At 37.2% G+C, this 72089-nt stretch overlaps 2 protein-coding genes, 1 long non-coding RNA gene and 1 pseudogene across 3 annotated transcripts; 1 reads left to right on the top strand and 3 right to left on the bottom strand.

Annotated features, from left to right (window-relative positions):
- Window positions 1-25453: 25453 nt before the first annotated feature.
- LOC132274095 (uncharacterized) lies at window positions 25454-33201 on the bottom strand. Its single transcript, XR_009470332.1, has 4 exons — window positions 32724-33201; window positions 29200-29917; window positions 28888-29103; window positions 25454-26980 (listed from the first exon to the last, which is right to left on the bottom strand). It is a non-coding gene; the product is annotated as an uncharacterized LOC132274095 (long non-coding RNA).
- Window positions 33202-39263: 6062 nt separating this feature from the next.
- LOC132273314 (large ribosomal subunit protein uL5m-like) lies at window positions 39264-39788 on the bottom strand. Its single transcript, XM_059774296.1, has one exon. It carries the CDS (start codon window positions 39786-39788, stop codon window positions 39264-39266), a length of 525 nt encoding a protein of 174 aa, XP_059630279.1.
- A 1778-nt stretch (window positions 39789-41566) lies between these two features.
- On the bottom strand, window positions 41567-45948 carry LOC132272696 (uncharacterized; annotated as a pseudogene).
- Window positions 45949-51119: 5171 nt separating this feature from the next.
- LOC132273313 (small ribosomal subunit protein uS7m-like) lies at window positions 51120-51566 on the top strand. Its single transcript, XM_059774295.1, has one exon. The coding sequence runs from the start codon at window positions 51120-51122 to the stop codon at window positions 51564-51566; it is 447 nt and encodes a 148-aa protein (XP_059630278.1).
- Window positions 51567-72089: the final 20523 nt, after the last annotated feature.

The following is a 72089-nucleotide window of genomic DNA, read 5'->3' as shown; positions in this document are numbered from 1 at the left end:
CTGATTACGACTCTCTCAGCACCCATCTTGATACCCTTCAGTTGCGAGTAGAGACCATAGAGGGCACCTTTACAGATTTTCGTAATGAAACTCAGGAGAGGCAGCAGGTATTGCAGGCCATACTGCAATCTTTGATTGACCGACCACCGGGCGGAGCCGGTGGCTCATCCTCTATTCCGATGATGGAGTGATTTTCTGCTTTCAATATTTATTTTTGCTTTCTAGTATTACTATTTGGATTTATTTTGGGCCCCGTTTGGCATGCTTTCCAGTTCCTATTCTAAACTTTTTACTGCAATTCTTTTTGCTATTTTGCATGGATACTCGGTTTTTGGCTAAATAAAATTGCAGTTGTTTAATTTTATCTCTATCTAGATCTATATGATGCTTGTTGTGCATAGAAGTGTTTCTGACAGGTTTTTAGATTCAAGTTTGGGGGCGTGCTCTTGGAATTCATATGGTGGCATATTTTTACAACACCACCGATTTTCCTCCTCTCCTTGGTATTATTGCTCTTTGTACCCTCTTTATTTTTCATTTCCAATTCCATTCTTTATCTTCTCACATTGAGGACAATATGACATTCAAGTTTGGGGGTACATTTTGGTATTGCATTTTTGCTTGCATATGCTACTTGTTCATGTAAGTTAATAAATTTAATTTTTGGGAAGCAATGATCTTGTAATCTTGGAACTTGTTGGAGATTGAGGCATGTGTTTAAAACTTTGTGTATAGAGGCAAATGATATTTTTGAAATAAGGAATATCTAAAAAAATCTGAAATGATCATGTAGATTCAAATTGATTTGTATAAATGCTTCAATTAGATTTTCGTCGGATTTCATGCTCTTCTATGTTTCACACTTCACACATACACACCGGAAACTTAATTGTGAAGCATGTAACCTAATTTACCTTGACCATGACTCAGTTGATTTCAAATGATGACCCTAATGAATGGATATCTTTGGCATTGATCTAAAAAAAAATGAATAATGAAAATGACTAGTTTAAGTTTGTACCCTTGCTAACTCGAGTTATTAAGACATTAGAGTGTCCTTACACTTAGCACCCTAAAGCCATCTGGTTTGGGAGTTGTTGGCCTAACACTTGCTACATGGATTAGTTAGAAAGCTTAAGGGACTTAGGCATTGCACGGTTATTCACGAAACAAAAATAAATAAATATGGTTAGTTGGAGTTCGTAGCCTTGCCGACTCGAGATATTAAGCCCTTGGAGTGTCCTTACACTTAGCTCCCAAAAGCCATCTGGTTTGGGAGTTGCTGGTCTAACACTTGCTATATGGGTCGGTTAGAAAGCTTAAGGGATTTCGGCATTGAATGACCATATAAAAAAATAAAAATAAAAAGAAAAAGAAAAAAAGAAAGAAAAAGAAAAAAAAATGTGTATTTTGAATAAATCATGCCTCAGAGACCTCATTTAAAAGGGAAATTCAATGACTTGAAGACTTGTGTTTTGAGATTGGAAAAAGAAAGTAAAAGTTGTATATTGGGAATCCAGTTCACTTTCATTGAAGTTAGAGTTGATTTCTATTAAAGAGATGACAATTGAAGTATTTATATAGACTATGATGGTGATACATGAGAATTGAAATATATTTAGCCTTTGTGTTATATCAAGGCTTCATATACATAAAGTAGTCTCCAAAATGATTCCATCTCCAATATTCTGTCTGTTTTAAGTTGCAATTGAGCTCTGTGCATTTTCTTGCACCATGGTTGATGTCTGTGGATAACATTTTAGATGTTGTCATTTTGTTAAGTTTTTCATTTTGGTTTTGCTATGGAACTAGTAAAATGTAAGTTTGGGGGTGTGATAAACGCCGAATATTGCATATTCAAGCGCCCTTATTTGCATTAGTTAAGTCCATTAGTTAATCCTATTGTATATATTAGCTTCATTTGCATATTTTTGTTTACTTTCAGGTTGGTTCCCCAAAAATAGTTAAAAGTGAGGATTTGATGAGTTCTTGAAGATCAAAGCATGCTGTTGTCGGGGACCTTCAATTTGGCCAAACCAGTGATCCATTGAACTCATGGTTATCTCTGCAAAAAGTGTTAAGGAGGATGATTGCATTGTCGAGCCGAGCCAAAGCCAACTCGAGAAAAAAATTGAGAGCCATGGAGCTTACATGGTTGGCGCCCGCCAGCCCCCACCATTGCAAGCCAAATCTCGTGGGGGCTCAACTCCAGTAGGTTTTAAATTTAGCGGGCCCCCGCTAAACATTATGGGCGCCCGCCAAGTGCCTCCATCAGAGCTAAGGTGCCCTTCTGCAGCGTGTGGAAAGCACCCTTGGCATCCCGCGAGCGCCCCCTACGCTGCCAGCGCCTGCCAAATTGCAGATAACAGGTCATGGGCTACATTGTTTCACCCAATGTTATCCCCTTGATTCAAGGGATAGGTCTGCACTCTTTCAGGGATTTTAGGCCACGAATTTAGAGTTGTTGGGAGGTTATTTTTGCTATATAGAAGGTTTAACCATTGTAATAACATATCTCATATGGTAAGGATTTTCTAGAGAGAGAAATATTGTGTTCTTGAGGGTTCTGTGTATTTTGGCTCCTAGGTGTGAAAATGGAGGGGAAGATCTCCTCTACTCTTTCCTCCCTTGCTTCTAAGGGTAACTAACTCCCTTTCTAGGGAGGTGATGAAGCCCCTCCTTGTAAGCATGCTTTAGTTTTATTTAATTTGGGGAATGAAATATGTATAGGGTAGTTTCATAATTTAGAGCTCTACAAGTGTTGTAATGGATATTAATGTCTATAAATGATCATCTTGAGTTTATTATCCTATCTTAGATTGTTTCCTCTCATGATCATATAGCTTGCATCTTCATAGTGAGAATGGAAATGAGATTATGAAATGGGTTTATTGGCATGTTGTATGAGAAGCTTGTTAGTCTATAGCTTAGGGCCTCCCTTTGATGGATTTTTCTTAGTTCTTGACTTCATGTGCTATTACCATAGTGATTGAGGGGTTTGATAGTCCCTAGCTTAGTGAGCATGTCATAGCTACACTATAATTTAGGTGGTTAAAGCATATGGAACTTTGAGGGATTATACTTAACTCTTGATTCTATGAACTTTTTGAAGATAATGTAGTAATCTTGTATTGCTACCTATCATTGCCATATATCTAATTTGTTTCCCAAGTTAATCATAAGCTAGCATGTTTATAGGGTTGGTAGGTGATTCACTTCCCTAGCCCTCTCTACATAAGTTTCTCTTATCTTAAAGTCCTTCCATTTAGTGTTTTATGCAAATTTCAATTATAGTTCTAAGTGACAAACAAACCAAAAACTCTCCACCTCCTTCATCAAACAAAGTGATTTTAAAGACCCTGGTTGCCATAAACTTGTAGTCCTTGCGGTTCGACTTACCCCTATGATAGCCCTATTTTACAATGATTTGTGCTATTGCAAGGGTTGATTAATTTTGGTAGACGTCTATCGACCGACCAAGCACTGGGAAGATTTAATCTTCTACCCATTATTAAGATGAGACAGTGTTACTTATAGCGATGAGTAGGATAAGCTATGTTTTTAATGACTCTTATAACCTTGAAAATTCAAGTGGGGTATAGTAGGATACTCTTAATAAGAAGTCACCTATATGAGTGTAAAGTGGGGCCGCTTCTATGAGAACTTCTAAGGCTAAGTTTTCTAGAGCACTCATGAAATACTAAAAGTTGTTCAGGGTCATATGAACACAACCGTGAGAACTAACTTTGTGTGGGAAGGAACTGTGTGTTTGCTATTGTCTTGGTTTACATCAACAGCTGAATAGTTCAAGACATCTTATTCACTGATTAGCCAGTAAATTCGATAGTAATACACTAGGGAAGGTTCAAGGCCAAAAGTTACCTATCCCGATGTAATTACTTTCCAACAGTACTCTCTCTAGTGTCTGTATCTTCTTCATTTGCAATTTACGCAAATTTCCATTCATGTGGGGGATTGTTGGAAATAGGGGCATTAAAAACATAAACTTTGGAAGAAAGTTTGAATAGATTCCGCTAAGAATTTGTTGCGGATCTATAGACGAGCGCGTTCCTCTCTGCAAGGAGATAAACATGGTATATTTACTTTCTCAAATCCGTTTCCAAGTGAATAAGAAATTATCTCCAAAGTAAGGTGTTTGATAAAGCCTAAATGGGTTTACAAAATGTGGGAAATGTTTGTCCCACATCGGAGAATTATTAAAACCAATATAAGTTTAAATAAGCCTAGTATGGGATTTGGGTTTGGGCCCAAGGCCACCCAAGTTTTTAAAAGGGGGGGGACCTAGGCAAGCTGGGTCTGAACTAACTACCACAGATACATGCGCCGCCCGCCCGACCCGGTCTTGTCCGAGCTTGGGCTGGGGCGGGGTGGGGCTTGATTGTGAAATATGTTTAATTTTTTATTAAACAAAAGTGGGCTTGTGTGATTGGATTTTAATTTTCTTTTTGCTGGGCAACGGATTAAAACAGTTTTGGTACTTAATTTAAATTAAAACCATAAAACAGTTTTTCTATGAACCATTATGAACTAGTGGTTGCACTCTTTTGCAAATTAAACCACCTGCAATTTTTCCTAAGCCATTGTGAACCAATGGTTGTACCCATTCGAAAAGGGCACCATCTAGCTTATAAATACCCCTCATTGGGTTCATTTCAAAACACACCAAAATTCAGAGAATTCTTCTCTTCTTCTTAATTTTCTTCTTCGTCCTTCTCTCTTTAGTCTGTAGGTTCGAGCCTTAGTATTTGGGTTCGAGTCTTAGTCAGTCACTCCGAGTCTGAGTTTGAGTCAGTGAGTACTACACCGAGCTGGTTCGCCTATTCCTTTGGTTTGTAGTACTACTACCGAAGGAAGACAAGTTGTTGTATCCTGGAAGATAAATGCCACTGAGTCCATTAGCACCATAGTAGGGCGAATCTATCTTAAGGATATACAATCAAATTCTAGCCTCGACTTTTAATCAGGTTTATTTATTTTTATAGTTTTATTTGATTATATTAAACTATATATTTTAAGAAATTATATATTTATAGATTATTATTTTATATTTACAGATAATATTTAAATAAATAATACTATAGTATATAGTATAATTAGACCATATTTTGGATAACAATCTTAAGACAGATTCCGCTTATACTATAGTTTAATTATTAAAATATTGTTGTTATTTTATTTCTGTAAATTTGACTATGGTCTATATATTTATTATATATCAGACAAATGGCAAGTACGAGTACTACTATGCCTAATGTTCCTGTCAGTCATAGGGAGAAGCCCGAAAAATTCAATGGGGTAGAGTTTAAAAGGTGGCAACAGAAAATAATGTTTTACCTTACAACTCTGAATCTAAGCAACTATCTAACTGAGACTGCCCCAGTGCTAGATGAGGGTGAAATTGACATTACCAAGCTAGGAACTGTTAATACGTGGAAGCATGGAGACTTTTTATGAAAGAACTACATCCTTAATGGATTGGATAACACTTTATATAATGTGCACTGTCCAATAAATACTTCTAAAGAGCTCTGGGAGTCATTAGACAAAAAGTATAAAAAAGAGGATGCTGGCTTGACGAAGTTCGTGGTCGGATGATTTCTGGACTTCAAAATGATAGACTTTAAGACGGTCATGAGCCAAGTGCAGGAGCTCTGGCTGATCCTACATGAGATACATGCTGAGAAGATGACATTGAGTGAATCCTTTTAAGTAGCTTCAATCATTGAAAAGCTCCAACCTTCTTGGAAAGATTTCAAAAACTACTTGAAGCATAAGCACAAGGAAATGGGATCGAAGACCTGATTATTAGGCTAAGAATTAAAGAAAATAACTGCACATCTGAAAAGAAAGTCGGGAATTCTTCAATGGTGTCAAAGGTAAATGTAGTGGAAGCTAGACATAAGAATAAGAAGAGGAAGTACTCTGGCGAAGGTCCCAGCCAAGGAAACTACAAGAGGTTCATTAGGAAGTGCTTCATATGTGGCAAGCTAGGACACCAAGCTAAAGATTGTTGTAACCACAAAACACAACATAACCCTAAGAAAAAGACCACTATGGTGCGTATTGCTGAGGAAGATAAGTTGATAGCTAATGTGTCAGAGCTAAATCTTTCAGCTGTGGTTTCTAAAATTAACCTGGTGAGCAACAATAGAGAATGGTGGGTGGACACAAGAGCTACTCGTCATGTTTGCTCTAAAAAAAGGATGTTCACTACCTATGAAGCTATAGATAATGAAGAACAACTCTACATAGGGAACTCTTCTGCTGCAAAGGTTGAAGGACAAGGAAAGATCAAACTACTAATAACCTCAGGGAAAGAGCTCACTCTAAATAATGTGCTGCATGTACCAGATATCAGGAAGAACTTGGTCTCTGGGTCACTTCTAAGCAAGAATGGGTTTAAGCTGGTCTTTGTATCTGACAAGTTTATGTTGACTAAGAATATGGTGTATGTAGGTAAAGGGTATCTAAGTAATGGACTATTTAAGTTCAATGTAATGACTGTTGTACCCAAAGCTATTAATAATAATAATAAAGCTAATGTTTCTTCTGCTTATATGATGAATCATCTGATGTGTGGCAGGGTAGGTTAGGACATGTTAATTATGATACGATTTGTAGATTAATTAACATGGAGTCTATACCTAAATTTAGTACTGATTTAAATAAAAAATGTCAAACGTGTGTAGAAGCAAAATTGACTAGAACCTCTTTTCACTCTATAGAGTTGAAACGACCCAGGTTTCATTCAGCCCGGTGCGTGAATGGTGACCCGAAAGTTGACCCGGTAATGGATCTAGATGCGGAAGCAAGAAACAAGAAAATGATCTCTCAAGGCATAACACACCTCCAAGACCCTAAGATAACCTTCCATGAGGTCATAAAACTCAAAGAAAACTGATGCGGAAGTAAAAGATCGGAAATATGACAAATAAGCCCCCAGGGGCAAAATAGTTATTTCAAAAAAATATGGATTCGGGTGCCACCGAGCACACCGCTGGAAAGACAACAAAAAACTAATCAGGATGGACTCAAGAATCGCATGATTCGGAGTCCGGACGAAGGAGAAACGGCATGACGAAGGAGAAACGGCATGGCGAAGAAAAACGAGTACTTAAGGCTAAAAGGGTAAACTGGTTATTATCTAGGAAGATCTGGGTGTAACCGAGTACACCGTTGGAAAGATAGCGAAAAATTAGTCAAGTTCAAAAAAAAGTTCACTCGATTTGGAGTCCGGACGAGGGAGAAACGAGGGTTTGAATTTGAGACGTCGCAGCGGCCCGACAAAGGCCATGGCGCACACGGCGGCCATGCACGAGCCCACCAGCGCCCATGCTGGCGCCGAATGGCATGCACATGCTGACAGCAAGAAAAAAAAAGTGAGGTTCCAACACTGAGGCTTGAAACGGAGGTCAAAATGAGTTTTTCTAGAAAAACACGAAGAAGAAACTCCCCCTAAAATCGAGTTTTCTACCCGCATCACGGACGAAAAAGAAAAAAACTCACTATAAAATGCCAAAATGCCCCTCCAAGAAATCTGGTCATGAGGGTCATAAAGCTACTAAATGAAAATTAGAAGCTGAAACTTCACAAGGGATTTCCGGTACCAAGATGATATTTTTTGGAAAAACACAAAAAATAAATCCGCCCTAAAATCACATTTTCTAAGCGACCATATTGAAAGAAGAAAATAAAACTGATGTGAAAGGTCTAGAATGCCCCTAGATCAAATTATTCAACAAAAGTGCAAAATGAATCCCTAGGAGGCTCAAATTGCTAAGGAAGAGGTTTTTCTTGAAAACGATCATGCACACAAACGTAACTTACCTATTTGGACAAGCTACAATGGTCCATGGCTTAAAAATACCACCGATGCAAAATCCAACCCCCCAACGGCCAAAAAGGCAAAAATGGACTTGAAAAACCAAAATTAGGATATGGTTTCAAATGACCGTTTGGCCTTGGCCACACTTCATACAAGATTAATGAGACCTAGTAGAGGTGGTGGAACACACTTTACACAACCCGATTTGAAAATGAACCCTTAAAGGCTCAGTTTTTACTATTTAGCCCAAAAATGCAATATGTGAACTAAAATGCAAAAATGAACACTAAATGGTGTTTGGCCCTTGGCCACACCTCACATATGGCAAATGAATGCTAAAGGATGAATTACATACACAATACACACACCGGTGCGAAAATGACATATTGAAACCCAAGTTTTCATGCTTTTCTCATTAAAGGCAAAATTCTACATTTTTCAATATACATGGATTACAAATGAAGTTTAGCCCTTAGCCACATATCATATACATAGGATGAGTACCAAAAAGTGTGCTTAAGCACATAATACAAGTTTGGAATCAAATATACACATTTGACAAAATGGCTACAAATGGCATTTCAAGTCAACCTTTACAAAAATTGAAACCTTCAAGTCTACAATCATCCAAACAATGATGAACATCACGAACCAAGTCTCCGTACCTGATCAAATCCCCCAGTAACTTCGGGGTGAGTAAACAAGTTTACTCGTAGATAATGAGCATGCATTGACTTGATTTCTTTAGAGATTTTTAAGACTAACATGATATAATTCAAAAGGGATGATGCCACCTAACATCTATGTCAAAGATTAGACTCAGGGATCATCCTAAGCTACCATGGAGTATAAGCAACAAGAATCATGATATATATACATATATGAAATAAGTCAAGGTTGGAATAATCCAAAAACACGATAAGAAGGATACTTGAACATAGATAAACATGAATTGCATTATCAATACAATTAATGAATGTTTAGAATGATTCCATACAACACGACAAAAGGATACTAGAATACAAGATCACATTATCAATGCAATTAAAATGATTGGAGCATTCCAATTAACACGATAGGATTAATACACGAAGTCAAGAACATGGCATAACATCTATGCTATTGTACAAAGTTGAAACCATTCACATAACATGAAAAGAGTTACACATGACATCAAGGATAATGCATAATATCTACGCAATTAAACAAAGATGGGATATTCCATAAAACACGAAAAAGAAGATACATGGAGTCAGGAGCAAGGCATAATATCTATGCATTTAAACATGGGTAGAATCTACCACACAACACGAAAGAGTCTTAAATCTTCAAGGAATACAACACTTGAAATTTAAGGAGTTAAATCACGAATGAAGCATAAAATCTATGCAATGAGACAAGATTGGTGTATTTCACATACACGACAAGTTTATATCTTCAAGGAATGGCAACTTGAAAGTTAAAGAGTGAAATCAACCAATGTGGAAACTTGGATATCGCCCGGATTAAAACCATACTCTTGAGATCACTTTAGGGCTACTAACCCATGGGTACCTTTCCCCTAGTGCGCATTATAGTGTAGAAGGACGTTCCCCCGTACTAGAACCGAGTCCTAGCCATATCAATTCTTGATTGATATCCCAAGTCCCAAAATCAACAAGTTGTGCAAGTCAAGATTGTATCAATATATAAGAAATGCATTAACCACATATCATGCACAACCAAGATTTTGGAACACACAAGTCATGCCCTAAGTTCTCAACTATGATGGCATGTAAAATGTCAAGAAATCAATGTGTGCATTTATATAGACCATAACTAAGATAAATAACACATGGAATCCATCGAAGCAAATATACCATAAGTATAAGATACATGATTCAATTGTATACTAAACAACACATGTGTGAATAAACCATTCCGAAACAAATAAGCATGTTCATTAAGCACATTAATGAAACCAAGATACAAGAAGTCTAGATACATGATATCAAGGTATGATTAACTTGAGGGAGACATAAAAGGAAATTTAATCTACTTAAGGGATTAAATTATCAAGGTTACATGGCAAGTCCAAATGTTCTACGAACAAGTTACGTCAAGGATCATGTCAAGGCTAAGTTCAATGTCAAGTTTCAAGTTCATTTCATACATGACACAACCATGTGAGTTAAGTTCCATACAAGATAAATGAATAAATATAAGTTTCAAAACTTATCCGATTATGCTCAATGTAATACACGTGAAGGAACTTATCAAGAAAATCATGAATACAAGATTAGAAACTTAATCAAGTGCATAGAACCATTAAATGGATTTTAATTATTTTATTTAATTAAAATCTCTAGATTTTGAAAGTCATCCAAATGACCTCAATTTAATATATGTTATACAACATGTCACAACTTGATTTAAGAACATGGTATAAGTACATTTCATGCAAGGTACGACCACGAGTATTAAACTTTAATACTAGAAAAATAATAATTGAAAGGTTTCAAAACCTAATCAAATACTCTAGATTTAATATATGTGAAACTATATGACATGCATATCAAGAATTTCAAGTCGGAAATCCAACGGGATGAATAGTACACTTGGAGCAATTTAATTAATCTAATTAATTAAATATTACTAGATTTCAAAGCTTCTCCAATTACACTCAAATTAATCTATGTTGAAGAGCATGCTAAGGCCTATTATAATATGCTATCACATGTTGATTTAAAGCTAGATAAGGCCACATGATTTAATATTTTATTCAAGATAAATATTAAATAAAATCTTCATTACTTGTCCAAATAATCTAGATTTAATATATGTCAATCTACATATCAAGGGGTAATATTCTATCATGCCACATGATTAAACAAAGCTATGGACAACCGGGAAAATTAAATCCTTCACAAGAAAAATAAATAATAAAATCACTAGATTTTGTGATTCAAGCATGCAATCAAGTTGTATAAGCATCACAATCATGTAATATAGCAAGAAAGTAAATTATAACACCCTCTACCTCAATTTGAGATGAAAACCCCAAATCCTCACCAGAAGAAAAGTGTTCCGAAACCGCCGAAATCGAAGGATTTTGTCGGGGACAACACGATCTACATGAATCCGAAGGAAGCCCCATGAAAATCACAACTTGACCTCAAACCCAAACTCAAGAAATGGTCGGAAATGAATTCTAATAAGGGGGAATGGTAGGACATGTCGAGGGGGACAAAAAATGTGAAGGCCGAAGACTTTTCACTTAGGAAAAGTAGATCAAAGGAGGAGAGAGAAGGTGGAAGCTCCATGGGCATCCATGGCTGCTTCAGGTCATGCATGGAGAATGGGAAAGATGAAAAATGAAATATCTCATCCCCCTTTTATAGAAATCTCAAAAAGTGCCTCGAACGGGCCCCGCAGGGTCCGGAAAAGTGGATTTTAAGCAAACGCGCTCATACGGCAAAACTCCATGAACAAAAAAGATTCAAAATGAGACAATATGAACAATGGAAGAAACGACATCAAAGACCGAGTCCCGACCAGAAAGTTATGTCCCGAACAAGTTCGGCGACAACCGGGTCCAAAAACTCTGAAACTGGAGAGAAATGATCAGAAGGAAATCCCAAGAGTCCATGACTAGAAGAAATATGAAAATGAATCTCGTACGAGGATTCAGGCTCCAGACGATACATTTTGCAATAACTTTCGTTAATTGCACAATGGCCCCTACAAAAAGGGTTAACTGCGAAACTGCCCCAGATTGAAAATATCTTCCAAAAGATATTTTCTTAGATATCCCTGAAATAAAATATCTTTAAAATATATTTATGAAAAACACCCCAAGAAATGAAAAAGATTCTGAAGAATTGTGCATCTATGCCTCTGTGGACACCGGGAGCAACCAGAGTACTTTCTTGCAAAAGTAAAGATACGTATTTTGAGAAAACCACTCAAGATGAAGGCACGTGAAGTCAAAAACTAACTCCGAGCATGAAAAGTAAGGTTTTGCCAAACAAGTGACAAACGGGGAAAAGACGGAATAAGAAAAAAGACGAAACAGGGAAAAGAACGAAAGGCGCATAGTGTCCGAAAAGTGAAAAAGCAGAAATGACTCGGTCCTCAAAAAAAGTTGTCAATCCATGGAAAAGAGTCTCGAAAACCATTTCTGAGCAATCAAGACAACACTAAGCGACAAGAAACAAAGTTCAGAAAAGAAAATTAAATGAAAAAAATTTATCCGTAAAATTTCAGGAAAATAGAAAGGGAGGTAAATGACCGGGTCGTTATAAGAGTGAAGTACTGAACCTCTAGCATTAATTCATAGTGATATCTGTGACTTTAAATTTGTGCCAACTAGAGGTGGGAAAAAGTATTTCATTACTTTTATTGATGATTGCATAAGATACTGTTATGTATACTTGTTAAGAAGTAAAGATGAAGCCTTGGAAATGTTTAAACATTACAAGAATGAGGTTGAGAATCAACTTGGCAAAAAGATAAAGGTATTTAGAAGTGATAGAGGTGGTGAATACGAAACACCATTCGCTGACATTTGCTCAGAACATAATATTATTCACCAAACTACCGCTCCTTATTCACCGCAACAAAACGGTGTTGCTGAACGCAAAAACCGTACCTTAAAAGAAATGATGAATGCTATGTTGATAAGTTCTGATTTAACCCAGAATTTATGGGGGAAGCTTTGCTCTCTGCTAATTATGTTCTCAACAAAATATCTCAAAAGAAAACAAATGTGACACCTTATGAATTATGAAAAGGTCAAAAACCTTCCTATAAATTCTTAAAAGTGTGGGGGAGTTTAGCTAAGGTTATGGTTCCTATTCCTAAGAAAGTTAAGATAGGACCAAAAACCTTTGATGGTATTTTCATAGGCTATGCACAGAATAGTAGTGCATATCGTTTCCTTGTGCATAAATCAGACATTCCTGACATCCATGTCAATACAATTATTGAGTCAAGAAATGCTTGTTTCTTTGAGGATATATTTCCTTGTAAAAATCATCTTAAAAGAAATCATGATATTGCTAATAGCAATATACAAGAGAATATAGACCAAAAGTCTATAGATGATGAAAATAAAGAAGAACCTAGACGTAGCAAAAGAGCTAGAACGTCTGTAACGACCCTGGATTTTTCAACCCAGTGTCTCCTGTGATGACCCGAACTGGATCCAGAATGCGGAAACAAAAGATAAAACTATAGTCTCAAGAGACACAACACGCCTCTAAGACATCAATGTGACCCTTAATGAGGCCACGGAACCCAAAGAAAACAAATGCAGAAGCAACAATTCAAAAAGGGACAAGAATGAACCTAGGGGTAAAATAGTCATTTCTAATATAAAAGTGGGTACTACCGAGGCAGCCATTGGAAATACAATGAAAATCAAGCAAGATGGACTCAAGAATCGCATGATTCGGAGTCCGAACGAAAAAGATATGGCTCACGGAAGAAACGGGGGCAAAAAGGTCAAAAAGAGACAACCCATGAACATCTAATAGGTTAGGAGACCTATCTAACCGGTTCAGAGGCCAAAAATCATGACCAAGACACTGCCCCAAGTCATCTAACCGTTTAGATAACCTCTTCTAACCGGTTAGATGTGAAGAGGGCAGTAAGGTGCAACCCAAAAACCTGGTAGCAGGGGTTTTTCGAGAAAAAGTGGACTTTTGAGGGCCTAGATGACATTTTCTGGAAAAACACAAAGAAGAAACCCCACTCAAAATTGAGTTTTCTATGTGACTCATTAGAGAATTCAAAAAAGAACGCAATCTAAAATGCCTAAAATGCCCCTCCATGAAATCTGGTCATGGAGGTCCAAAAAGCTGCTGAATTGAAAAACTGAGAGCTGAACTTCGTAAGCAATTTCCGATACCAAGACGATATTTTCCAGAAAAATACGAAAAAGAACCCCCCCCCCCCCCCTAAAATTATGCTTTCTATTCAAGCATGATGAAAGAAGAAAATAAAATTACAGTGAAAAGTCTAGAATGCCCCTAGATCAGAATATGCAACAAAAGTGCAAAATGAGTCCGTAGAAGGCTCAAAACACAAACGATGAGGTTTTGCCCTGAAACGACCATGCACGCAAACGTAACTTACCTATTTGGATGTGCTACAATGGTCCATGACTTAAAAATACCACTGATGCAAAATCCGACCCCCCAACGGCTAAAAAGGCAAAAATGGACTTGGAATGGAAATCATGGAATCCAAAAATATAAGATGGAGTCAAATGACCGTTTCGCCCTTGGCCACACTTCATACAAGATTAATAAGACCCTAAGAAAGAATGAAAATGAAATTCCCACACCCGATGCAACCATGGTGAAGCAATGACTTGCGATTTTTCAAGGTTTTCATAATATTTCATGAAGTTAAAAAGTTACATGGAATTTAATATACATGTCAATGGCCTCCGGCCTCATCTCATACATATCAAATACATTGAAAGGAGTGCACTTATGTACACATTACATACAAGGAGTCAAAGAATACAAGTTTTACATGTAAGGCTACAAAATGACATTTCATGTTAACATTTGCATGAAATGGAAACTTGAAAACTACATGACATCCAAGGAATGCTAAGCATCACGAACCAAGTCTTCGTACCTGAGATATGCCCTAGTAACTTTGGGGTGAGCAACATTAAGCTACTAGTAACATTTTACAGTTTTATCACCTTAAGGTGAAACATGTTAAAGAGGCTCATGCCACCTAACGTCTATGTCCAAGTGAGACTCGGGGAGCATCCTAAGCTACCTTAGAGTCTAAGCAACAAGAATCATGATATACATACGTATATGAAACGAATCATGGTTGTGATAATCCAAAAAACATGACAAGAAGAATGCTTGAACATAGATTAACATGAATTGCATTTTCAATACAATTGAACTAGGTCTAGAGTAATCCATATAATATGACAAAAGCATATTTGAATACAATTAACAAGAATCACATTATCCATGCAATTCAACAACAAAAGAACATGTTATACAATGCAACAAGGTATAAGTTCTCAAAGCCATTAACTTAGAATCTAAAGCACAAAATAACAATAGTGGGTCATGCCACCTAATGTCTAAGTTCTAAATGAATCAATAGGATCATTCCTAAGCTTTGTTAGAACATCAAAACACAATTTTCAATATCGATACAATTTAACCAACATTGGAACTTCCAATACAACGCATAAAGCACAATTTCGCAAAGTTAACATCATGTAACTTAAAATGGAACGACAGTTAAGGAACAACAAGTTACAACATCATCTAATTATCAACTTGAAAATGAAATGCGAAATCAAACAAAGTGGATACTCGGACGTCACGCCGGATCAGACCGACAACATAGTTACTTTAGGGTTACTAGCCCATGGGTAACCTCCCTATGTGCGCCCTAGACTATATAGAGGGACTATCCCCCGTACTAGAACCACGTCCTAGCCATAGCCAAACAACGATATCCCTAAGTTTCCAAAATCAACAAGTTGTGCAACAACGCATATATCAAAAGGAATATGCAAGATAATCAACTATCTACCAAGCACCACCAAATTTGGAAACCTATACAATACATGCTCTAAGTCCACAACTAATATGATATGATGAATGTCGAATCTTTAGTGTGCGATTCATTACACGCTATGCATGAAAGATGTTAAATACGAAGTGTGCAAATCATTACACAAGGCAACAATATATTCAATAAGAAAAACATATTCTCATGAGTATAAACATAGCAACTATGTTATCCAATATTCAAAACATAACCAAATGAATATACAACAAGTCTAAGTTCATGATTTGAATATAGAAACCACTTCTAAAAGACAACTAAATCATGGAGTAAATTGATATAATTTAAATAGATAAACACAATTAAATTCTCTAGATTCCGATTCAATTCCAAATAACCTCAATTTAATACATGTTAAAGGACATGGCATGGTCATCACCTATATCCATTCTAAAACTCAATTAGGTTGTTAGAATAACAAAGTAGAACTTTAATTAAATCATGCTAATTTAAATCCAAGGTTCTAAAACAACTTCAAATAGTCCCAAATTAATATATACTGGTAAACAAGTCATGGCCAATACAAATATCAAGTTAAAATCTTAATTAAGCTAATGGGACCACGAAATAGATTTTAATTAATTCTTTTAATTAAAATCTCTAGATTTTCATACTTAACCAAATGCTCTCAATTTAACATATCTTAGAGAACATGCCAAGGACTAATGTAATATCACATTACAAGTTTATTTCATTCAATTTAAGACCATGTGAATCAAACTTTCACTAAAGTTAAATATAAAATAAAAGTTGCAATTCTCATGCAATTAATCCCAATTTAATATATGTGAACAACTATACCAAAGCTTAATTTTCTAGTATGCCACAATTTAATTCCAAGTTGTATATCACCATGAGGATTAAATCTTAAACAAGGAAATTAATTAAATGAAAGGTTTCAAAACCTAACCGAATAGTCTAAATCAAATATATGTGAAGCTATATGGCATGTAATTTAAGAATATCAAGTCGGAATTTAAATAGAGTGAATAGTGCACTCGGAGCAAATTAATTAATCAGATTAATTAATAATTACTAATTTTCAAAACACCTTCAATCACTTTCAAATTCAACTATGTTGAAGAGCATGCTAAGGCCTAATATAATATGCTAACACATATTGATTTCAAGTTAGTTAAGGCCACATGATTTAATATTTTATTCTAGTAAAATATTAAATAAAATCTTCGTTACTTGTCCAATATCTCTCAATTTAATATATGTTAATCAACATACCAAGGGGTAATATTCTATCATGCCACATGTTTAAACAAGGCTATAGGCAACCGGGAAAATCAAATCACATGCTAGAAAATAAACAATTAAAATCTCTAGATTTAATATCTAAGCATGTAAACAAGTAGCATAAGCATCACAAGCATGCTATATAACAAGAAAGCAACCTAGAACACCCCCTACCTCAATTTGAGATGAAAATCCCAAATCCCCACCGAATTGAAACGGCTCCGAATCTGATAAAACTCCTAGGTTTTGTCGGGGACAACACGATCTACATGAATCCGAAGGAAGCCCCATGAAAATCATAACTTGACCTCAACCCCAAACTTAAGAAATGGTCAGAAATGAATTCTAATAAGGGTGAAAGGTGCGCGGCGTCAAGACAAGTATTAAATGTTAAGGCCGAAGACTTTTCATCAAAGAAAAGTGGATCAAAGGAGGAGAGAGAAAGTGGCAGCCATGGGAGGGAGCTTGGCCAGCCATGGGAGAGGAAAAAGAAAAAGAAATCTGATTTTTTTGTCCTTAAGTCCCATATTTATAATAAGTCTCAAAAAGTGCCCCGAAAGGGCCCCGCCGAGTCCGGAAAAGTGGATTTTGAGCAAACGCGCTCAAACGGTAAAACTCCATGAACAAAAAAGATTCAAAATGAGAAAATATGAACAACGAAAGAAATGGCGTAGAAAACTGAGTCCTGAGCAAAGAAATATGCCCCGAACAAGTTCGGCGGCAACCGAGTCCAAAAACTCTGAAACTGGAGAAAAATGACCAGAAGGAAATTCTAAAAGTCCACGACTTGACGAATTGTGAAAATGAATCCCGTACGAGGATCCAGGCTCCAGACGAGACATTTTGCAATAACTTTCGTTAATTACCCAATGGCCCCTACAAAAAGGGTTAACTGCAAAACTGCCCCAGAATGAAAATATCTTCCAAAAGATATTTTCTTAGCTACCCCTGAAATTCTAAAGAATTGTGCATCCATGCCCCTATGGACAGTAGGAGCAACCAAAGTACTTTATTGCAAAAGTGAAGATACGTATTTCGAGGAAACCACTGAAGATGAAGACACGTGAAGTCAAAAACTAACTCCGAGCATGAAAAGTGAGGTTGTGCCAAAAACTAACAAACGGAGATAAGACAGAATAGGGAAAAGACGAAATAGCGCATAGTGTCCGAAAAGTGAAAATGCAGAAATGACTCGGTCCTTAAAGGAAGTTGTCAATCCACATAAAAAAGTCTCAGAAACCATTTTCGAGCACTCGAGATGACACAATGTGACAAGAAACAGAGCTCAGAAAAGAAAATTAAACGGAAAAAATTTATCCTTAAAATTTCAAGAAAAAGGAAAGGGTGATAAATGACCGGGTCGTTACAACGTCTAAGTCATTTGGTCCTGATTTTTTGACATATATATTGGAGAATGAGCCACAAAACTATAAGGAAGCTATGTCTTCTCCTGAAGCTCCTTTATGGAAAGAAGCCATAAATAGTGAAATTGAATCCATCATGCAAAATCATACTTGGGAGCTGGTGGATCTTCCTCCTAGTACTAAACCTGTAGGGTATAAGTGGATTTTCAAGAGAAAGATAAAGCCTGATGGTTAAATTGATAAATATAAAGCCCGACTTGTTGCTAAGGGATATAGGCAAAAGGAAGGTTTGGATTATTTTTATACATATTCACCAGCCATAAAAATAACATCCATTAGATTGTTACTAGCTATTGCAGCATTGCAAAATTTAGAAATACATCAAATGGATGTTAAGACTACCTTCTTGAATGGTGAATTAGAGGAGGAAATCTATATGGAACAACCTGAAGATTTTATAGTTCCAAGAAAAGAAAAGAAGGTGTGCAAGCTTGTAAAATCCTTCTATGGATTGAAACAAGCACCTAAACAATGGCATGAAAAATTTGACAAAGTGATGTTGTCAAATGGTTTTAAAATTAATGAGTGATAAATGTGTTTATGTGAAAAACAATCAAAATGGATATGTCATTGTGTGCCTATATGTGGATGATACGCTAATAACGGGTAGTAATAATGTTATTATCAAAACTACTAAAATGATGTTGACCAAAAATTTCGATATGAAAGATTTAGGCATAGCTGATGTCATACTAGGAATCAAGATTTCTAGAACATTAGATAGTCTAGTATTATCTCAATCTCACTATATTGAGAAAATATTAGAAAAATTTAATAAAGAAGATAATAGTCTTGTAAAGACTCCTGTTGATGTAAATCTTCATTTATCAAAAAATACTGGTCCTAGCATATCACAACTTGAGTATTCTCGCATTATAGAAAGCTTAATGTATTTGATGAATTGCACACGACCAAACATAGCATACTTAGTTAATAAATTGAGTAGATATACAAGTAATCCAGGAAAGAACCATTGGACTGCAATAAACAGAGGTCTAAGGTATTTAAGATATACCATAAGTTATGGATTACATTATTTTAGATATCCAGCAATACTTGAAGGATACAGTGATGCTAATTGGATATCAGATACGAAGGATTCTAAATTCACAAGTGGCTATGTCTTTACTATTGGAGGAGGTACCATATCTTGGAAATCTTCAAAGCAAACTTGTATTGCCAGATCCACTATGGAATCTGAATTTATTTCTTTGGATAAAGCTGGTAAAGAAGCTGAGTGGTTTCGTAATTTCTTAGAAGATATTCCAAATTGGCCTAAACATGTGCCCGCTATATGTATACATTGTGATAGTCAATCAGCAATTGAAAGGACACAAAGTAATATGTATAGCAGTAAGTCTCGACATATACGTCGACGACATAATACCATTAGACAATTGCTCTCAAGTGGGATAATCTCAATAGATTATTTCAGGTCAAAAGATAATTTAGCGGATCCGTTTACAAAAGGTTTAACAAGAGAGTAAGTGTATAGTTCATAGAGGGGAATGGGATTAAAGCCGAAAGCTAATGAGTCATCTTAATGGAAACCTAACCTAGTTAACTAGAGATCCCAAGATCTAGGTTCAAAGGGACAATAGAAATTCTGAATGGCTAAGCAGAAGCACTGGGAAGATTTAATCTTCTACCCATTACTAAGATGAGACAGTGTTACCTACAGCGATGAGTAGGATAAGCTATGGTTTTAATAACTCTTATAATCTTGAAAATTCAAGTGTGGTATAGTAGAATACTCTTAATAAGAAGTCACCTATATGAGTGCGAAGTGAGGCCGCTTCTATGAGAACTTTTAAGGCTAAGTTTTCTAGAGCACTCATGGAATACCAGGAGTTATTCAGGTTCATATGAACACAACCGTTAGAACCGACTTTATGTAGGAAGGAACTGTGTGCTTGGTATTGTCTTGGTTTACATCAACAGCTGAACAGTTCAAGACATCATGTTCACTGGTTAACCAGTAAATCCGATAGTAATACACTAGGGAAGGTTCAAGGCCAAAATCTACTTATCCCGATGTAGTTACTTTCCAATAGTACTCTCTCTAGTGTCTGTATCTTCTTCATTCGCAATTTACGCAAATTTCCATTCATGTGGGCGATTATTGGAAATAAGGGCATTAAAAATATAAACTTTGGAAGAGATTTTGAAGAGATTCCGTTAAAAAAAATTTGCGGATCTATAAACAAGTGCGTTCGTCTCTGCAAGGAGATGAACGTGGTATATTTACTTTCTCAAATCCGTTTTCAGGTGAATGAGAAATTAGCTCCAAAGTAAGGTGTTTGATAAAGCCTTAATGGATTTGCAAAATGTGGGAAATGTTTGTCCCACATCGGAAAATTATTAAAACCAGTATAAGTTTAAATAAGCCTAGTATGGGATTTGGATTTGGGCCCAAGGGCACCCAAGTTTTTAAGAGGGGGAGGACCTAGGCAAGCTTGGGTCCGAACCAACTACCACACACGAGCGCGTCGCCCGCCTGACCCAGTCCGGTCTAGGCTGGGGCTAGGCTGGGCGGGGCGGGGCTTGATTGTGAAATATGTTTAATTTTTTATTAAATAAAATTGGGCTTGTGTGATTGGATTTTAATTTTATTTTTGTTGGGCTTATTAAGATGGCCGAATTGGGCCTGTTTGCTGGGCTTCATAATGGATTAAAACAGTTTTGGTACTTAATTTAAATTAAAACCATAAAATAGTTTTTTTATGAACCAATGGTTGCACCCTTTTGCAAAATAAACCACCTGCAGTTTTTCATGAACCATTGTGAACCAATGGTTACACCCATTCGAAAAAGGCACCATCTAGCCTATAAATACCCCTCCTTGGGTTCATTCTAAAACACACCAAAATTCAGAGAATTCTTCTCTTCTTCTGAATTTTCTTCTTCCTCCTTCTTTCTTTAGTCTGTGGGTTCGACCCTTAGTATTTAGGTTCGAGCCTTAGTCAGTCACTCCGAGTCCGAATTCGAGTCAGAGAATACTACACCGAGCTGGTTCACTTATTCCTTTGGTTTGCAGTGTTACTACCGAAAGAAGACAAGTCGCTGTATCCTGGGAGATAGACGCCACTGAGTCCATTAGCACCATAGCAGGGCGAATCTGTCTTAAGGACATAGAATCAAATTCTAGCCCCGACTTTTAATCAGGTTCATTTATTTTTATAGTTTTATTTGATTATATTAAAATATATATTATAAGAAATTATATATTACTAGATTATTATTTTATATTTAAAGATAATATTTAAATAAATAATACTATAGTATATAGTATAATTAGACCATATTTTGGATAACAATTTAAACAACAACATAGTATCAATACACAATTAATGACAACAATAATCCTAGAATATTTAGTAACAACAACATAATACAAGATTTCGAACTTCAACTATGTAAAACAACAAAAACACAAGAGAATAATCACATATAAGCCTTGTGTAAAATGAAACCCTAAGTTAGATATGATCATTATACATCTAAATACAATCCTATAACTTCAATTTACATGTATACAATATATATCAATAATAAAGAAAGTAAGAAACAACAAGAGTATAAACATAGGACAACCCTTACCTCACTAAAGGATTGAGCCTCTAGAATCCAAAGCAAATGGAAGCAATTGGAGAAATTGTGAAAAGGTGTTCTAGAGAAAGAAGAGAGGGAACTTTTGTCTTCAAGGTGAAATACCAAAATCCTAAGGAAAGGGGTTCGAATTTCAGAAATGGAGGCTAGGGTTTCAGGATTTCTCAAAGTGCATCACTAGAGGATTGTCTCTCTAGAATCCAAGGCAAACGACATCAAATGAAGAAACTGAGAAAAGGTGTTCTAGAAAGAAGAGAGGAAACTTTTGTCTTCAAGGTGGAAGACCAAAATCCCAAGGGAAGGGGGTTGAAATCTGAAAATGATGGCTAGGGTTTCAAGGTCTCAACAATGGTGGCTAAGTGAGGAAGACAACTTTCACACCTTTTTCCACTAACTTAAAACCCTTTGTTGGCCAAATACACCATCCCAACACCACCTCTCTCACACACGCACATCCACCCTCCACTTGTCATGAATTTAGGCCTCCTCATTAGGCTAAATGCAAGCCTTACCCTTGTCATCATCCTAGGCTTTCAAGTATATCTAATAAAAAGTCAACAGGGCGAATGAGAGAGTGCCACTTGTCACCCTCCACTAAATATCTCAAAGAATAATTGCACATAAGTCCCCATGGCAAAATGTCTCAAAAACTTAATTACGCAAAACACCCCGAAAAAAAAAAATTTGTTTCCGAAGAAACTATTCATCCATATCCCCAGAAATAAAAAATAAATGGGCATGCTTTTCAACGAAATTAAATCATGCACGGATTGTAAAAGATAATATAATGCAATGCACATGGTGCCGGAAATCAATTCCGAACACCGAAGCCTACCTCGGGTGCAACAAATCCCTAGGGCAACGCGAAAAAAGAATATTAAATAAATAAATAATTAAACAAAAAAAGAAAAAAAAATGAATGCCGAAAAAAAAGACAAAGATAACACGATAATCACACGAATACGTACTTCATAATATGTTTGATGGATTATAAATTTGGAACTGAAAATTCAGCTATATATACACACATTTTTTATTTTATGGTGTATCATATCCTTGTAAAGACATTAAAATAAAATGCAATAAATAATAACATAGATAATAAAATATTAAGAAATAATAAAATAAAATTTCTTTTTATGCAAATTGACATTATCACAATAACCATGGAAATAATAAACTAATTAAATATAACTAATCAATAACTATGACATCATAAATTCATCACAAATTAATAAAAAAATTCTAATTCAAATAATCAACTATATTTATCCAAAAATATAAAAAAATTATTCTCTTTTCCCATCTTTTCAAGATAATATATATATATATATATATATATATAGTAGATGCATAAATATAATTTATTAAAATTAAAATTTCAAATTAAATTAAATTAGAATAGGGTTAAATGCAAAAAACTGCCTCATTATATACAAAATGTGCAAGAAACACCCTTATTAGTTAATAAGTGCATATAAATCCTTATATTTTTCAAATTTGGAGCAAATTGCCCCTAATCCTCCATTTTGACCAAATAATTTTTAAAAATCCCAAAATGCCCCTCACTCACGTAGGCAAGGGAAAAAAAACCCCTCTCTCTCTCTCTCTCTCTCTCTCTCTCTTGTTTCTCTCACCTCGCTCGAAATACAAGTGGGTCAACCCATTTTCGGTGATTCAATAATGTAGTTGAGTTTATATATATACATATATATATATATATATATATGTGTGCGTGTCATACTTTCAGAGAAAAAAAATTTCACCAACAAACCCATGAGCAATAACTCAGTTGCAATAGTTTGTTCTTGAAAGCATCTAAGCTCAAACAATTTCACTGGGGAGCTGCAGACCTGACCACTTCGAAGGACTTGTAAATGTCCAAAGTATTTACTTTTTATTTTTTCCAAATACGTATTTATTTCCTAGTTTTAAAATCAATTGTTTAAATTATTCTTTTTCACATTGCAATAGAATCAGTGACAACTACTTCATAGGAAAGATGCTCAATTTCATCAAAAACTGGACATATCTCCAAAAATTGAGACTTTTACCTGTTTTGTAGTATTTCAATTTTTAATTTCTTTGGAAGTTGTTCTCTGGATGGGCCAATTCCTTCAGGAATATTTCTCTTGGAAAAACTATATGTAGAGAAAGAAATGGAAGAAGGGTGGGAAATGGAAGAGAAAGAGGGAGAATTGCATATATATATATATATTATCTATTTTTATGTATTTATTATATCGCAAGGGTAATTTAATAATTTTATTCTTTAATTTTGACTAAATTAGATATGTACTTATTTGCACAAATTGAAAAATGTAGGGGGTTTTATGAACAAGGGGTTCATTGCGCATTTTGTATACAGAGAGGGGTTCATTGCACTTAACCCATTAGAATTTCACATAATACATTATTATTATTATTATTATTATTATTTTTTCCCAAGCAAGAAAACATATTTATTGATTAGAATCAGAAGTTACATCCAAACTAGCTTTATGCAAAACAAATTCTGGGAAATTATCATCCCATAAACATGTACTTTTCTCTTGTAAAGCATAAGCAGCAACTACATGGGCAACCTCATTCCCTGCTCTAGGTATATACACCAAATCAAAATCAAGGTGATGATGAAGCCATTCACGGATATCTTCTACTAGAGGGCTAAGTAAAAGAGATGCAGACCCATCTAACATCACAGCCTTGACAATGACCTCTGCATCAATCTCAAACACAATACGACTGTAACCCCAACGAATAACCTGGTCCATAACCTTTTGAAGCACCAAACCTTCAGCCACTAATGAATCTGAAACTCTGTGAAAGAAAAAAAGACGCCAATCGCAACACCTTTCCCCTATGATCACGCAGAACCATTCCACCTCCAGCCTCACATAAGACTTTGCAAAATAATGCATCAGTATTAACTTTAAGCACGTCCACTGGAGGAGCTTGCCACCTAATAGGATTCTCATAACTGTCTGCCCTGTACAGTGTGATCTCATAGTAGCAAAAGGAGCAACATTACAATTTAGAAATAAAATAAAATAATACATTTATGCATAGTGTTTTTGACTCATTGCATGTCTATAAACTTTCATAAATGAAATAAAATAAAGACATATCCATAAATATCTACCATTACAAACAAAAATTAAGTGATCTTAAAAAATAAAAATAAATTATCTACAAGGATCTATAAGAATTTATGTATATATATATATATATTGCATTACGTTTAAAATCCATGGTTGAGACTTGAGATATAAAAACGTGACTAACACGAATCAAAACCTTATAAATTGTTTTTTTTTTTTTGGATTGGTGTAAAATTAGCGTATTTTATCAGATCTTTGAATCATTAGCGAATTTACTAACTAGGGTTACATGCCCTTAATAAATGTATAATTATATGCCCTTAATATGTTCAAATTTAGGGGACATCTAAGAAAATTATGAGTGACCCGTTAAGTGCAGAAGTTACCATTTAGTCATGTGCATCCCAATGATATTACATGTAGACCATTCCCTTTCTCATGTCTCTCTGTCAATTACAACTATACCCTTGGTCAGGAGAGAACTTGACCTATTCACCATTGATTTATTTTTTTTTTCTTGTAATTTTCTAGAAGTGATATACTTGGAAATAACTTGCAATTTCTATATATATTTATTTGTTTAACAATTTTTTAATACATTCCAAGATGCATGAAGGAGCAAGTAACAATTGGCAAAAATAAATAAAATCATACGCTATATTGGGAACAAGCGGGGGACATACCCCCCACTAAGCAGAAGAAAACAAGTCCATTACAAACAATAAAGGACTAGAGAAATTTACAAGAAAGCGAAATATTAATAGGTCTAAAACAGTTGCAACACATCTTGAGGAACGCCAAGGAACAGCTAAGCAATTTCAATAGCCTTGATAATAAGCTGCAAACTCTCGGAAGCAAAATTGAATGATAAAGCTGCTGAGAAATTGATGTAATTGCAATGCTGCAATATGCAGAGTTTCAAATGGGAAAGAAACGAAAGAGACGGATTGACAATTGGTTGGATAATGTGCAAAAGAAGAAAAGGAATTTCAAAGCTTAGAACGAGATGTACAAGGAAGCAATGCTACTTTCCAAAACTTACCATTGGGAAAACATGCTTAGAACTTGTTGAGAGCAAGGTAAATTTCTGTTACTTGATGTACATGATGACACCAAAGCAATGGCATTGTTGACACAAAATTAACAGGTGAAGAATTTACATAGAATTTGGAAAAGGTTTGGGACTGCCTAATGAAAGATGATATCATGCACAATGGAATTTAGAGAAGGGGGGCATTGGGAAAAACAGCCTTGGCAACCCATATCCATAATTTACTTTTACAAAGTTCTGAAATGTCTGAGGTGCATGTTCATTGGCTCACTGTATAGCAAGATTAAGGCGTGACGTATGAAATTGCCAACATGTTAAAGTTGGATCTCACAAAGGAGAACGAAAAGAAGAAAAGGGCAGCCAAACTCTCACAAGCATTGACAAGAATGAAGAAATCTAGACTTATCTTGGATGACGTGTGGAAATATTTTGGTCTTGAGGAGGTGGTAATTACTTGTAGAGTGAATGGATTGAAGTTGATTCTTACTACCACTTGGGATAATAACAATGGGTGGAAGCATGAGGGAGGTGGTTGATACTCATGAGTGGAGGAATGCATTGGAAGAACAGGAAATATCCATGATGAGGCAGAAAGACATGGGAGTTGAGGTGTAACCTATATTGACGGAAGGCTGAGGTGTGATCAAGCTTGCGACTTCCTTTGTTAGCAGACTCTGCATCTGCAGGCTCATACAAAAGAGACTTGTCCAGAGGCACTTCAACTTGATATTTCCTCACGGATGCCACCAGCACTTGAAAGATGCGCATCAAAGGGCTGTGTCCAGATTTCTGGTACCGATACAACCTAGTACCCGAAAAGAAGCTCACAACTGCAATTGCCAAGCAATGAGTGCACTAACATTGATTGAAAAATAAAACCAATTGAAGAAAGAACTCTTTTGTTTCCTCTCTGCCTCATCAACATCATCAAACTGATATGCTCCATAGGATGAGACACAAGGTTTAATCCCTCCATTCCCAAGAGCTATCAAGTGCTAGGAAGAACACTGCACCTTGCGTATTTGTCGTGTGGCAAACATCTTTTTCATAACAGGTTGGCTTTAGGCCAGGAATTGATGCTGACATTGTCAACAAATGTCATTCCCTACATGAATTTGAAATCTTGTCAGTGTTTTCACAGCAAAAACGTACAATTCAACCAAAAGATGTTTTTAACTGTAGAGAGTCGAGAAAAAACATTTTTTTGCAATAAATAATTGGCAGGACTTGATTAATTAGAATATGAACTAATGAGGCATCTGCAAACAATTTTTTCATAATTCCTTCCCCCCACCAATATTTTAAAAGTGCACAGCTGTTCTACTTTGTTTTTGACACATGACAGTCTATAGAAATTTAAAAATCCAGTTCGTATGAGCCTGGATTTCTTTCCACACAATTGAAACAAAGTCATGTCAATTACAACAAAACATGAACTAGGAAAATAAAATTTACTATAAAACATGCTTTTGTTTATAGGGTTAAGTGCAAAAAACTGCCTCACTATATACAAAATGTGCAAGAAACACCCCTATTAGTTAATAAGTGCATATAAATCCTTATATTTTTCAAATTTGGAGCAAATTGCCGCTAATCCTCCATTTTGACCAAATAATTTTTAAAAATCTCAAAATGCCCCTCACTCACGTAGGCAAGGAAAAAAAACCTCTACCCTTTCTCTCTCTCTCTCTCTCTTGTTTCTCTCACCTCGCTCGAAATACAAGGGGTAAACCCATTTTCGTGATTCAATAATGTAGTTGAGTTTATATATATATATATATATATATATATATATATATATATGTCATACTTTCCGAGAAAATATTTTTCACCAACAAACCCATGAGCAATAACTCAGTTGCAATAGTTTTTATTGAAGGCATCTAAGCTCAAACAATTTCACTGGGGAGCTGCAGACCTGACCAGTTTGAAGGACTTGTAAATGTCCAAAGTATTTACTTTTTATTTTTTCCAAATATGTATTTATTTCCTAGTTTTAAAGTCAATTGTTTAAATTATTCTTTTACACATTGCAATAGAATCAGTGACAACTACTTCTTAGGAAAGATCCTCAATTTCATCAAAAACTGGACAAATCTCCAAAAATTGAGACTTTTACCTGTTTTGTAGTATTTCAATTTTTAATTTCTTTGGAAGTTGTTCTCTGGATGGGCCAATTCCTTCTGGAATATTTCTCTTGGAAAAACTATATGTAGAGAAAGAAATGGAAGAGGGGTGGGAAATAGAAGAGAAAGAGAGAGAATTGCATATATATATATATATTATCTATTTTTATGTATTTATTATATCGCAAGGGTAGTTTAGTAATTTTATTCTTTAATTTTGACTAAATTAGAGATTTGTACTTATTTGCACAAATTGAAAAATGTAGGGGTTTTTATGAACAACAAGGGGTTCATTGCACATTTTGTATATAGAGAGGGGGTTCATTGCACTTAACCCTTGTTTATATATTAGTTTATAATATACATGCTCAAAATGAAAGAAAAACCAATAACATATGGATATATACATATATATGATGGATTAATATTCATATATAGAACAACTTAAATGACATTTCAAGCCTTAAATAAATAAATAATTGACAACCCAAGCCTATATAGGTTAATATAAAAGAGGAATATGAATGAAACTGAAATTCTAATGCCTCGTGGAAAGAAGACGACATAAATAGAAAATATATATATATATATATGGATATATCATAAGGTCCAATCTTATTTTATTTATTTTAATATTCTCCTATTCATTCTTGATGCTGTATGTTTTTCATAATATGTTCTCAGTCTCTTAATATTTTGCTTTATTGTTTGATCTCTCCTTACCTATTTCTTGAATCCCCATTAATTTTTCAAAATCTTTGGGTTTCCTAATTCATTATTTACCAAATATATGCAGATTTTATACTCTAATTCCATGTTAACAACCAATTATATTTATAATATTTCAAAAAGTTGATTTTCTAACGAGATGAACAAACAAACTTACAATGACATAGATGATAGAGACGGTAGCAATTGTATAAAATCTTCCTAGATAGGGATTGGCAAGAAACGGTCTGTCAGAGGGTGAGGTAGCAGGTTCCCGACCAATTTAAATTATTCTTAGAAGCCGTAGAACTTTGCTGGTTTAGATGAATCTTGAAATGAAGCACCAGATTGGAGCTCATCCCATAGTATGCCAGCCTTTCACAACATTCATTTCCTGTCAACAAACATAAAAATTTATCAACATCTCAAATAATTTTTTTTTTTTTTTCAAATTCTGCTAACATGAAGAAGTGATTATTAAGTAAAATACCTGGGATGTAAGGACAAGCCTTCAATGTTCCTGTTTCCTTCTTTTGTGCAGGATAGCTACAGTCCCATATTTAGTCCATGCATCATCTTTTGTCATTGCATCATCTTTTGACACACCTCCAACTTGGAAGTAGTAAGAATCAACTTCAATCCATTCACTCTACACGGAACTTCCACCTCCTCAAAACCAAAATGTTTCCACACATCATCAAGATAAGTACATATTTCTTCATTCTTGTCAATGCATGTCAGAATTTGGTTGCCCTTTTCTTTCTTTCATTCTCCTTTGTGAGATCCAACTTTAAAATGTTGGCAATTTCGTACTGCAATTTATAACACTTTAATCTTGCTATACAAAGAACCAATGAACATGCACGTCAGAAGTTTCAGAACTTTGTAAAAGTAAATTATAGATATGGGTTGCCAAGGCTGTTTTACCCAATGCCCCCATTCTATAAATTCAAATGTGCATGATATCATCTTTCACCAAGCAATCCCAAACCTTTTCCAAATTCATTTTGAAAAGTAGTACTATTTCCTTGTACATCTCGTTCTAAGCTTTGAAATTCAGTTTTTGCACATTATCCAACCAGTTCTCAACTTCTCTTTTATTTATTTTCCATTCAATTTTGCTTCTGAGAGTTTGCATCATATCATCAAGGCTGTTGATATTGCTTAGTTGTTTAGTAACATTCCTCAACATATTCTTAGCAGTAGCACTGCCAAAACCAAAAAGGTCATATGAGATACTCAAACACAACAACCAAGAGAACTTCAACAGAAATTGATTTTCATAAACTTCAACACTAAGGCTGCCGATAAATTATGCTAATTGAGTCACACTTCAATGTAAAAAAATATTTGAAAGTGTAATTAGTTGCAAAAACAAAACTAAAAAAAGAAACACACTATACAAGTTTTAGCTAGTAGTTTTTGTGAACTAATTTACTAACAATATAGCATGCTACTACCTTTAGCTAAAAAAAAAAAAAAAATCATTGCAAGATACTATATGTTGGACTTTGAACTTCTACATATTACTTGTATATCAACTATCTATCTTATAGATAATAAAATTGTCCAAACAAATTATTAAAATTAACATGTCAGTCAGTGAAAACTGTGTAGAAACTTATCACACCGTTTCACCCTATTGTTCGTTTCAAAATGTTTAATTCCTAATGAAAGGAAATGACAAAAATACTGGGTTAAAGCTGATGCATGATGTGCAACAGAAGAACTAGGCGATACGAATTTAAAAGTCCTCCAGAAAGGCATAAAAACCCACCGATCTGCAGCCGTGATTGTAGGAGATATTTTTTAAAGATATCAACAAAATGGGTCTGACGTTATAGTTCAAGTATACTGCAAGTCATTCAAATTTGATTATCATAAGAAATTTCAATATGATAGCTTGGAATTGAAATAACAAATTGTAGATACCCCATTTTGCACCTGTTTAATTACAAGAGCAATTTGGGAAATATTGTCATAAAAGTAAGAAGAACTCAACTCCAAATTTCCCGAGACAGTTCCTGGGAACCCCAATCTAAACACGAAGTAGAATTGAACAGACCATCCGATCAGAAAACAGACTTCATCATTATGCCCAAAACGTCCCAAAACCACCTTGGCCTACCTCTGGTGGACAGAAGATTAACAAATGCTCATTGTGCTCCGCTAGTGGACAGATTAACACTAAGCTATCTGCTTGGAACTCTTTTAATATTTCCCATGCAGGTAGGGTGGAATTAGTGAAATCAGTTATCACATCATATTACTATCTTTGGTCTACTGTCTTCTCCTTGCCAGTTGGGGTTCAGAATGTCATTGAGAAGAAGGTTAAGCAATTCTCATGGACTGGTCATTCTGAGCACAGGGAAAATCCTCTATTCAGCTGGGAGAAAGCTACTAAGCCTAAGAGGGAAGGAGGTCTGAGGATTAGGAGCTTGCAGAGCATCAATTCAGCTAGTAAATATGTGTTTCTATGGGATTTTCTTCATCTAAAAGAAGCCTTATGGGTCAGATGGTACAGAGACAAGTACCACAAGAGAGATCATTTTTGGAATGCTATTAGTAGGTCTTCTAACTCTGCTATGTGGAAATAAATTTATCTGTTAGGAACTGTATGCTTCTACATTTGAGATACAGAGTCAATAATGGTGTTTCATTCAGCCTTTTCTTTGACCCTTGGTGTGATGGGGCTTCCTTACATTTAACAGTATGGACATAGTCAGTGTTTTATGGCAAATTAACTAATGGTTATTGCCTTAGCCTTGGCCTGCTGAAATCTCTGGTTATTTAATTAATAACAATCCATCTGCAAATGATGAGGGGCCAGTTTAATTTTTCAGCTGCTTGGGATTTGAGTAGGCTCCATGGAACTGAAGTAACTTGGTATTCACTGGTCTGGAATGGCAGTAGGCCGAGGCTTTCCATGTTTGTGGTGCTGATGATGCAGAGAGCAAACAAATCTTATGCTCTTACATCCATTTGTCATAACTGCTACAATGGGGAGGATTCTAATGACCACCTTTTCTAGTCTTGTAGTTGTGCTAAACAGGTGTGGCAATGGTTTGGGGAGTTATGCAATTGGGAGGTTCTTCTGCAGCTTCCTTCCTTGGAGGATGCTACTGGCTGGTTCATTACCCATTCTGAAGGTGTCTCATTGAAAAGCAAAATTACAAGATGATCATTTGGAGTATTTGGAGCCATAAAAACAAGATTTGCATGGTGGATCTCCTAGCACAGCAGTGGACCTAGCTAGAGTTCACATGAAGCTTACCAACTCTACTCTACAATTTTGCAATTTGCAACGAAGAATAATCCTAGGCCGGGCGGGAGTATCGACAAGTACATGAGAGTTTCCTCCTTGGTTTCAAAAAACCAGTGGTCATGGCCTAGACATGTCTAAAACATTGTTCTCCCTTTCCATGACATCACTAACCTACCTCTCCCTAATCCTACCAACACTGACCTCATACAATGGACCCCTTCTCCAAATAAGTCAAATTCTCTTCACCACACAGTTGAATCCATATCAGAGCCTCTACCCAATGCCCACTGGCACAAACTTGTATGTTTCAGCAACTCCATTCCTGAACACTCATTTTGTTTATGGTTAGCTATCCAAGACAACTTATTGACTCGAGATAAGCAAGCCTTGTTTATGTTTATTTTTTTTATGCCTAAATTCAGCTGAAATCCATGAAAACTTATTTCACCAATGCTCCTATTCGCCGATTTATCTGGAACAGATTACAAGATAATTGTGTGTTCTATACAAACCCTAATTCATGGATTGACTTTCTGATTTGGGCATCCTCCAATTGGAAACATAAATTGAAATATTGTCGATTGCTAACGTGGAAGCTTACGATTCACCAATACTCCTATTCCAATTTATCTGGAACAAATTACAAGATAAGTGTACAAACCCTAATTCATGGAATGACTTTCTGGTGTGGGCATCGTCAATGGAAACCCAAATTGAAATATACTCTGAGTGCTAACTTGGAAGCTTACCTTGGATAGCTTTGTCTATCACTTGTGGAAGGAAAGAAACAATCGAATTTTCAGGAACAAATCAGCGCCTCCTCTGAAACTCCATTGTGGACTCGATTAGACTTCGGTTGTTCTCCATCAAACAGTGCCAATGTCCATTTTCTCGATCAGTTGCTTCGGATTGGAATCTCTCTCCACCCTTCTTCGAACCGGAACGCCTACTTCTCCGTCACCTAACCTCTCCAATGGATGCTCTGTGGAATTGTATCTTGCTCCCGTCCAGGTCTCGCTGATATATAGCCATATAGGGTTAGTTTGGTAGGTTGGTAGTCAGGTGGGCCGATGGTCTCACAGTTTGAGGTTGGGCATGGTTTGTTTTGCATCCCCCTCTTAATGGATCTATTCCTGTTATGGGGTGAACTAATTTTGTCTCTTCCACAATGGGCCGGATGATAAATGCGTTGGTACCATTGTTAAGTGGAGATGTGGGTTGGTACCATTGTTTCTCAAGTGGAGATGTGGGTTAGCTTCAAAGTTGGGTTACATTTTTTCCAATATTTAGTTACTGAAAGATTACCTCTCTTGGCAGTTTGAAGTTGACGTTTTAGTTGCATGAGTCGGCTTCGTGATTCTGAAGCATATATTTTTCAAGATCATTCCATACATATCTGAAGTAGAAAGTCAGGCTACAGTAGATAATAGCTCTGGTGTTAACGTGGCATAAATCTAACTGAGAAGTACGGTTGGTCCTTTTCCTAACGAGAAATAAAGGCAGGATTGATAGCATTACGTGGGTTGCCATTGTTATCAAGAAGAAATTTAGATTTTGAGCTACAATGAACAAAATTTGAGTGCTGAGACGTGTCTAGAAAACCACTCCTTATCTCAAGATGTGCCTTTGACAGCTCTTGCATCCAAACCAAAATTCGAACTACAATCTTGACATTCAAGGTTTATAAACCGGCGTCTCAGTCCAACCAATGCCTCAACACGTCAAAACAGAAGGGTTCGTTCCTCTGCCAATTCAAATCGTCCAAATTGTTAATTGTGACAAACCAGGGCGCTCTGTAATAAATTGTTATCATTGCATGGATTAAGCATATGAAGGAAAGATTTCCACTAAGAAGTTGTTTGCAATGGCAGCAACTTATTCTAAAGATACAAGTGATCAAGTGTGGATTGCTGATAGCGGAAACTCAAACCATATAACGCAAGACCTTGCGAACTTATCTCTTCACAATGCATACCATAGGGATGATCAGGTCACTCTGGAAAATGGTGCAGGTTTGCACATCAAAAAATTGGTTCTCTACTTTTCATTTAAACACATCTGAGTTTGTTCTTAAAAATGTTTCATCTAACTTGCTATTTGTTCATCGATTTGCAATTGACAACAATTGTTGTGAGTTGCACAGTGCATAATAGGTTATGTAATTTTATTTTAAAAACATTTAGAGGGGGTGAATAAGGGTAACTGGCTCATCTATCCACATTTTTGCTTTACAGAATTGAATATAAATTAATCAACCCACAAAGCAAAAATAAATGCAAGCTGAGTTAGAGTTTGATTTTTATTTACAAGATTTATTGTGATTTATAGCCCATTTATTATCTGGACATTTTTAGTTTGTAATAAGAATATAGTTGTTGGGCCCCTTTCTTATAAGTAGATAGGTTAGCCCAATAGAACATCTTTCTTTCTCCCTCTTTCTCTTTGACTTTGAGTTATATTTCTGTATTCTTCATATATATTTTTGAGGCAACTTGGACATATAAAGACTTGATCCATTTGCCTTCCTGTGGTCGTGCACATGGAGGAGACATCGCTGAGAGCTGATTTGGGTTGTATCTTAGAGTTGATTAGTACCGTCCACACCTACACGTAGGGGAGGGCTATCAATTTTAGGTCAATGGTTTTGTTTAGAAGCATTAAAGGTGAAGATCTTCAGAAGAGAAGTGCAGTGTGATGACCGTGTCATATTTTCTTTTTCCGGCACTCTTTCTTTTTATTTTATTTTATTTTATTCATTTATTTATTGTTTCTTTTTTTGTTATCTTAGGGTTTTGTAAGACCCAAGATAGGGTTTGGTGTTCGGAATAGGTTTTCGACATTTCATGCATTCACTTTAATTTATTTTATTGTTAGTACATAGTTTGATTGTGTAGCGAAGCATGCTAATTTATTTTCATTTCTTGGTGGTATAAGTGTATTATTTCTTTAGGAGACATTTTCATTTTCAGAATTATTTGTGCGATTATCTTTTTGAGATATTTTTGGTTTAAGAGCCTATTGTAATTATTTTTGGAAAATATTTTGTTTAGGGACTTTTTATAATTTTTGAAAAGTGTGACAAGTGTCACTCTTTTATGGAACCGTGTGTTGACTTTTGGTTGGTAACATGTGGAAGACTTGGATTATGCCAAGTGTAGGGATTAATTTCATGTTTTGTGTGGAGGCTTGCTGTGGTGACAAGTGGAGGGTTGTAATGGTTGTGTGTATGATATATGTATATCATTTCCAAGTATAGGGATTAATTTCATGTTTTGTGTGGAGGCTTGTTGCGGTGACAAGTGGAGGGTTGTGATGGTTGTGTGTATGATATATGTATATCATTGTGAGTGGGTTTCCTAGTGATTTCATCTTTTTCCTCACAATTCTCTTCAAAAACCACCGTTGTTACACATCTTAGACCTTAATTCTACCCATCTTCCGCACATCTTTTGGCAGCGTAGAAACCGATTTATCTCTTTTGGCCTTTTACACACATAAATTTTATACATGTTGTTTCATTAGTGTACATAATTGATGGGATATATGCATTTTTATAAAGGCAGAGAGATTACTAGTTTTCTCTTTAGTAACTTTAATTCCACTTTCCATCAAAGTAAGAAATAAATAGAAAAACATTTCCCCAATAATTAATTATTAAAAAGATAATTTATAAGTTGACCAAATAATATAATATTAGTCTAATATCTATTTTATTTAACCACCAAAAAAAAAAAAAAGTATGTGTCTAAATTACGTGGGCCACAAATATAAAAAAATATCTTATAGTCTCCCACTTGGCCCCATATGATAACTTTTGTAGTGATTTAGTAAAATATTGTTCAAAGGACCACTAGCCAACTCATTGGATTAAGATGAAAGGTGTCAAAAAGCATTAAAGGCCTATCTACTCAATACGCCAGTCCTAGATTTGCTCAATTTTAGCTTGCTTGTTATGACCAATACCATCCAATTTCCAGTAGCTATCCCTAAGCGTCCGTCGAGAGTGAAATAGAGACCTTAGTTTCCATACTTCCGTCGCTATGTAGCTAGTCCCCTCGATCCGAGGATTTCTCTTTGCTCAGGGGCGAGTATGTGCTTTACCTTATACCGGTCGGAGATCTTAGGCAAACGGGTATTATTATAGTCAATGAATCTCCTCGAGCCCATGTTAGAAGGCACTACCGGCGATGAAGTAAGCCATGTCCTCACTACAATCTTGCTGCCTAATCTACTACTGTCCTTCCCTTGAACTAGGCCTATACTTAGACCACAAAATGGGGTGGAGTTAAGGGACTCCGTTTCTTAGAGTTTGAGTATTCGGTAAGTAGTGAACGGGGGGCTTCAAGCTCTTTACCAAATAAAAATCCAATCACGTCAAAAAGAAAGCTAGCAGGCACCAATAGAAGTAAGTTAATGGCCAATCTAGATGTGAACAGACACTTCTTTCTAACGCAAATGTCCAGATGTGAAGTATCGATAGCTTGTCATATGAAATGACTTAGAAGAATGGTTATGGCAATGAGTGAGAGAAAAGCTTCAATGCTCAAGCAGCGAAGGAAGAAAGCCTAACAACCTCACCAGCAACCACTGACAGCAAATAAAGAAGTGATTGGTAGTACATAGTAGCAGTTTCAAGAAATAAGACTAATGACAATCCAAGATATAAGTATAGGAGTGGCAGAAGTGAATTGGGGTATACTGGAGAAAAGGCAAGGTGCACCTTGGATTTCCACTCATAGACCAGAGTCTTATTTTGGGTAGTCATTGTTATTAGTAGCTTCCCTCTTAGTATCCGACTCGTGTATATTTGGAGTAAGAAAATGACGTGCTTAGATTCCTCTGCATTGTAGGTATATAATTGTCGGGATGCCCCAAAACATTAGGAGCATAAAAAATCCAAGTGGAAAAAAAGATAGTAGAAGCTACCCAACCTACTACATCTTTTACATAAAAATAAGGGTAAAAAGAGATTTTATCCATCTCTGCATGCACACCTAATGGATTATTTGATCCTTATTGATGCAATGCGGCCAGATAAAGAATACTGGCGCCCACTAAAATAAAGGGGAGTAAATGATGAAGACTAAAAAAACGATTTAAGGTGTCATTGTCCACGGAGAAACCACCCCAAAGCCAAGTCACTATGGTATCTCCTACGTGAGGTATGGCGCTAGCTAAGCTTGTAATTACTATAGCTCCCCAAAAGCTCATCTGACCCCAAGGTGGTACGTATCCTATAAAAGCTGTCACAATCATTAATAGAAAGATTACAACTCCGATACACCGAACAAATTCCCTAGGACTGCTATAACTCGCATGATATAGACTATGAAAAAGATGAAGGTGAACCACAATGAGAAACATACTTGCCCCATTAACATGCATATAACGGAGCAGCCAACCCCCTTCAACATCTCTCATAATGTGTTCTACGCTGTTGAAAGCTAGATCCACATGAGGTGTGTAATGCATAGCTAAAAAAATGCTAGTCACTATCTGAATGACTAAATAAATACCAGTTAACGAACCAAACCCCCACCAATAACTAAGATTGCTCGGGGTTGGATAATCCATCAAATGTTGATTCAGTATGAAGGATATAGGTTGTTTAAGAAGAGAGAATCGTTGGTTCCTTATAGTCATTTCTCTTTTCTATCATGACAACTCTTGTTCCCCCACCTTTTGAGCATTCTAGGGCCCTACTATATCAACTATTTAGACCTTTCTTCCACCTTCGAAGGATGGAGGGGGTTATACAGCAAAAGAAGCGTATAAGGGTGAAGAGTCCTCTGAATTCTACTGCTCGGTGACCGAAGAAGAGAGGTTTTGACTGCTTTATATTCTCTCCAGCACTCCTGGACTGATCATCTTGCTGCAACAAAGCAAGCTTAGGAATGAATCATCTAATGGAAATGGAGGTCTCTGTCCGCTTGGAAGATTCTTCTTTCCTCTTCGGTGAAAGAGGGCACAAAGGTGCGTGGGAGAAAGAATGAGAAAAGAAGAGAAGATTTTGTCCACCAAGCAGGACAGAGCCGCGACCCCTAAGCAATTGGAGGTTCTCGCTCATCTATGGGGTCCATATCATTTGAAAACGTTTCCTATTCCAATAACATAGCGAAATTGACAGATGATGACTCAGCATCAGGAAAACCTTGCCGTGATGGAATTTGGCTTCGCTGGGCCCTGAATCAAATCAATAAGCCCTTTGAATAATTTGGGTGATAGGGGGGCAGTGACTCACTGGGGTGAAATCTTTCTCGGTTGGTTGATTCTCGAAATCACCTCTTGAGAAAAAAAGCCCCTCGGGTCCAGACCCAAAAATGAATAGGAAGTGAGGCGAGGGTCTTTCATTCAAAGGGGAAAAGAGGGGTGGGGCTTTATTCTAGGGGGGCCGCCTTGTGCAGCTTTGGAAAGGAGAGAATTTCATTCACTCTCTCCCACCTAAACTATCTATCCTTAGAAAGTAGGGTGAGTGAAAGTCAATATGATATTTACGTTGGTTTTTCCAACGAAACGAAGCACTTTTTTGTCTTTCTCATTCGGAAGGCTCAGTCCCACCTTTGACTTCAATGATGGAACAACCTCCGCACTCCGGCGCTTCAATGAACAAGAGTTCCCCGCCTTACTATATTGAGAATAGTGGTCACTCCCTTAGGAGTGACATTCGTAACTGAATGTGATATTCACAGGTGAGATTCTATCTTTCCAAGAGTAATTTTTTATATGTAGTCTATATCTGGGGAGTATACTTGACAGGAAGGAAAGATAGACAGAGGCGGTAGAGAGGTCCCCCACTTCGATTCCTGCCCCGTTAGCATCTCCGATCTGAGATAAGGGATGACTTCGTTAGGTCTTTTTGGGTCGGAGCTGGCCGGTAATGGACCTACTTACCTTGCTTGTAAACCAGCAGCAGAGCGAACCCTTATTTTTATTGGATTGGTGGTTGCTATCAAGACGATTTCTTTATGCCCATCAAAGCACCTCGAGATGCTAACCCACAAAAAATGATACGAGAAATTCGAAAGAACTTATATACAGAACGAGGGCGACCCGTGGAAATACATCGGTTTCTGACTCGTGCAAAGGAATTATTTCTTGGCAACTTGGACAACTTACAATGATATTTGTCCCGCATATCACTAGGAAGATTGGGATCTTTACAAAAGGCTTTATAAAGCTTTCGTCTCAATTCATATTTAGCCGCTAGCAATCTACGTTTGTGATCTCGTATATTTTGATTCTTCGACATCTTACTGAGTTTCCACTTCATCTTTATGAAAAAAGCCACTCTATGGTGGTAAAGTCTCATCTTGTGTGTTGGCCAAAGTGACAATAGTCACATTGAACCCTCGAATATGTTCGAAGATCTCAAAATAATCTATAAGTTCCGGGGAGAATTCGCAAAACTCCGTTTCCATCGAGAATTGAATGGACTTTTCCCGTATTTCGACCAGAGAATCTAACAGAGACATTACTGTGGATATTCTGACCAAAAAATGTGACATTCCATGCCCTTGAAGAGTGCTTTTTCGTGCTAGGTCACTGACATATCCCTTTTTGTCTTTATTTGACCCCCAAAATGGATTGGATCGAAACGACTTTCCCGTCGAAGCCCGTTGTGTCTGTATGATTTTCTGACCGCGTGGAATCTCTATAGCCAATTTTCCATTTTGGATTATGAAAGAAAAAGGTGCTGCCTTTGGTACGACTCTGATTTGACACGATCCAAGAACTTCCGTAACGATGGCGTGATTCGGTTTGAGCAACGGATCCTGACGTGATACATCTTCGTAATGAAAATGATGTGGAAACATAAGTCGGCTTTTCCAATATCTTATAGAATGAGCACTTTTGGCTATCTACTTTAAAAAGATAGTAGTCAACATGAAAAAAATGAGATTCTTTCTTCGATCTACATACAGATGAGATCAGAAGTGCATTTTTGAAACTGAGATCATTGCCATTCTTAATCGAGACTCAGTTTAAGCTCCGTCTCGGAACCTTGTGGGGTTAGGAGTCAAGCATCCCGAGGTTAGCACATCTCGTTGGGCGTGGAGAAGCATTGGGAACTCCAATTTCTTTCTTCGGAGCCATTTCTTTTCCCGTCCCGCCGCCCTAACATAGCGCTTCGCTGTAGTAGGTTCTTCGGAAGAATCAACTAACTTCTCCCTTTTTCATTGATAAGGGGGAAAAGGAACCGTATACCAGTTGGGAAGCTAGACATCAAGTAAATGGCTTGATAAGGATAACGAAGCTGACACACCTGAGTTAGCTGCTGGCACAATAGGGTGGTGCCTTACTGGACCACTCCTTTATAAAACTTTTGAATTGCCGATAAGTAGGATACCAGTCAGGGCTGTATGTTGGTCTAGCTTTGACTTCAATACCTGGGGAATAAGGGTGTTAAAAAAAGGGATTTCCCAAGGTTAAGCTTTTGAATTGTAGTAGGCTGGACCAACATATAGCCGAGAGAGGGCAGTCTTTCTTCTTTCTTCCTTTCTTTTCCCATGACGACTCGGAACAGGCAAATCAAAAATTTCACTTCGAATTTTGGACCTCAACATCCTGCTGCTCATGGTGCTTCATGATCAGTATTGGAAATGAATGGAGAAGGGGTAAAACGTGCGGAACCATATATTGGATCACTCTAGTGCGGCACGAAGCCACTAACGCCAAATCAGCTCCTATGCTGCTAGCTATGCCTTGTTTGGTCCCCCTAGCGGTGGAGGTTCCTAGTCATAAGCACCGGACTAAGGGAAGGTTGAGCAACTCAATTTCACCGCCCTACTTTACTACAACATAGGGACAGAAGGGAAAAGGTTGTGAAGGTGGCCTCATTATCCACACCTCCAATCAGATGAATAGAGGACTGACTGAGACCCAGGTTTTCACAACATTGACGGGTTCTGTAGTGCCTGTCAAGGGCGCTAGCGCATACCCTGGGGTGATCACCACCACCCATACCTCACATCTCGGCACAGTGGAACGTGTAACCCACCTGCTGTTCCATTCAACGTGATTTGTTCTTATAATCCATAGCCTAACAGAACTAAGACAACCCGCCCATACAGCCAGCGGGGAGGATGGCACTACTGGCCAAAGACTGTCTGGCGAAAATGCCGCAGGCGCGAAGCATGGTAGGCCTGCGTCGGGGAGCATAGCATAGGGAGGAAAAGAAGCCCGGACTGGTGAAAGAGCGAGGGGAGGCCTGGTCATTTGATGGAAATGGTTGGCTTTTCCCTATTAGAGAAAGCCCTATGGAGTCAAGGGAAGTGCATGAATTCTTAGAAAAAGAGGGAGCGAACCTATATCAATAATGTAATAAAGCAAATAAAATTCATAGATAGAGTCAACGGTATGATAGACAGTGCTGCCTACACACGAATTCGCTTCCGAGGTCGAGCAGTCTCAATTTCACTACAGTATTTTTGAATGAATGCTAAGCTGGGCCACCTCGAATGGCGTGAGCCGCATGCTGGGAGACTTGCACGTATGGTTTTTAGGGGGATCTGGTCGAAAAAGTGGTCTAAGCCCACCCGACTAGAGGGACTGAGAAATTAATAGAGTACAAAACTTATCTTTAAGCTTTATTTTATTCTGATCGTTAAGAGGGCGATCGCGGGGTCACTAAATAAAGTCCTCCGTTTCTTTCGAAGGTGCTGACCCGTAGCGAGGCAGAGATGACTAAGTGACATATTAAATATGGCGACGACAACAGCATGTTGTAGAAGGAGATAACATATCTATAACTACATCCCTGAGCGGCAGTCAAACGGGCGCGTGAATGCGAGATGCCAGCGGAATGATTGGCTGGACAGAGGCTAGGGCTGCTTCCTTCCCACCGCGTCCTTCCTTGTGTGTCGGAGATATAAAGCGAGTACACCGGAAAAGAATGGGAACTGGGTCGATCTATTCTATGGCGAAGCATCTGAAGCATAACTGCACACTCACACGATCTTTGCCGAGAGATAAGAGCATTCGGTGGAACCGGTGAACTACACTTGCTTCTGGATAGATGTGTGGGACAGAGGGCTTGTGGTACCTGCCGCCCACCCTTCCTCCTTTACTTTGAGAACTGTGTGAACGGAGAGTGGGCAAAAGGGAAGGAGGTCCTCAGTAGGAGTCGCACACTGACTTGAGTAGTGCGGGAGACTAGGGAATGGTTCGAGTAAACACCAATGGGTCCGGCAAAATCATAGACAAAGCTTTACAATGATAATAGGGCTTTGATTGTTCTTTTTTCTTAGTGATTGGAAAGTAGGGCTCCTATTGAAAAGGCTTTCCCTCCCTCAAAAGTCGGCCAGCTTTCAATACTAGTTGTTACGTTACGCTGACATTTTTCCAATATTATGGAATAGCATGGCCTGGGGCTAAGGTCACTCCAGTGGGAGAGCCGCATTATGGGTGACCTTATTGCACGGTTCAGAGAGCACTTGTGTATATGATGCAATTGAACATGTACGAAAAAGCTGTCGTTAAGTTTTGTTCTTCGTTCTGCCGTCGACCCTATCTATGTTTCTACGATGGCCCAAGAACACGCTCATTCTTCAGCCGTAGAAAGACTTTTGAATTGCGAGGTACCGTTACGAGCTCAATATATACGAGTTTTATTACGTGAAATCACTCGAATTTCAAATCATTCATTTGCTTTAACTACTAATGCTATGGATGTGGGAGCATCAACTCCGTTCCTGTGGGCTTTTGAGGAGCTGGAGAAATTGTTAGAATTCTATGAAAGAGTCTTAGGAGCCAGAATGCATGCCAGTTTCATACAACCAGGTGGAGTGGCATAAGATCTGCCTCTTGGCTTATGTCGAGGGATTGAATCCTCCACAAATACCTTTTGGGGGCTTATGTCAAGATATTGATTCCTCCACAGGGAAGCTACTACTAACAATGACTACCTAGGGGTATTGGCAGCTTGGCTGTCATCAGCACTGTCCTTATTGGACGGAGTGGGGAAGGTCCTAGTTATGCGCAAAACGTGCTGACCTTGAAGATATTAAGGATGATCATCACGATTTGAGGGAGCTGGTGATGTTTGTGTTGATGGATATGATCCTCATATATTATTTCTAATCAGCATTCTCGATCCTCCCAAAATCCATGGTTCTAGAACTGGTATTTTCTATGATTTTTGCTTTAAAGAATAGGTAAGAAATCCAACCTATTATTTGATCCAAATATTAGAACTAGACCTAACAAGACTCCTGTATATTTGGAGTAAGAACTTGAAATGATCTGAATAGGTTCGGAATACAAATGCTCCTATAGTCTTCCAAAATGAACTACGAAAATGATACAAATTGCCTCTGTCTTGATGGTTCAAAGAAACTTCTTATTTCTTTTGTATGAAAGGGCTAGGACTGATTTCCAACTTCTCTTTGACGTCAAAAACAAGGAAATCGAAGATTCCCATGAACAACATCATCTTGGGCTTGGCTCTACTGATCTAAATGGGAGGTATTGCCTGTTGAACCGGCAATTCTATTGGGTGATTGAACTTGAAAGGGGATGCTTTTTGCACTTCGATCTATAGAAAGAAGCACTTGGTTCACTTGCACGGTATTGAGGCATTATGAAGTCAGCATTGACTCGTATATGTACGCTGGGTTAGATAAGAGAATGAATTGAAAGGATTTCAAGAATTAGCGTATATAGAATCCCTCCATTCCATAAGGATGTTCGTTTGTTAGAGACTGACTCTAGAAGCACTTTTCTTAGATCAAAGAGTACGCCAGCAGATGGAAAGTGCATGTAGCATATCCTCAAGGGCTTATGCGACAAACCACTAAATTCAGCTTCAGCCAAGTTCTATAGTGCCTCTCATTCCGTAACTCCTCTGAAAAAGGCCACCACCAAAGAGGTGGATGAGGGAGATACGCCCACATTTGAGGAAAATGAACCAATCCATTGAGAGACGAAGCTACCACTTGAACACCAACAGAATCAGATCTTTTTCAAAGAGATTCTTTCACTAAACTCACCATAAATAGGGTTGGTTCATAGAGTAGTGCTAAGGCTCATTTCTTTCGCTTTTCGCGTGCATTTCCGTCATGGATGATCAAAAGATCTATATATGGAAATAAAGAAGGAGCAACGAAGTCCACATTGAGAAGCCATCCCCTTGACCGTTAACAGTCAGCAAACTCCATCCCCTGAAGAGGTAGTAGTTAATGAGGCAGATTCCCATTTCAAGTTCATGGTCTTAGAAGCAGATGCTCCCGTAGAGAAGAAGGAAGGCTTGGCTGGAAATAGAAGACCCAGTGCGTTCCACCAGGAAGGGGGTTCGGTACTAGAGAAAACAAGAAGGGGGCCGGGAATAGGTCTACCCTTCCCATAAAGAAGGAATGCTGGAAAAGAGGTTGCCTGATTGAAGTAGTTCCTCACCGTAGAGATAGAGTGAAAACTAGCCCTAAATTGAGGGCTAAAATAGAGAGATTCCACTAAAGAATTCACATTTGGAACTGAGCCAAGTAGACTTCGAACAAAGAAGTAGAAATACAAAAGAGTGAAGCAAATGAACTCATCAAATATCATCACCAAATGAGCTAGCTTGAACAGATGGAAAACTTCCCAACTACCGAGTCATCTTGACACTTCCTACTGGTCAGATGGATAAGGGGCTTCGCCTTTTGTAACTCTTTGTCCACTTCCTTTCTTAATGCATTTGATGAACCTTCCTTATGTCTTTAATTTCTCTGTTCCGTAATTGGATGGGTGGAGTCCGTTAGATAATAAATTTGAAAGCAAACAAGTGAGCAAGCACATCAATAAGAATGTCAAAGGATTACTAATATTCATCTTTCAAGAAAGGAGGGAGCTTTCGATTGACTATCGTACAACAATCAGAAAGAAGCCATATCCCCTCCCTCTATAAGAAATTCTCAGTTACAACTAACCTACCACCCATAGATAGTGAGGCGTGGCCAGAGGTTCAAGGAACTTCACAAACGAAAAGAGCTGCACGCCCAGGGAATAGCATAGAAGATGCAAATCTGTTTCACTACGGAGATCTAACTAATGAGCCGCTTATTGCGTTATTCCTCTTCTTCCCTCCCTCTCCTGCCCCAGTTCATTTATTGTTTCAGATTGCTGGAAATAGAATTGCTTACTTAGAGTCATGTTGAATAAAATTGGAAATGAAATAGAATTGAATAAGAAATGTTCTTCACTTCAATAAGCACGACTTGAAATAATGCTACTAATGGAAGTGTAACAGTCAAAAAGTAAGCAGATGAAGGCTTGGTTCACCCACCCAAAGAAAGAAAGGAAGGCTCAACAAACTCTCCTGTAAGTGTGAGGCCTCGGTAATTAAAAAGTTATAAGTCAAAAATCATCTAACTCCGTTGATGAATCTCTTTCCTTGGTAACTACGCTGGTGCTACTGAACTCGTCGGGGAGTACCGTGTGGAAGGACTTTTCGAGATCGTCAGCGGGTCATCCCTCTTCTTTCGGCCCCTTTTCTGTATTCTGTTCTATCAACTCCGATGGATTACTTTGCGTCGGGTAAGGATTTGCCCTTCTGGTTGGCGGGTCGTAACGTAAAGTGGTCTCCAAGTGCTCATGCTACTCCACCCTCTTTATATTGTAACAAGAGAGAAAGTGGTTCGTATTCAAAGTTAGGACTTGAGATGGCGGAGATGGTATATTATAGACGCTAGGGATGCCCCATTTATGATGAATTCATTTGTCAACCTCTTGCCAGAAGGTGCCCTAGCAAGATCGAGAACACTCCTTTTTGGTTCAACTCCAAAATACCTTGTTTCATTCTTTTCGGTCACCCTTCCCCTTCCTGTATCGCTTGTTAAGAAAGAGCTCACCCCTTTCTTCAATTCAATGAGTAGCCGCGCTAGAGTCCGGTCGTTAGCTGACCCTAGGACCTTTCTTTTTCTAAGCGAAATACAAGCCGGGGCGAGCCACACCACAATGTAAATGAGACAGACGTGAATCAATATGCGTTGAACCAGTCATACCTACGGCATATGGGGAAAGGGAAATAGCGTCTGAGATGTGTGCTATAAGACTCCTACCCCTTAGCATTAACCTCTAGCGACCTAGTTAATTACGGATGCGGATTGAACAGAGGCTAAGCAAGCTGATGACTAAAGAAGCAAACCGGCTATTCCTTCAGAAGGCATGGACTGTGACGGCCCAAGTTTTTTAACCCGGTGCGTCAGTGATGAACCGAAAGATGACCCGATAATGGATCCGAAATACGGAAACGAAAGATAATACAACAGTCTCTAGGGATACAACATGGCTCTAAGACACCATTATGACCCTCAATGAGGTCACGGAACCCAAAGGAATCAAATGGGGAAGCAACGTTTCAAAAATGAACAAGATTGAACGTAGGGGAAAAATTGTCATTTCCAGCTTGAAAGTGGGTGCCACCAAGCACACCATTGGAATGACAACAAAAAATCAATGAACTTAGACTCAAAAATCGCTTGATTCGGAGTCCGGAAGAAGAAGATATGGCTTACGGAGGAAGAAGGGGCAAAACGGTCAAAAATAGCAAACCCAAGAACATCTAACCAGTTAGGAGACCTTCCTAACCAGTTAGGAAGCCAAAAATCTCGGCCAAAGCACTGCCCATGCACATGTAACCTGTTACGAAGCCTCTTCTAACCGTTTAGATGTGAAGGAGGTAGAATGGGCAGCCCAAAAACCTGGCAGCAGGGGTTTTTCCTGAAAAAATGGAAATTTGAGGGCCTAGATGGCATTTTCTGGAAAAACTCAAAGAAGAAACCCCCCTCAAAATTGAGTTTTCTACGTGACTCATTAGAAAAATTGGAAAATAAGCACTGTGAAATGCCCTCCCAAGAAAACTGGTCCAGAGGGTCCAAAAAGCTGCTAATTTTAAAAACTGAGAGCTGAACTTCGGAAGCGATTTCGGATATCAAGACGACATTTTCTAGAAAATCACAAAAAAGAAAACTCCCTCAAAATCATGTTTGCTAATTAACCATGTAAAGAACGGAATTTATTTCCCAAAGGAAATTCCCAAAATACCCATAGGTCAGAATATGCAACAAAAGTGTAAAATGAGTCCGTAGGAGGCTCATTTCACCAAAGAAGAAGCTTTGCCCGGAAACAACCATGCACGCAAACGTAACTTGCCTAGTAAGATGTGCTACAATGCTCCATGGCCCAAAAATATGGCCAATGCAAAATATGATCCCTCAACGGCCAAAATGCCAAAAATGAAGTTTGGAACGAAAACTTGGAATTTAAAATCATGAGATGGTTTCAAAATGCCACTTGGCCCTTGGCCATACTTCATGCATGGTGAATGAATGCTAATGGAAGAATCAAAATGGAATTCCCATACCCAATGCAAACATGGTGAAGCAAAAACTCAATATTTTACAATACTTTCATAATATTCCATGAAGTCAAAATTTACATAGGATACAATTTACATGTCATTGGCCTCCGGCCTCATCTCATACATGTCAAATACATCATAAAGAGTGTACTCATGTACACATTACATATAAGGAATGAAATGTACACATGTTAACATATAAGGCTATAATTGGCATTCCAAGCTAACCTTCACAAAAATGGAAGTCTCCAAGTCCACAAACCATCCAAGCATAATGAAGACCTCAACTTTGATTCTTGTACCTGAAATATGCCCTAGTATTGTAGGGGTGAGTAACATAAAGCTACTTGTAGGAAATGAGCATGTATCGACCTAGCGTTTTACAAATTATCACCTTATGGTGAAACATGTTAAATGGCTCATGCCACCTAACGTCTACATCAATGTGTGACTCGGGGAGCATCCTAAGCTACCTAAGATCATTTTTAGCATGAAACACATCATTCATGCAATTCAAGCAACATGGAAGCATGTTATACAAAGTAACAAGACATAGATTTTCAAGGTTATGAACTCGAAATCTAAAACACAAGAATTACCAAAATGGGTCATGCCACCTAACGTCTATGTTCCAAATGAATTTATAGGATCATTCCTAAGCCATATTTGAACATCAAAACATGAATCATGATATCAATACACTTTAACTAACATTGGAACTTCCAATACAATGCATAAAGCATGATTTCACAAAGTTAACATCCTGCAACAAAATATGGAGAATCAAATAAGAAACAATAAGTTATAACATCATATAGTTATCAACTTGAAACGAAATGCGAAATCAACCAAAGTGGATACTTGGACGTCACGCCGGATCAGATCGACACCATAGTTACTTTAGGGTTACTAGCCCATGGGTAACCTCCCTATGTGCGCACTAGACTATATAGAGGGACAATCTCCCGTACTAGAACCAAGTCCTAGCCGTAACCAAACAACGACATCCTCAAGTTTCCAAAATCAACAAGTTGTGCAACAACATACATATCAACATGTATATACAAGATATCAACTATCTACCAAGCACAACCAAATTTGGAAACATATACAATACATGCACAAAGTCCACAACTACTATGGCATGAAAAATGTTCAATACAAAGAGTGTAATTTCTCACATAAGGCAACAACATATTCATTAAGGAAAACACATTCTCATGAATATTAATATAACAACTATGTTATCCAATTCTCAAAATATAACCAAGTGAACATACAATAAGTCCAAGTCCATGATTTAAACATAGAAACAACTTCCAAAACGTAATAAAATCCATGGAGCAAATATATAGAATTTAATTAAGCAAAAATAATCAAATTCTCTAGATTCTAAATTAATTCCAAATAACCCCAAATTAATATATGTTGAAGGACATGTCATGGTCATCACATATATAACTCCAAACGACCAATTAAGTGATTAAAACACTTAAAACAAAATTAATTAAGCTAATTAATTAATTTCCTCTAGATTTTTAAACAATTCCAAATGCTCTCAATTTAAGATATGTTAGAGACCATGCCAAGGCCTATCTAAATATCACATTACAACTTGATTTCATGCTTGTTATGACCATGTGAATTAAACTTTCACTAAAGATAAATATTAAATAAAAGTTGTAATTCTTAATCAAATGAGTCAAATTTAATATATGTTAACCAACATATCCAAGCATAATTTCCTAACATGTTACAATTCAATTCCAAGTCATACATATCCTTGAGCATTAAATCCTTTATAAAGAAATTAATTAAAATTAAATTCCAAGATTTATACAAAACATGCATACAAGTTGTATAAGCATATATAATCATCAATACAACACAAATATAATCCTAAGACACCTCCTACCTCAATTTGAGATGAAAATCCCAAATCCCCACCGAATTGAAACGGCTCCGAATCCGACGAAACTCCTAGGTTTTGTCAGGGACAACACGATCTATATGAATCCCCAAGAAGCCCCATGAAAATCCAAACTTGACCTCAATCCTGAACTTAAAATTTGGTCAGAAATTTTTTCTAATAAGGGGTAATGGTAGAGCATGACGAGGTAAACAATAAATGTTAAAGCCGAAGGATTTCTACCAAGGAAATCAAGTGGAGGAGAAGGTCAAAGGGTGGCAGCCATGGCTGCCAAGGATGGCCGGCCAAGAGAGGGGAAGGAGATGAAGAAAATCTGATTTTTTTTTTCTTTAAGGCACCTATTTATAGTAAATCACAAAAAGTGCCCTGAAAGGGCCCAGCTAGGTCCGAAAAAGTGAATTTTGAGCAAACGTGCTCAAACGGCAAAACTCCGTGAACGAAAAAGATTCCAAATGAGAAAATATGAATAATGAAAGAAATGGTGTTGAAAACTGAGTCCCGATCAGAGAGTTATGCTCAAAACAAGTTTGGCGCAAACCGGGGCCAGAAACTCTGAAACTGGAGAAAAATGACCAGAACGGAATTCTATGAATTTACAAGTTAACAAAAAGTGAAAATGAATCCCGTACGAGGATCCAGGCTCCAGATGAGACATTTTGCAATAACTTTCATTAATTGTACAATGGCCCCTACAAAAAAGGTTAACTGCGAAATTGCCCAAGAATGAAAATATCTTCCAAAAGATATTTTCTTAGATGCCCCTGAAATAAAATATCTTCAAAAGATATTTATGAAAAACACCCCAAGAAATAAAATTAATTCCAAAGATTTATGCATCCATGCCCCTATGGGCACCGGGAGCAACCAGAGTACTTTTTGCAAAAGTAAAGATACGTATTTCATGGAAATCACTCACGATAAGGATACGTGAAGTCAAAAACCAACTCCGAGCACAAGAAGTGAGGTTGTGCCAAAAATTGACAAACAGAGATAAGACGAAATAGGGGAAATGACAGAATAGGGAAAAGACAAAATAACACATAGTGTCCAAAAACGAAAAATGCGAAAATGACTCGGTCCTCAAAGGAAGTTGTCAATTTGCATGAAAGAGTCTCAGAAACCAATTCTAAGCACTCGAGATGACACTAAGCGACGAAAAACCATCCACAGAAAAGAAAAGACAACGGAAAAAATTTATCCGCAAAATTTGAGGAAAAAGGGAAAATGAAGAAAATGACTGGGTCATTACATGGACTCCAGGGCAAACCACTCTTCATATCTGATTGGTTTACCAAGATCCTACTTATCTGAATTTGAGGGGGGAGCTTATGCTCGGTGCAATCCATACTCATTAGAGGTCCTATTCCTAACGTGACTCGTCCTTTCACCGTAAGTTCTGACTATTCTATTCACTCCACATTGAATAAAGCAGAAGAGACAGAGGAAAGAGGATTGGGCATTTATTAGGCTTTCTTTGATCCTTCATTTCTTGACTAAGACTTTTTGTCATATCATCAATTCCATCCAATTCATTTCTTTTTTCTTTTATAAGAGAATCATGGATCCGGGCTCAGAGCGAAAAATTTCATTTGAAAGAGCATCCAATGGTTAGCATTCGACAACGAGTGCCTCAGATGCTGTGTGGTCTACTTTACCTCAATTCACCATTTCGAACCCTCCCCATTATGACTTAGAGCATCCCTCACATCTTATAAGTGACTTGCGAAAGGAAGGATAAGTTGGTTTGAGGACCCATTGGTCAAAGGAAAGATGGAAACAGGGGAGTTGGTTGATAAAGATGGACAGTAACGATCGCGTAAGATCCATTTTTCGGCCTTGTCATTGAAAGCATCTTCTAATTGCTTGGAAATTCTTAGCTATATGGGGGCCTTGGATGGTGAGCAAAAACAATTGATCACGAAGTTGGTCAACTTTCGTATGAAAGAAGGTAAAAGAATAAGAGTTCGTGCTATTGTTTATCAAACTTTTCATCACCCAGCCCGAACTGAACAAGATGTAATCAAACTTATGGTTGACGCCCTAGAGAATATAAAGCCTATATGTGAAGTGGAAAAAGTAGGAATAGTAGGTATTATTTATGATGTCCTTGGGATTGTAGCCAGGGATCGTCAACAAACCTTAGCTATTCGTTGGATCCTTGAAGCAGCTTTTAAACGACGTATAAGCTACAGGATAAGCTTAGAGAAATGTTTATTTGCTGAGATACTGGATGCTTACCAAAAGAGGGGAATTGCACGTAAGAAAAGGGAGAATTTTCATGTACTGGCTTCCAAAAATCGAAGTTTCGCGCATTTCAGATGGTGGTAAAGTGAGACCACATAAAGATCTCTTCCTCATTCAGTCAAATTATTCAGTAAGATATGGTTCCTTTTTGTTTGAATCTTCATATAGAAAGTCGGCTTCCTCATACTTCTCCCTTCATTCATTGAGTTGGAGGAATCTAGAGGAGGCCCGCCCGTTATGCATTGCATGAAAAAGCCTTTCTTTCTACGACTTCTCTTTTGCCCCAGGTCGAATGAAAAAGGGAGATCAATCCAAAAATAGGCCTTGAATGAAGAAGTAGCGGTGTAATGACCCGGTCATTTTCCTTCTTTTCCTTTTTCCTGAAATTTTACGGATAAATTTTTTCCATTTAATTTTCCTTTCTGAGTTCAGTTTTTCGTCTCATAGTATCATCTTGAGTGCTCGAAGATAGTTTCTAAGACTCTTTCATTTGGATTGACAACTTTCTTTGAGGACCGAGTCATTTCCACATTTTCACTTTTCGGACACTATTCAGTTTTTGTCCTTTTCCTTATTTCGTCCTTTTCCCTATTCTGTCTTTTCCCCATTTGTCAGTTTTTGGCACAACCTCACTTTTCGTGCTCAAATTTGGTTTTTGACTTCACGTGTCTTCATCTTCAGTGGTTTCCTCGAAATACGTATCTTTACTTTTGCAAGAAAGTACTCTGGTTGCTCCCGGTGTCCATAAGGGCATAAATACCCAATTCTTTAGAATCTTTTTCTTTTCTTGGGGTATCTTTCATAAATATCTTTTGAAGATATTTTGTTTTAGGGGTATCTAAGAAAATATCTTTTGGAAGATATTTTCATTTTGGGGCAGTTTCGCAGTTAACCCTTTTTGTAGAGGCCATTGTGCAATTAACGAAAGTTATTGCAAAATACCTCGTCTGGAGCCTGGATCCTCGTACAGGATTCATTTTCACATTTTGCCAAGTCGTGTACACTTAGAATTCCGTTCTGGTCATTTTTCTCCAATTTCAGAATTTCTGGACCCGGTTGCCACCGAACTTGTTTGGGGCATATCTCTCTGCTCAGGACTCAATTTTTGACGCCGTTTCTTCTGTTATTCATATTTTCTCATTTTGAATCTTTTTTTTTTCATGGAGTTTTTCCATTTGAGTGCGTTTGCTCAAATTCCACTTTTCCGGACTCGGCGGGGCCTTTCAGGGCACTTTTTGAGATTTTCTATAAATAGGGGACTTAAAGAAGAAAAATTAGATTTTTCTCTTTTTCTTCCTCTCTTGGCCGGTAGCCATGGATGCCCATGGATCTGCCACTTCTCTCTCCTCCTTTGATCCACTTTTCTTAAGTGAAAAGTCTTCGGCCTTAACGTTTATTGTTCCCCTCGACGTGTTCTACCTTTCACCCTTATTAGAACCCATTTTTGACCAAATTTTGAGTTCAGGTTTGAAGTCTAGTTGTGATTTTCATGGGGCTTCCTTCGGATTCTTGTTCATCGTGTTGTCCCCGACAAAACCCTTTGGTATCGTCGGATTTAGAGCACTTTTATTTTAATGGGCCATTGAGATTTTCATCTCAAATTGAGGTAGGGGGTGTTATAATTTTTTTTTTTTTTTTTTTTTTTTTTTTTTTTTGGTTATAATGCATGCTTGTGATGCATATACAAGTTGTTTACATGCTAGGATATTAAATCTATAACTTTTGATTATTTATTTTCTAGTATGAGATTTGATTTTCCTGGTTGCTCATAGCTTTGTTTAAACATGTGGCTTGATAGAATATTACCCCTTGATATGTTCATTGACATATATTAAATCTAGATCATTTGGACAAGTAACGAAGATTTTATTTAATATTTATCATGAATAAAATATTAAATCATGTGATCTTATCTAACTTTATATCAACATGTGTTAGCATATTATATTAGGCCCTAGCATGCTCTTCAATATAGATTAATTTGAGAGTAATCGGAGAAGTTTTGAAATCTAGTAATATTTAATTTATTTGATTAATTAATTTATTTCGAGAGTACTATTTACTCCATTGGAATTCCAACTTGACATTCTTGGTGTGCATGTCGTATAGTTTTATATATATTAAATCTAGAATATTTGATTAGGTTTAGAAACCTTTCAAGTATTATTTTTCTAGTATTAAAGTTTAATACTCATGGCCGCACCTTACATGAAATGTACATGTATCATGTTTTTAAATCAAGTCTTGACATGTTGTATAAAATATGCTAGTTTGAGATCATTTAGATGAATTTCAAAACCTAGAGATTTTAATTAAATGAATTAATTAAAATCCATTCAATGACTCATTGGTCTTGATTAAGTTTCTAACTTGGTAATCATGCTTTCCTTGACTAGTTCCTTTATATGTATCAACTTGAGAATAATTGGGTAAGTTTTGAAACTTATATTTAATTAATTCCTTTATATGGAACTTAATTCACATGGTAGTGTCTTGTGTGAAATGAACTTGTAACTTGATATTAGACTTGACCTTGACATGATCCTTGACATGCCTTGTTTGTAGAACACTTGGACTTACCTTGAAATCTTGATAACTTGATCCCTTGAGTAGATTAAGTTCCCTTTTTATGCTTCCATCAATTTAATCATGACCCCTTGTATCTTGACTTCATTAATGTGTTTAATGAACTAGCAAAATTGTCTTAGAATGATTTAATTATTCATGTATTGTTTAGTAAATAATTAAATCATGCATCTTATACTTATGGTATTTTTCCTTCAATGGATTCCATATGCTATATATATCTTGGTTCTAATCTATATAGATGCATACTCTGATTTCTTGACATTTCACACGCCATTATAGTTGATGAACTTAGGGCATGACTTGTGTGTTCCAAAATATTGGTTGTGCATGAAACGTGGTTAATGCATTTCTTGTATTCTTATACTATCTTGATTTGCACAACTTGTTGATTTTGGGACTTGGGATATCAATCAAGAATTGACATGGCTAGGACTTGGTTCTAGTACGGGGGAATGTCCCTCTACACGAAAGTACGCACTAGGGGAAAGGTATCCATGGGTTAGTAGCCCTTAAGTGATCTCAAGGGTACGGTTTTAATCTGGGCGATATCCGAGTTTCCACATTAGTTGATTTCACTCTTTAAATTTCAAGTTGCTATTCCTTGAAGATTTAAACCTTGTCGTGTATGTGAAATGCTCTAATCATGTTTCTTTGCATAGATTTTATGCTTTATTTGTGATCCTTCTCTTTAAATTTCAAGTATTGTATTCCTTGAAGATTTAAGACTCTTTTCGTGTTATATGGAATGTTCTATCCCTGTTGAATTGCATAGATATTGTGTATTATCCTTGATCCCATATACTTTTCTTGTCTTGTTAATTGGAATGTTCCAACCTTGTTAAATTGCATAGATATTATGCCATGTTCTTGATTTGGTGTATTACTCCTAACGTGTTAGTTGGAATGTTCTAATCATGTAAATTGTCTTGACAACTTAATCCTTGTATTCTAGTATCCTTCTTATCGTGTTCTTGAATTATCCCAACTTTAACTTGTTTCATGTATGTATATATATCATAATTTTTGTTGCTTATACTCTATGGTAGCTTAGGATGATTTCTGAGTCTTACTTTGACATAGACATTAGGTGGCATGACCCTTTTAAACTGTATCATGTTAGTCTAAAAATCTGAAAGAAATCAAGTTGATGCATGCTCATTCTCTACGAGTAAACTTGTTTACTCACCCCGAAGTTACTGGGGGTTTTGATCAGGTACGAAGACTTGGTTCGTGATGTTCGTCATTGCTTGGATGATTGTAGACTTGAAGATCTTTAATTCTTGTAAAGGTTGGCTTGAAACGCCACCTATAGTCTTTTATGTTAAAATGTGTATATTAGATTCTATTTATGTAATGTGTACATAAGTACACTCTTTACAATGTATTTAACATATACGACATAAGGCCATGGGCCAAGCATGCCTATTTTTGTACTTGTACTCATTGGCACCTCATTTTGTTTAAAAATGTATTTTTTTTCCAACTATTGGGGGTTTGGCATGTCAAATCTTGTAAATGAAATATAATGAGGCCATGGTTTATTGTAATGCACTTCAATATGTAAAGTACACTTGTTAGCATGCTTGTATAGCTTAAAATCTTCTTGTTGTTGTTTTTTTTTTATTTTTTTATTTTTTTATTTTTTATCCATAATCATGTTGGGGTTTGAGGCTTGGGTGAAGCCTCAACATTTCTTGTTCATAGCAGGTCATCAAGCATGTTTTTGAACTCTATTTCTGGAACTCTATTGTGGTTAACCGATGGCTTTTGGTATTTGTTTGAACGTCAAAAACACTCATTCCAGTAGCCAAAATCGCCATTCAAGGCCATTTCGGTCGACTGATGGCTTATTTCGGTCGACCGATGGTTCATTTCGGTCTACCGAACCAACCAACCTTTAAAAACTTGATTTCAGCAAAAATTTTGTCCATTTCGGTTGTCCAATGGTTCATTTCGGTCGATCGAAATAGACCCCATTCGCACAACTCTCTGTTATGTTTCAACACTGTTGTTCCAACTTCAAACGGCCATATCTCCTTCATTTCTAATCCAAATGGGGTGATTCTTGAGCCTAAATTCATGGATTTTGAGTCATATTTCCAATGGTACCAATTTCATTCTAAGATTCATATCACAGTGGGAGTTATTCATGTTTTAGTGAAGTAGTGTCGGGATTTAGTTTGAACCGGGAAAGGGCTTCTTGTGGAATTCTTATCCAATGTTCTTGGAACCTCTTGGAATGTTGTGAAATGATTAGTATAGGTTGAGTGGACCTTATTTGACTTGGTGGGAGTCAAATTTCCCTTCTTAGTTGTAAATTGACCATTTTGCCCTTGATTATCGGGTTTTGCTCGTTTCTCTTCATCTTGTTGTTTCTTCTACGTTTGGACTCCGAATCATGCGATTCTTAAGTCCATCTTGATTAGTTTTTTTGCTGTATTTCCAATAGTGTGCTTGGTGGAACTTGAATCCATACTTTCTGAAATGACTACTTTGCCCCTGAGGGCTTAATTGTCATTCTTCCGATCTTTTGCTTCTGCGTCAGTTCTCAGTGAGTTCCGAGACCTCATGGAAGGTCATCTTAGGGTCTTAGAGGTGTGTTATGGCTTAGAAGACCATTGTTTTGTTTCTTGCTTCCGCATCTGGATCCATTATAGGGTCAATCTTCGGTTCATCACTGACACACCGGGTTGAATCAAAACCCAGGTCACGACAAGTGGTATCAGAGCATCCAGGTTTGAATACCTTGGATGATGGGTTTTGGGTGCATATCAGGCTCACGTTGTTTTACTTTGATATGTCGTTTATATTTTGATAACATATCTTGTTTGATAACATGTCTTGTATGATAACATGTTCACATGCTCAGGTGTTTTGCGAAGCGTATTATTTGTTAAGCATTCTTTATGTGTATATATGCTTCCTGATAACATGGTCTGAGTAGCTATCATGTCTTAGTGTGATATCATGTTTGCGTGCTTATGTTAGTATGACCGTATGTGATGTATGTCGGTATACCTTACGTTTTTCATTCACGTGTATTGTCGTACCATGTACTTACGTGCTTCTTGATAACATGTTTTGATTTGATAACATGTCTAGTTGCTTATGTGGCACCTCGAGTAGGTAGTCCGTTATTATGTTGCATGCTAGCTGTTTACTTTCATGTCTGGTTTTGGCATTGTCACTTAGGGTCTGTCGTATCCCTTGGATACATTCTTGTTTTATAAGTTTCTTCCTTGGATAGGAGGAATTCACTCCATAAGGACCCATGTAGGGAACCTTCTTGTCTGTTTTCTTGGTTAGATGTTTCGCGACCTTAGTTTGACGGTTGATGCGAGTAAGGCTCATGTGAACGTAGCGTCTTAGTCTTTGTCTGGTGGAGTGAGACGTGCGCCAGGGAGGCACCGTTTCATTTCCTTTTCCTTTGTGGTTTTTAGATTTAAGTCCTTAAGCGTAATGATGCCAGTGTCATTGTTGTTAGAGTTTTGGGATTAGCTACCCCAACTCTCGCAGATGCCTGGTTCCCATGGTGCTTTTGGTAATGATCATTTCGACATTGATGTCATCCGTATCGATAGGTTTTTCTGAGTTGACTTGGTTCGAGGCATGTTATGAACTAATGCCTTATATTGTCATGTTACCTTACTGACGAGTAAGTGTGGGCTAGTTCTAGTCGCTGTTCGTACTGCTTTGTCACTCACTTTTTCTATCATGATTCAACATTTCGTTGTCTTGGGATTCTCTCGGTAGTTGACGTTGAGTTAGCGTGCCGATTCGTATGAGGTGTTGTCTCAGTCCATAGTTTCGCGTTCCTTCAGTTGATCTTGAGACTTCTGGAGTTGTCCTTCAGTGCTTTATGAGCCGTCTTTGGTTTAACCATTTATTCGATCCCTGTTCTGTTCTCTTCCAGTATGTTCCAAATTTTGGGGACGAAATTTCTTTAAAGAGGTTAGGTTGTAATGACCTGGTCATTTTCCTTCCTTTCATTTTTCCTGAAATTTTACGGATAAATTTTTTCCATTTAATTTTTCTTTTTGAGTTAAGTTTCTCGTCTCATAGTGTCATCTTGAGTGCTCAGAAATAGTTTCGGAGACTTTTTCGTTTGGATTGACAACTTCCTTTGAGGACCGAGTTATTTCCACATTTTCACTTTTCGGACACTATTCACTTTTTGTCCTTTTCTCTGTTTTGTCCTTTTCCCTATTCTGTCTTTTCCCCATTTGTCAGTTTTGGTACAACCTCACTTTTTATGCTCGGAGTTGGTTTTTGACTTCACATGTCTTCATCTTCAATGGTTTCCTCGAAATACGTATATTTACTTTTGCAAAAAAGTACTCTGGTTGCTCCCGGTGTCTATAGGGACATGAATGCATAATTCTTTAGAATATTTTTCTTTTCTTAGGGTGTTTTTCATAAATATCTTTTGAAGATATTTTATTTTAGGGGTATCTAAGAAAATATCTTTTGGAAGATATTTTCATTTTGGGGTAGTTTCGCAGTTAACCTTTTTTGTAGGGGCCATTGTGCAATTAACGAAAGTTATTGCAAAATACCTCGTCTGGAGCCTGGATCCTCGTACGGGATTCATTTTCACAATTTATCAAGTCGTTTACTCTGAGAATTCCGTTCTGTTCATTTTTCTCCAGTTTCAGAGTTTCTGGACCCGGTTGCCGCCGAACTTGTTTTAGGCATATCTCTCTGCTCGGGACTCGGTTTTTGACTCTGTTTCTTCCATTGTTTATCTTTTCTTATTTTGAATCTTTTTTGTTCATGGAGTTTTGTTGTTTGAGCACGTTTGCTCAAATTTCACTTTTCCGGACCCGGCAGGGCCCTTTCGGGGCACTTTTTGAGATTTTCTATAAATAGGGGACTTAAAGAAGAAAAATTAGATTTTTCTCTTCTTCTTCCTCTCTTGGCCGGTAGCCATGGATGCCCATGGAGCTGCCACTTTCTCTCTCCTCCTTTGATCCACTTTTCCTAAGTGAAAAGTCTTCGACCTTAACGTTTATTGTTCCCCTCGACGTGTTTTACCTTTCACCCTTATTAGAACCCATTACTGACCAAATTTTAAGTTCAGGTTTGAAGTCAAGTTGTGATTTTCGTGGGGCTTCCTTTGGATTCTTGTTCATCGTGCTGTCCCCGACAAAACCCTTCGGTATCGTCGGATTCAGAGCACTTTTATTTCGGAGGGCCTTTGAGATTTTCATCTCAAATTAAGGTAGGGGGTGTTATAATTTGTTTTTTTTTGTTATATTGCATGTTTGTGATGCATATACAACTTATTTACATGCTAGGATATTAAATCTAGAACTTTTGATTATTTATTTTCTAGTATGAGATTTGATTTTCCCGTTTGCTTATAGCTTTGTTTAAACATGTGGCTTAATAGAATATTACCCCTTGATATGTTGATTGACATATATTAAATCTAGATCATTTGGACAAGTAACGAAGATTTTATTTAATATTTATTTTAAATAAAATATTAAATCATGTGGCCTTATCTAGCTTTAAATCAACATGTGTTAGGATATTATATTAGGCCCTAGCATGCTCTTCAATATAGATTAATTTGAGAGTAATTGGAGAAGTTTTGAAATCTAGTAATATTTAATTAATTTATTCCGAGTGTACTATTCACTCCATTGGAATTCCAACTTGACATTCTTGATATACATGTCGTATAGTTTCATATATATTACATCTAGAATATTTGATTAGGTTTTGAAACATTTCAATTATTATTTTTCTACTATTAAAGTTTAATACTCATGGCCGTACCTTGTATGAAATGTACTTGTATCATGCTTTTAAATCAAATCTTGACATGTTGTATAACATATGCTAGTTTGAGATCATTTAGATGAATTTCAAAATTTAGAGATTTTAATTAAATGAATTAATTAAAATCCTTTCAATGACTCATTGGTCTTGATTAAGTTTCTAACTTGGTAATCATGCCTTCTTTAACTAGTTCCTTCACATGTATCAACTTGAGAATAATTTGATAAGTTTTGAAACTTATATTTAATTAATTCCTTTGTATGGAACTTAATTCACATGGTAATGTCTTGTGTGAAATGAACTTGTAACTTGATATTAGACTTGACCTTGATATGATCCTTGACATGTCTTGTTTGTAGAACACTTGGACTTACCTTGAAATCTTGATAACTTGATCCCTTGAGTAGATTAAGTTCCCTTTTTATTCTTCCATCGATTTAATCATGGCCCCTTGTATCTTGACTTCATTAATGTGTTTAATGAACTAGCACAATTGTCTTGAAATGATTTAATTATTCATGTATGTTTAGTAAATAATTAAATCATGTGTCATATACTTGTGGTATTTTTCCTTTAATGGATTCCATATGCTATATATATCTTGGTTCTAATCTATATAGATGCATTTCTTGACATTTCACATGCCATTATAGTTGATGAACTTAGGGCATGACTTGTGTGTTCCAAAATCTTGGTTGTGCATGAAATGTGGTTAATGCATTTCTTGTATTTTGATACTATCTTTATTTGTACAACTTGTTGATTCTGGGACTTGGGATATCAATCAAGAATTGACATGGCTAGGACTTGGTTCTAGTACGGGGGAATGTCCCTCTACACTATAGTGCGCACTAGGGGAAAGGTACCCATGGGTTAGTAGCCCTAAAGTGATCTCAAGAGTATGGTTTTAATCCGGGCGATATCCGAATTTCCACATTGGTTGATTTCATTCTTTAAATTTCAAGTTGTTATTCCTTGAAGATTTAAACCTTGTCGTGTATGTGAAATACTCCAATCATGTTTCTTTGCATAGATTTTATGCTTCATTTGTGATCTTTCTCTTTAAATTTTAAGTGTTGAAGTCCTTGAAGATTTAAGACTCTTTTCGTGTTATATGGAATGTTCTATCCCTGTTGAATTGCATAGATATTATGTATTATCCTTGATCCGATGTACTTTTCTTGTCTTGTTAATTGGAATGTTCCAACTTTGTTAAATTGCATAGATATTATGCCATTTTCTTGATTTCGTGTATTAGTCCTATCGTGTTAATTGGAATGTTCCAATCATGTAAATTGTCTTGACAACTTGATCCTTGTATTCTAGTATTCTTCTTATCGTGTTATTGGATTATCCCAACTTTAACTTGTTTCATGTATGTATATATATCATGATTCTTGTTGCTTATACTCTATGGTAGCTTAGGATGTTCCCTGAGTCTCACTTTGACATATACGTTAGGTGGCATGACCCATTTGAACTGTATTATGTTAGTCTATAAATCTGAAAGAAATCGAGTCGATCTATGCTTATTCTCTACGAGTAAACTTGTTTACTCACCCCGAAGTTACTGGGGGTTTTGATCAGGTACGAAGACTTAGTTCGTGATGTTTGTTATTACTTGGATGATTGTAGACTTGAAGATCTTTAATTCTTGTAAAGGTTTGCTTGAAATGCCACCTATAGTCTTTTATGTCAAAATGTGTATATTTGATTCCATTTATGTAATATGTGCATAAGTACACTCTTTACAATGTATTTAACATGTACGACATGAGGCCAAGGGCTAAGCATGCCTATTTTTGTACTTGTACTCATTGGCACCTTATTTTGTTTAAAAATGTATTTTTTTTCAACTATTGGGGGGTTGGTATGTCAAATCTTGTAAATGAAATGTAATGAGGCCATGGGCCATTGTAACGCACTTCAATATGTAAAGTACACTTGTTGGCATGCTTGTATAGCTTAAAATCTTGTTTTTATTTTATTTATTTATTTATCCATAATCATGTTGGGGTTTGAGGCTTGGGTGAAGCCTCAACATTTCTTGTTCATAATAGGTCATCCAGTATGTTTTCGAGTCATTTCGGTCGTCTAAAACTCTATTGCAGTCAACCGATTGCTTTTGGTATTTGTTTGAACATCAAAAACACTCATTCCAGTAGCCAAAATCGTCATTGAGGGCCATTTCGGTCGACCAATGGCTTATTTCGGTCAGCCGATAGTTCATTTCGGTCTACCAAACCAACCAACCTTTAAAAACTTGATTTCAGCAAAAATTTTGTCCATTTTGGTCGTCTGATGGTTCATTTCGGTTGACCGAAATAGACCCCATTCGCACAGCTCTCAGTTATGTTTTAGCACTGTTGTTCCAACTTCAAACGGCCATATCTCCTTCATTTCTAATCCAAATGTGGTGATTCTTGAGCCTAATTTCATGGATTTTGAGTCAGATTTACAATGGTATCAATTCCATTCTCAGATTCAAATCACAGTGGGATTTATTCTTGTTTTAGTGAAGTAGTGTCAGGATTTAGTTTGAACCGGGAAAGGGCTTCTTGTGGGATTCTTGTCCAATGTTCTTGGAACCTCTTGGAATGTTGTGAAATGATTAGTATAGGTTGAGTGGACCTTATTTGACTTGTTTGGAGTTAAATTTCCCTTCTTAGTTGCAAATTAACCATTTTGCCCTTGATTATCGAGTTTTGCTTGTTTTTCTTCATCTTGTTGTTTCTTCTACGTTTGGACTCCAAATCATGTTATTCTTGAGTCCATATTGATTAGTTTTTCACTATATTTCCAGTGGTGTGCTTAGTAGAACTTGAATCTATACTTTCTGAAATGACTACTTTGCCCCTGAGGGCTTAATTATCATCCTTCTGATCTTTTGCTTCCGCGTCAGTTCTCAGTGAGTTCCGAGACCTCATGGAAGGTCATCTTAGGGTCTTAGAGGTGTGTCATGCCTTGGAAGACCATTGTTTTGTTTCTTGCTTCCACATTTGGATCCATTAAAGGGTCAATCTTCGGTTCATCACTGACACACCGGGTTGAATCAAAACCCGGGTGACGATAAGCGGGCCTTTCATCATCTTTCTAATGAATCTTGGGGAAAGCTGGTCTAATAAATACACTTCAAAGGGAGGGAAGCTAGGTTTCCCATTTCTTATTCTGAGAAGGATCGTTTGTTTCTGTATACTGGCGTCTTAGGACTACCCTTTGTAATGACCCCATTGAGCTACCTTTTTCTTTTCTTGCCGGGTCTATTTCATTTTCCAAAAGAAAACTAGAACCTAATTTCCTAATTAGCTTGGGATCTTATTTAATTACTAGGTGGATGTCAGGTCCAACCAAAGCACTGCTTATTGAATAACTTCACTTTAGCACCACCCTATGAGAGACCATATCTCCTTACGCCTTTTAGCCTTACCTTACCCTACTTCATCTCGCTTCGATAGAGTGGTGTGGCATTCTTTCTTTCTTTAGTAGGAAGTTGTATAGTAATTAAGGCTTGTTTGCAATTGTATTCCGTCGTTTGGGAATCCCCTCTTCTGTGAACTAGATTGCATTCTGTAACAGTCTCGTTGCATGAAGGTTCCCCTACTAGACTGTGCTGAAGGTGCTGGTGTATTTGGTGGTATTTTCTTACAAAATAGGTAGTAGTCGTGACCAAGAGCCATCAGCTGTAGGCTCGTCAAACCTAAAAAGGGATATTTGATACTTAAGGGGTTAGCCCTGAAGCAACTCTAAGACTAAGACAGTGGCAGGAATTCGACACCTGCTGCCTAATCCATTGTGTAAAAAGCGAAAATAGGTCCAGATGGAGTTGAAACCTGGCCAGGCTATCCGCTAAGGCTGGCCTAACCGAAAATATTGAAACCTCTCTTCATACTATGTATGCAATTCGCTGCCTCTTTCTTTTTGAACTAGCTCTGGACTTATCTTAGATAACTCTGAAATGGACCATACATTATTGAATACACAAAGTGGGTCATCTTCGTTATCATCATTTGCTAGCTCTCTTAGGTCAATCTGAAAGGAACTGAGAAATCCTCTTCGAATAGTCTATGAGCAAGAGCAGCTAGAGTGAATAATGCAGTTTTCCTTCTTCTCTGCTGTTGTCAGTGCTCTTCCTGAACGTGAGCCAAATGAGGAGTAAAGAAGATCTTGATTCGTAGGCCTCTACTAAATGAAAAACTATCGAGGAAAGAAGAAACAAACCCTTCTAGTTGGTTATCTGGTGGCTTTAATTACACATTTAGGGTCATTGAATCACTTTTTGCTTTAGTGCGCTTCATGCTTTAGTTGGATGTTTCATACCATTGGGTCCATGTTTCTTACTTCCCTCGAACAAGCTGTGAGTCAACAAGTTTCACACCAAGAATAAGAGTCTCCCTCGTTTGAGTCCTAAGCCAAAGGGTCAGAAGCTGAATAGAGAGAAACCAACAAACCAAGCTTATAATTCAATGGGAACTATAGGCTAAGCTAGACCCGACGAACCTGTATTTAGGCTTGATGTTGACTTTCTAAGCATCTCGCTATCTTCTTTGATCCTGTGATCACAGCGAAGGTGAGGGGTCGAGACATTGGAAAGGTTGAATTTGCTTGGTGGTCTCTATGACCTTATTTAGGGCTTCAAACCTCTGATTGGGGCAGCGATAGGAAAACACCCGAGAGAGAGGTATCTAGTGGCTGAAAGGGCACGATCATACACATAGAAGAGAAATGTTAGAGGATCACCTAGACCTCTTGCCTAACTAAGTAGCTGGTTCATTGGAACCACCTTTACCGTAACTTTCATAGATTCTGAATAGAAATTCGAGGGGATATTTGCCAAGACAAAAGGATAACAGTTCATAAAGGTGAAGGAACTCTGTGTAGAAATGCGAGACACCGGTGTATCACATAAATCCTCATTGAGATGAGGGATAGGATCCACCACAACTACATGCTGGGCTTAAAGAGACATCATGCACTTCCGTACCATTAAGCAGAAGTGTGATCATCTATGGAGGTTGAACTCTTTCCCTGCATTGTTTTTTGTTTGAACTGAGGAGATTGATGCTGTAAAACCATAAATTGACTCTTCTTTGGGGGAAACCCTGACAAAGGGGTACAACAGGGATTAGTACGATAGGAAATCGACCATAGAAGCCGTGTTTGATTGAGGGACCATATCTCTTCCAGAGAGAAGCGAATTCCTCAGATAAGGAATAAGCAATAATTAGGCGAGTTAGGTTTGCAGAGAAGGCTCAGGAGTCTATTACACTAGGAAATGTTAACAAAGAACCTTGAAGGTGAAAAGGAAAACACACCTGAAACAGAGTGGTTTCAGCTTATCTTTGAAGTGTGGTTGGAGTCGGAGGCGATCCCAGTATTAATGTAGTGGACATAATGCATGAATCTATTAATGGGTAAAAGGATTCAGACTCTCCGATATACATAACTACTTGGGTAAAATGAGTTACCACTTTACACAGAGAGCTTGAACCCCTCCCCCCCCCCCGGGTTCACTACTTACCGGATAAATAGTTATTAACGGGAAGCATTTGGAGGTCAAAGGTGAGACTTCCGCCCGAACTCCTTCCTCATCTCCTTATCTATATACAAGCATAAGGAAAACCCTCTGGGCAACTTCCAATTGACAGGAGGAGTGACCCGAGAGAATGAAGAAAGATGAGCTCAGCAAACAAACCACCCTAAGGATGAGACAATAGCAGACATACTGATTGAATCAGATGCTGGACATGAGGTCCCCTCCGTACCCATGCTACCCGCTGACTTTGTTTTTGCAATTCAATAGAAGAGGCATTATTCCTTTCTCAAACTTTGAAAAAGAGACAGAGCAGCTGACGCGGCGACCGGCGTAGATGAGTATGATGTTGGTGTTGATGGGGATATGCTAATGAGATTTTTTTTTTTCATGCCAGCGGTAGGTCTCAATAAACCTCTTCTACAACGTGAGTGGAAGGGGTCAGTTCTAGGGCCGCCCCGCCTGTATCTATCCTTATGCTCCGTTGTCGCTTGGCCAAAGGAGCTTCAGGGTCCTTACCGCCTCCAGCTGTCGAACGCCAATAAGTGCTCGAAATTGTCGTCTTCATCCGTTACGCTTGGTCCAAGAGTTCCACTCCTGTTATGCCCAATGAAAGGGTGTAATGAAACTCCTGGTAAAGAGAGCTACGCTACCCCGCTCTTGACTCCCAACTCACCTGAGCTTAGGGATTTCTTATTCTTCAAGTTGTAGTCATTACTTATTTTGGCTAGCGCTCCACTCTGGTACGCAATGAGACAATCCAAATATAGAACGTGTACAGTGAGGGATCAGATCTCTTTTTTAGAGGAAAGATCTTAGTTATCAGAAAGTGCCATGCCCTGGAGTAGGAGCTTGACACCTTGGAATGTTCAAAGATGGAATAACTTACCAAACCTTCATCCTATGTTTTGTCCAAGGAGCCGTGGTTAAACAATTCGACCTGGTCGAGCTTTCTTTCAATCAACCACTCTTTTCTTCACTTCGGTTCTGTCTGGAATAAGTACGCAGCTTGCTTTTCTTTCACTTTAATGGCTATAAAGAGTAGTGCAAAGCCACTTCTTACACATCTTTCATGGGATTGACTATAGAAGAAACAATCAAAAGTTTGAAAGCCATTACTCTTGCCTTACAGAAGACCGAACTCTTTATCTTTAGTAAGAGGGGCGTGCGGGAAGGAGACTTCAGGCATGAGAGGTAAGCTACTTACGAACCGAACAAATCAAAACAAATACACTAGTCAGACTGCTGCTTTCTTGCTTTTCTTGCTCATTTGCTATGTCTCACTTGTATTTCCTTTCAGTCAACGATGCTGTTTTTGAGTTAGCGAGGATCTTCAAGACCTCTTTTGCTATCTCCTCTCTTGTAAGCGAGGAACTGTTCCTTTCTAACCAACTAATCATATAAGGAGTTTAGAGTCCTCTGTTCAGATGAGTAGGCTAATGCTGGTGACTTTTCTCTTTCCCAACACTACTCTTTGGAACCTCAGAACTTGAAGATGGGGTTCTCCCACGGCTGTACTCTTTAGAGTTTCAAAGAGAAAAGGAATTAAAAGCTAACTGGGCAATAAAAAGCACACAATAAGACACCATATATGAGTGGTTTCATTTTCATATTTGTTAAGCACCTGCTGGATAAGCAATCCTATTTCATATCTGTATCTAAGGCCCGTGTCACCATTATCGGTAGAAGACAAACGGACAAGATTCTGATTTGAAAAAAGATAAACTATATAGGAAATGTAAAACTGGTTTCCTGGACCTTGAAGTTATAATATCAGAGAAAGTAGGAGAAAGGGAGTGAACAGACGTTCTCTCGAAGTCTGATTCATGCGTTGGGGCCAAGCCCGAAGAGTTCGCTATATGATTCACACATGTAGATAAAAGAAAGCAAGGAACCCTGGTTCAAAAGGGAAGGGGGTAGATGGTGGTCAATTCTTCTCATAAACCATTTCTTGAATACAAGATGTGCAGCACTTTTTCTGAAGGAGGGCACCGGGCACTAAGGACCTTATTTGAAGGGGTATAGAGTAGCTAGTATATCTTATCAGATGGGAAGTGTATTGGAGAAGCTCTCTAATTGCCTGAGGCTATGCTATGGTCTTACATTCACCCACTTATAATAAGCTAGAAGCACGAGGTGGGATCAACCAGATCCATCTCCTGAGGTCTTTAGCGCAGAGTGCATGCCCTCACTCCCTACTAATATAGGGTTAGGCACATCCACGCAGGTGCAATGAGGATCATGAAAAATCTAAGAGAGTAACTCAATTAGTTTCATTCTTTTTTTCTCATTGCTCTCCTTACCTTATTAATTTAATAGCACCTTCATGAGGAATGGGTATCTTGTGTATGATTGCTTCGGGGAGTGAATTGCCTCTGCGTGGAGGAATCCTTGCTAACAAGAACATTTCCTTTTTCTGATTGCTATATCCTCGACCGTCCAAGCTTCGTAGCTAGTCTACGCTCTTTGGTTCTTGCCAAGGAGCGTAGCCTAGAGGGTTTTCAGTTTTTTTCCTTTTGACCTTGCTATTGACAAAGAGCCTACTTCACTGAGAGATTTGTTCTGTTCGTACTTGTCATTCCCATGAGATAAGTAGGAAACTCTTGCAAGGATCTCGAACGATCCATTTGCACTCCAATGATATGGATTCTTGACATCTTTCTTTCCCACCTCTTGTATTACATTACCATAACGAAAAGCAAAATTCATTAAAAAAAAAACAGAGAGAATGCTCTTGTGACTCGGAATGAACCTTTCTCGGTAGAGGAAAGGAATAACGATGGTTGCCTATGAAGCATCCAGGAACAAGCAGATTCAATCTACCGATGAATTCTTGCATGGTTTCTAAGGAAAGAAAAGGAAAAGGTCCACTTCCATAATTTCATTATATTGAATCTGAATATCAGAATCGCTTATATAGTCATGACGAAACTAAATGGTTCGAATGAAGAGAAACAAAGAATCATCATTTGGAGGTTGTACACCTCATTTTCTTGGGATTGTAGTTCAATCGGTCAGAGCACCGCCCTCTCAAGGCGGAAGCTGCAGGTTCAAGCCCTGTCAGTCCTGACTGATTTCATAAATACATTCTCCTCTCCCTTGACTTAACGGAACCAAACCTAAGCAAGTTGATTACAGCTAAAAGTATGCCACTGGCAAAAGCATGAGCAAGCCAAGAAAAAATAGAAAAAGAGCACGAAACCACACAAAAGATCCCGCAACTCCACTCTCCCGTAGAACAAAAACCACAGGCTTAATATCAAACTAGATTGATCTTACATTTGGTAGTGCAGATAATCAAAAGAACTTCAGGCTAGCTTCTGAAATGACTTTGACCCATATTCCCGTTCATTCTTCTCAACCGATTTCATTAATGTCTCATAAGAAGAGAGGAATAGAAACTATGAATTAATGGTAGACTGATGACTTTCATTCTATATAAGAAAATCTTCCTTAAAAACTTGCCGATGGAAGCATCAATAGGTCTCTAATGTAACGACCCGGTCATTTACCTCCCTTTCCTTTTTCCTGAAATTTTACGGATAAAATTTTTTCGTTTAATTTTCTTTTCTGAGCTCTGTTTCTTATCGCTTAGTGTCATCTCGAGTGCTCAAAAATGGTTTCCGAGACTTTTTTCTGTGGATTGATAACTTCCTTTGAGGACCGAGTCATTTCTGCAGTTTCACTTTTCGGACACTATGCGCCTTTCGTCCTTTTCCCTATTTTGTCTTTTTCCCTATTTTGTCTTTTCCCCGTTTGTCACTTGTTTGGCAAAACCTTAATTTTCATGCTCGGAGTTAGTTTTTGACTTCACGTGTCTTCATCTTGAGTGGTTTCCTCGAAATACGTATCTTTACTTTTGCAAGAAAGTACTCTAGTTGCTCCCGGTGTCCACAGGGGCATAGATGCACAATTCTTCAGAATCTTTTTCATTTCCTGGGGTGTTTTTCATAAACATCTTTTAAAGATATTTTATTTCAAGGGTATCTAAGAAAATATCTTTTGGAAGATATTTTCATTCTAGGGCAGTTTCATAGTTAACCGTTTTTGTAGGGGCCATTGTGCAATTAACGAAAGTTATTGCAAAATGTCTCGTCTGAAGCCTGGATCTTCGTACGGGATTCATTTTCACATTTCGTCGAGTCGTGGACTCTTAGAATTCCGTTTTGGTCATTTTTCTCCAGTTTCAGAGTTTCTGGACCCGGTTGCCGCCGAACTTGTTCAGAGCATAACTCTCTGCTCGGGACTCAGTTTTCAATGTTATTTCTTCTATTATTCATATTTTCTTATTTTTAATCTTTTTCATTCACGGAGTTTTGCTGTTTGAGCATGTTTGCTCAAAATCCACTTTTATGGTCCCGGCGGGGCCCTTTCGGGGCAGTTTTTGAGACTTACTATAAATAGGATGCCCTAAAGTGAAAAATCATATTTTCACTCATCTTGTCCACTCTCTTGGCTGGCAGCCATGGGAGCTCCTTGGCTGCCACCCTTTCTCTTTCTCCTCCACTTGATTTCCTTGGTAGAAATCCTTCGGCCTTTACATTTATTGTTCCCCTCGACATGTTCTATCATTTCCCCTTATTAGAATTCATTTCTGACCATTTCTTGAGTTTGGGTTTGAGGTCAAGTTATGATTTTCATGGGGCTTCCTTCGGATTCATGTAGATCGTGTTATCCCAGACAAAACCCTTCGGTGTCGGCGAATTCGGGACACTTTTTTTTTCAGTGGGGATTTGAGGTTTTCATCTCAAATTGAGGTAGGGGGTGTTATAATTTACTTTCTTGCTATATTACATGCTTGTGATGCTTATACAACTTGATTGCATGCTTGAATCACAAAATCTAGAGACTTTATTATTTATTTTTCTTGTGAAGGATTTAATTTTCCCAGTTGTCCATAGCTTTGTTTAATCATATGGCATGACTGAATATTACCCCTTGATATGTAGATTGACATATATTAAATCTAGATTATTTGGACAAGTAATGAAGATTTTATTTAATATTTATCTTGAATAAAATATTAAATCATGTGGCCTTATCTAACTTTAAATCAACATGTGATAGCATATTATATTAGGCCTTAGCATGCTCTTCAACATAGATTAATTTGAGAATGATCGGAGAAGTTTTGAAATCTAGTAATATTTAATTAATTAGATTAATTAAATTGCTTCGAATGTACTATTCACTCCATTGAAATTCCGACTTGAAATTCTTGATGTGCATGGCATATAGTTTCACATATATTAAATCTCGAATATTTGATTAGGTTTTAGAACCTTTCAATTATTATTTTCTAATATTAAAGTTTAATACTCATGGCCGTACATTGCATGGAAATCACTTGTATCGTGCTAGTAAATCAAGTTTTGACATGTTGCATAACATATATTAATTTAAGATCATTTGGATGAATAATCAAAATCTAGAGATTTTAATTAAATGAATTAATTAAAATCCATTCAATGTTTTCATGAGCTCAATTAAGTTTCTAACCTTGTATTCATAATTTTCTTGACAAGTTCCTTCACGTGTATCAATTTGAGAATAATCGGATAAGTTTTGAAACTTATACTTAATTATTTCCTTTGTATGGAACCAAATCCACATGGTTGTCTCTTGTATGAAATGAACTTGTAACTTGATTCCAAACTTGGCCTTGATATAATCATTAACATAACTTGTTCGTAGAACATTTGGAGTTGCCATGTAACCTTGATAATTTAATCCCTTAAGTAGATTAAATTCTCTTTTGTGTCTTCCTCGAGTTAATCATGCCTTAACATCATGTATTTAGACTTCCTGTATCTTGGTTTCATTAATGTGCTTAATGAACATGCTCTTTTGTCTTGGAATGGTTTATTCACACATGTGTTGTTTAGTATGCAATTGATATCATGTACCTTATACTTGTGGTATATTTGCTTCGATGGATTTCATGTGCTATTTATCTTGGTTGTGGTCTATATAAATGCACACTTTAACTTCTTGACATTTCACATGCCATCATAGTTGAGAACTTAGGGCATGACTTGTGTGTTCCAAAATCTTGGTTGTGCATGATATGTGGTTAATGCATTTCTTGTATTTTGATACAATCTTGACTTGCACAACTTGTTGATTTTGGAACTTAGGATATCAATCAAGAATTGACATGGCTAGGAATTGGTTCTAGTACGGGGGAATGTCCCTCTACAACTATAGTGCGCACTAGGGGAAAGGTACCCATAGGTTAGTAGCCCTAAAGTGATCTCAAAAGTACGGTTTTAATCCGGGCGATATCCAAGTTTCCACATTGGTTGATTTCACTCTTTAAATTTTAAGTTGCTATTCCTTGAAGATTTAAACTTGTCGTGTACGTGAAATGCTCCAATCTTGTCTCATTGCATAGATTTTATGCTTCATTTGTGATTTAACTCCTTAAATTTCAAGTGTTGTATTCCTTGAAGATTTAAGACTCTTTTCGTGTTATGTGGAGTATTCTATCCTTGTTTAAATGCATAGACACTATGTCTTATTCTTCATTTCATATATAACTCTTTTCGTGTTTCATGAAATGTTCCATCCTTGTTTAGTTACATAGATATTATGCCATGTCATTGATTTCTTTTATTACTTCCATCGTGTTAATCGGAATGCTCCAATCTTGCTAATTGCATAGATATTATGCTTTGTTCTTGATTTCATGTATCACTCCC

The sequence above is a fragment of the Cornus florida genome, unplaced genomic scaffold, assembly GCF_030987335.1.
Source record: "Cornus florida cultivar Cherokee Brave unplaced genomic scaffold, ASM3098733v1 CherokeeBrave_3.0.0_Hap2_Chr09, whole genome shotgun sequence".
NCBI lineage: Eukaryota > Viridiplantae > Streptophyta > Magnoliopsida > Cornales > Cornaceae > Cornus > Cornus florida.
Note: the sequence above shows the minus strand (reverse complement) of the source record. Positions and strands in the feature narration are given on the sequence as shown.

What these genes read in the sequence shown, in the direction of transcription:
- LOC132273314 (XM_059774296.1), bottom strand. Translation starts at nt 39,788, where the DNA reads ATGTTTCCACATCATTTTCATTACGAAGATGTATCACGTCAGGATCCG.
- LOC132273313 (XM_059774295.1), top strand. Translation starts at nt 51,120, where the DNA reads ATGGGGGCCTTGGATGGTGAGCAAAAACAATTGATCACGAAGTTGGTC.